At 55.1% G+C, this 70,596-nt stretch overlaps 1 protein-coding gene across 8 annotated transcripts; it reads right to left on the bottom strand.

Annotated features, from left to right (window-relative positions):
* Positions 1–12,312: 12,312 nt before the first annotated feature.
* On the bottom strand, positions 12,313–65,368 carry LOC111935659 (protocadherin gamma-C5-like). 8 transcript variants are annotated; one of them, XM_086852033.1, is made up of 4 exons: positions 62,835–65,368; positions 32,929–32,987; positions 18,912–19,000; positions 12,313–14,754 (listed from the first exon to the last, which is right to left on the bottom strand). In XM_086852033.1, exons 1-4 carry the CDS (start codon positions 65,322–65,324, stop codon positions 14,528–14,530), a joined length of 2,865 nt encoding a protein of 954 aa, XP_086708159.1. In that variant the 5' UTR covers positions 65,325–65,368; the 3' UTR covers positions 12,313–14,527. The 8 variants fall into 8 exon arrangements, with proteins under 8 accessions (XP_086708159.1, XP_086708156.1, XP_086708160.1 ...); XM_086852030.1 differs by having other exon boundaries at positions 58,981–63,078; XM_086852034.1 differs by lacking the exon at positions 62,835–65,368 and adding an exon at positions 59,746–61,571.
* Between the last annotated feature and the right edge of the window lie 5,228 nt (positions 65,369–70,596).

Below are 70,596 nucleotides of genomic sequence, written 5' to 3'. Positions count from 1 at the left end.
TAACAATATTTTCAGTGGGGAAAAAACAAAAGGCTGACTGTGAAGGGATGCAGGGAGATCTCACCTTGGTGGCTTAAAGGGCTGGGAGTGCTGGGGAAGAGAAGGGTCCAGGGAGGCTTTAGAGACCTCTCCAATGCCTTAAAGGGTTCCAGGAGAACTGGAGAGAGTCTTGGGACTCTCAGGGAATAGCTCCCCGTGCCAGAGGACAGGGCTGGATGGGATATTGGGCAGGAATTGTTCCCTGGCAGGGTGGGCAGGCCCTGGCACAGGGTGCCCAGAGCAGCTGGGGCTGCCCCTGGATCCCTGGCAGTGCCCAAGGCCAGGCTGGACAGGGCTTGGAGCAGCCTGGGATGGTGGGAGGTGTCCCTGCCATCGCAGGGGGTGTGATGAGATGATTGTTAAGGTCCCTTTCATCATTCTCTGATTTTGTGATCTCAAAAGGATTTTCCAGTCCTGGATGCTTTTCCCATTTAACTCCACAAACAGAGGGATGCTCCAAGCCGGCGATTTCCAGCTGGAGCAAAACACGGATGTGTGGGGTGTCATGTCTGCAGTAGTTCAAACCTCAAAGCCCCCCCCGAGATCTCGAAATCCCTGGGCAAGTAAAGAGAGGAAGGAAAAACAACCACAGCAGTGGCTTTTTTTTCTTCCCTTTTGTTTTAATTTAGCTGTGCTGCCTGCAGCTCAGGCTCTGCATGTGCCAGACCAGGCGCAGAGAGAGGCAGCAAAGGGAATGGGATAGCCCTGGAGCTGCTTAACTCAGGAGAGGGGCGCGGAGGAGGCATAGGAAATGATAAACTGGAGGTGTTTGTGTCCCCGTTGTAAGGAAGAGTTGAATGAAGCTGGGAGGGGCAGGTTTAAATGCCAAGCTGTCACCTCCCAGCCCTCCCCTGCGCAGGATGTGGCGGATCCTTACGGTTTGTCCGGGATAAAAAAAGCAATGGGATTCATTTATGGAATAAAAAGGTGGGAGGATGTGAGAAAATTCACCGGCTGAGAAAGATGAGAGCGTCGGTGGGGGCGTGAGGGAGCTGCAGGGAGCGGAGGGGAAGGGAGGAGGCGGGAGGGAAGGAGCAGGCAGCCGGGTTCAGGGGGTTAGCTGGGGGCACAGACGGGCTGAGGGAGGAGGGTGGCTCTGCCCGGAGGAGCGAGAAGCTGCCGCTGAAATTTTGGGTTCGGGAGAGGGACTGGGAGCGTGGGAGAGCAAGGCCCGAGCGGGGAGAAGGGGCTGCTGGCTCAGAGCAGGGTTTGCAGAGGCAGGAGGACAAGAGGTGCATTGAGTGCCGGCTCCTGCTTTCTTTCAGCCCTGTCCAGCTCTGCCCCAGCCCAGCTGGCAGCTGGGGGGACACCCCTCGCCCCCCTCCTTCCTGCAGCCCCGGGGGCTCAGCGCACAAAGCCTGGCAGCTCTGAATGCTCCCTGTGTTGTCTGCGCTCACCAAATGCTTCATCTCCGCTGCTGCCAGAGCCGCAGGGGCTGTGACCCAGCAGCAGCACCCGCACAGAGCCCAGCGCCAAAAAAATACCCACGGCGAGCAGGGAGCGTCTTGGAAGGGGGAGGGAGTGGGAGATGTCCAGGTTCGGGGGCTGTGTCTCCGTTTGCAGAGGAGCAAAACGCACCAAGGAGGGACGAGGAGGGATTTTCAGGGATGCTCCAGGGCGTGGAGATGGCGAGAGAGGGCTGCTGCGTTTGTGGTTGTTATTTAGCGGTTTCCAAAGAGATTTTAAAGTCCTACAGCTTCTTTGCGCAGAGTTTCACGTGGGAGGGGACGCCTCAGGAGCTGGGGAGGGCAGCACGGGAAGATTTTCAGCCCTGGAAGAGTTAATTCCCCACACCCGCAGCTCCTGGGCAGTCACTCAGTAATCTCCCCGATCAGGTCCCCTCCCTTGGGGAGGTCAGTGGTTAAAATGCACCTCCCGAGGCGCCGCCGGTGCCCCAGCCCGGTGCCGCACTCACCCCGTGCCCTCGGCCAGGCGGTGCCCAGCTGGCACCCGGCAGCTGCTCTGAGCCGGGGCTCCTGCCTCGGGAGCGGCGTCATGAGCTGGATGAGCTCAGGCTTTAAGCCACAAAGGCTTCTTAAGGGGAGAAACCCCTGTCTGGGTCTGGTTACTGGGACAGCAGCGCCGGCAGGCCATGCTGGGCTTAACTGGATAAGGCCGAGCGGGGTGGGGCTGGGGGGGCTGGAATCCTCCGGCACAGCCCTGGGAGAGCCTGGGGCAGAATCCAGCATCGCATCCACTGGCCTCGACCGTGGGATACACCGGGAATGCACGGGGAATGCACAGGGATGCACAGGGGATGCACAGGATGCACAGGGAATGCACAGGGATGCACAGGGGATGCACAGGATGCACAGGGAATGCACAGGGATGCACAGGGGATGCACAGGGATGCACAGGATGCACAGGGGATGCACAGGGATGCACAGGGGATGCACAGGGGATGCACAGGGGATGCACAGGGGATGCACAGGGATGCACAGGGGATGCACAGGGGATGCACAGGGGATGCACAGGGGATGCACAGGGGATGCACAGGATGCCCAGGGGATGCCCAGGGGATGCCCAGGGGATGCCCAGGGGATGCCCAGGGGATGCACAGGATGCACAGGGAATGCACAGGGATGCACAGGGGATGCACAGGATGCACAGGGAATGCACAGGGATGCACAGGGGATGCACAGGATGCACAGGGAATGCACAGGGATGCACAGGGGATGCACAGGATGCACAGGGAATGCACAGGGATGCACAGGGGATGCACAGGGATGCACAGGGGATGCACAGGGGATGCACAGGGGATACACAGGGATGCACAGGATGCACAGGGGATGCCCAGGGGATGCACAGGGATGCACAGGGGATGCACAGGGGATGCACAGGGGATGCACAGGGGATGCACAGGGATGCACAGGGGATGCACAGGGGATGCACAGGGGATGCACAGGGGATGCACAGGGGATGCACAGGATGCCCAGGGGATGCCCAGGGGATGCCCAGGGGATGCCCAGGGGATGCCCAGGGGATGCACAGGATGCACAGGGAATGCACAGGGATGCACAGGGGATGCACAGGGATGCACAGGGAATGCACAGGGATGCACAGGGGATGCACAGGATGCACAGGGAATGCACAGGATGCACAGGGGATGCACAGGGGATGCACAGGGGATGCACAGGGATGCACAGGGAATGCACAGGGAATGCACAGGGATGCACAGGGGATGCACAGGGGATGCACAGGGGATGCACGGGATGCACAGGGAATGCACAGGGAATGCACAGGGATGCACAGGGGATGCACAGGGGATGCACAGGATGCACAGGGGATGCCCAGGGGATGCTCAGGGGAGGCACAGGGATGCACAGGTGATGCCCAGGGATGCCCAGGGATGCTCGGCAGCCCACTGAGGGGGCTGTGTCTGGAGCTCTGCAGTCTCATTTGGGAAACAGTGCTGCCTGTTGAGAGCTCTGGGGTTCTCTGGGGTTGGGGTGAAAACAGGGGGTACCTGAACCCTGAAGATGGTGCAGCCCTGACCCCATGGTGGGAGTGTCTGGTCTCCCCAGTGTCCCCAGGTTCTCCAGCCCCTGGGAAGGTCTGTGCCAGACAAGCTTCTCCCCCCGTTGTTACCATCACCTTGTTGTCAGAAGCAGCAAAACCAGCGAGGTGACAAGAAATGGGGCATCCCTGAGACCATCAGCTGCTCCAGCGGGACATTGATCCCAGAAAAAGGCAGAAAGCTGCTGGACCCGAATGAGCTTTAGGGAAGTAAAATAAAGTTTCACTCAGGAACCTTGTGAAGGGTAGTTTATTCTCCTTTTGGCTCTTGGGGCTGTTTGTGGCAGGGTTTATGCTGTTTTAGCTCTCCTGTCCCATCCTGGGTCTGTCCCTGCCGTGAGCTGAAGGGTCAAAGGCCTCAGCCCAGGGGAGGAACCTCATCCGTGGCTCTGGGAGCAGAAGGGCAGGGACAGAGTAAAGCCACAGCCATCGACATCACTCAGTGCTGCGCTGGCAGCCGGGGACCCCAGGCCTGGTCTCGCAGGGTTCTGGCTCCTGCTGGAGTTAACAATGGGAACAGCTCTGCCCCAGCTGGTGCCTTACACCTTTGGAGTCCTTTTCTTGCTCTGATTTAACATATTTATAACATTGAGGTAATGGAGGGATCTGTAAGAGCCCAGCATCACCCGGGGCTGGCACATCCCTGCAGGAGGAGGCAGAAAAGGAAATGGGGTGACTGGAATGCTCGTGGAGGGAAGGTGGTGGCACCCTCTGATGTGGGGCAGCCCCCCAGGGGCAGAGCTGTGGCAGCAGGGTCTGGGGACGTGCTGGGATCACCATTTCCTGCAGGAACCTCTGCACACCCGGTCCCTCCTGGGCTCACACAGAACATTCGGTGCTTTTTGTTTCAATGCACTTTGCACAGAGTCACAGAAAGGTTTGGGTTGGGGAAAACCTTAAAGCTCACCTTGTCCCAACCCCCCACCACGGGCAGATTTTATATTCAATAACATTTAATATTCAATAACCCCAAGCTTTTATAGTCAATAACAGTAAGAGCTCAATAGTAATAATAATAATTCCATTTTTCCCATAGCATTTGGGGCATTCCTGGGGCTCGGTGTCACACTGTGGTTTGGAAGCTCTTAACAAAAAGCTGAGCGGGCCCAGGGCTGGGTGTCCCCTGTGCCAGGTCAGCCCTGCCACCCCTCCCGGCACGGGGCAGGGCCAGCGCTCCCCTCCCGGCAGCGGCTGGGCTCGGAGAGGCTCTTTGTGCTCCCTCTGCCATCCCGGGGCTGCGCATCCAGCCGAGGCTGGGACCTTGGGAGGAGGCGGGGTGAGTGCTGGAAAGGGGAAAGGGAGAGAAATTATGGTTTTCGAGATTTATTAGGATTTTTATGGTTTATTTTTTAAATAAATATTATAAAATTCTTTATAAATTCTATATATATTATTTATTTCTATTATATATATAAAATATATATTTTATATTATTATAGATTATCATTATATTCTATTAATACTATAATATTGTCTTAGATAATTAATATATATTATTATAATATTATAATATATTTTCTATATTTATTATTTTAATTTTTATTTTATTATTTTTTATTTATATTATATTATATTATATTATATTATATTATATTATATTATATTATATTATATTATATTATATTATATTATATTATATTATATTATATTATATTATATTATATTATATTATATTATATTATAACATATTATATTATATTATATTATATTATATTATAACATATAATATTATTATACTATAGACTTAATTAATATAATATAATAATATAAATATTATATAATGTTATATATTATTATAATATATTAGATATTATATTCTATATATAATATAATATAATAAATATATGGTATATAATAATATATTATATTATTAAATTATATAATTATATGATATAATATAATATATAATAGAATTATAATTAAATAGTTAAATAAAATAATTAAATTACATTATAATATAAATAATACATATTCTATATTATGTTCTATATATATTCTATATATTAAATAACATATATATATATGATAAAATTATAAATAAATAAAAGAAAATATTTTAAAAATTCTTTTTCTCTACAAAAAGAAGAAGAAAACGATTAAAGAAAAAAAAGAATTTGCTGTGGTTCAGCCTCCAGGCACAGTCCAGGGGCTCGCTGTGCAAGCTGGGTGAAGGGCAGCTCCCCTGTTGGGGGTGTGGGATGGGGCACAAGACAGAGGGGCTGAGCCCTTCCCATCCCTGAGGGACTCAGGAGGGACAGGTAGGACAATGAAGGCTCTGGTCCCGCTGCCTTCCCAGCACCTGGGTGTGCGGGGACTCCTGGTGGGGCCAAGAGCTGCCTGATGGCAGGGTGCCAGCGCTGGTCTGGGCAGGCAGGAGCTGCCAAATGAGAGAGGAATTGGGATAAGTGAGCTGCATCCGAGCCAGGCTGGAGCCCTGCCTCGGAGTTTGTATTTCCTTCTACCACTTCCCCTTTTTTCATGGCTTTGCAGCTGTGGGAAAGGGATGAGAGCACGGTTTTATCAGGACAGCTTTTATGTATGAAAAATGGAGAAATAAACATGATTTTTGGGTATAAAAATATGATTTTTGTCTCTGTTATCATAACTGTGCTGGTGCAGAGCTGAATCCAGAGTCTTGTGGCACTGAGCTGCAGGGAGCTCATCCAAGCTGGAGGGGGCAGCTGAGGAGCTGGAGCAGCATCTCAGCTCTGGTGGGCCGGCCACATCCCTGCAGAAGGCTGGGAAACCTATTCCCTGCCCCCAAAACCCACCTTGGCACAGCAGGTGTGGTGTCTCAGAGCACAGACACCGGTTCTGGGGGATGGAGATGTCCCCCCAGCCCAAATGTCACCAGGGCTGAAGCCAGCTGGGTGGGACTGGGGGGGGACAGGACATTTCTCATGACGGATATTCCCCAGGGACGAACCGGCATGCAGAGCCCTGGTCACAGCACTGGAACCGTTTTGTCCCCAGGGTGTGCACACCTGTGTGACAGCTCTGTGACACCAGTGTCCCTCCTGATCACCCCCCAGAGGGTCCCCCTGCCCTTGGAGCCACATGGCTGAGTCTGGAGGTCAAAGCAGCCAGAACTGGGCCAGGCTGCAGCTCCCTGCTGCCCTGCTGGGATGAAGGACACCTTCTCCCAGATGGTCACTTTGGCAGGACAAATGTTCCTCCACGTGGCCCTGGCTTGGTGGCACGGGAGGGGTTTGTCCATCTGTGTCCCAGGGCAGCACAGGGACATCCCAGCCCCAGCTTTGCTCCTGCTCTGGGGCCCAGTGCTCCTCACAGCCGCTCCTTTGCTGTCCAAGTCCTGCCGGAGCTCCAAGGGCTGCCAAATCCCTCCTTGTGGCCAAGCCCAACCTCTCCTACCCAGGCAGGGCTCCTTTACGCCCTGCCCGAGGTGGGGAGCAGCTCTGTCCCCCGTCCCCGCCAGGTCTGCATCCCAAAATGTGTCCCCAGCCCCCCAAGGATGCCGCAGAGGTTTGGGATGGTCTGAACAGCGCTGGCTCCACCAGGCTTTCGGGAACAGGTCCCCACAGGCACGGACACACAGGGAACGCTGGGATAATTTAAAAACCAGGCCAGAGACCTGATTATTGCCCTAGTTTGCATCAAATCTCAGTTTGGGTTTTTTTAGCAGCCTTTTGATGAGCTTGTCAATGACAAGTTGCTAATTGAGGAGCAGGAGGCCCACGGTGTCCTGTGAAAACGGGGGAGGGAAAAAAAGCCAGGACTAAAAAAATAAAACTGTTTAAACCTGGCACTGGGCCTGACTGTGGGGAGCAGGGGGATGGAGGGAAGCCAGGCTGGGGTGGCCTCAGAGGGACCACGGGGGTGGTGTTCAGTCAGGGGGTGGGGACACCCCAAATCTCTGCAGGACCGTCATCAGGGAGATGCCCCATCACCCCGGGGTGCTGCAGGGTGGGGGAGGACTCTTGCTGTCTAACAACATCAGGCACCCCCCCGCACCCTGTAGAGCTCCAGGCTCCACATTATTTTTATTCCACGCCCCCTCCAATATATTAATTGATTTATTAATTCCCTACACGTACTGCTGGGCTAACTGGTACGCTTTAAAGCGTGAGCTAAAACACGAGGTAAAATAAGGATTGGGGGAGAGATGACAAAGAAAAACACCGTTTAAAAAGATTTTTGAAGCTATTAATGATACAAAACACATTTTCTTCTTGAACCCCTGTGGATTATCTCTTGCACCCCACTGTGGGGTTGAAGGGAGCCAGCCACGAGCCCTTTCCCCATTCCCCTCCTGCCTGCACAAAGCAGCTTTGTCTCCTTCTTCCTGTCCCTCTGTCCCATCTGGCCGCTGTCCCTCGCTGGCGCCCGTCCCATCTCGCTCTGCAGCACAAGGACCCTCCTCTTCCTCCTCCTCCATTTATCTGGGGGGAGCCCCAGCCGCCCCCGGCCCTGGGGCAGCTCACAGGGCCCCTCCCAGTCTGCAGGTGATGGGGAGGGTGGCAGGGTCCCCACCCCATCCTGGGGACCGGCGGTGCAGGTGGCACTGAGCTGGGCACTGCTCCCCAAAGCCCTCGGGGGGCTCTGCCCCTTCCCTGTGCCAGCCAGGCTGTGTCATCACCTGGAGCTCACCCAGGAGGGCTCCTCTCAAATCCCAAATCAAATCCCACCTCTCTGAGCCCTGTGGGAGAGGAGGGCAGGTTCCCAGGACGTGTCTCTGCTTCCAGCCCAAAACCGGCAGTGGTCGCCAAACTTTGGCCAGCAGGATGTGCTGGGCTCCGTGTCACCCACACCCCATGAGGGGAAAACACCCCAACACAGCCGGATTCATTCCCTTTCCTGCTCCCTGGGAAAGCTTGGGGTGGTTTTGCTGCCCGTTCACGAGGAGAGGGGGCCAAAATCCCCCTCCCCAAACTGGGCACGGCCACTTCTGTCATGTGCCAAAGGGAGAAGGCTCGGGCAGGCAGCACCAGGCATGGGCACCCGCTGCACCTCGCCAGAGGAGCATTTTGGCTTTTCTTGGCCTTTTTTTGGTTTCACAAAGCTCTGTCTTTGCCCCAGCCCTCTGTGGTTAATGGGGGCTGCAGGTATCCAAGAGGGAACTGCCTGGCTCCGTGCTTCCAGGGACTCCCCAGGGCTGCTTTGGTGGGGACCAGCCCTGGGTTCTGGGGGAGCAGTGATGCCTTGAGAGGCCACCTAGAACAGAGGCCAGACAGAGTTAAAGGAATAAAGCAGGGATTTATTAAAAAGGCCTTCCAAAGATACACCATGGGCAGTACAAGAGAGTGGCTGTGGTTCTGCCCAAAATGGACCCAAGGTGGATGCAAGGTGGAAGACCAGTCACAAATTTTCACACTTTTATAAGTTTTGGTCCATTCATATATTTGGGTTAATTGTCCAGTTACAGCCTCAGGTGATGAAGTTCCATCCTCCCAGTCTGCTCTCCTCAGTTTGGTGCTGTTTGTGCTTTTTGGGCCTGAAGCTGCAACGCTGCCCTTGGCTCTGGGGCTGGAAAAGGATTGTTGTGTCTGACTGAGCTGTGAGGAGAACTTGCCAAAACTTTATATGAAATTTGGAGTTATAAACTAATGCAGTACAGAATCTGGAAAACAGGAAAGCTGAAACTTAAGGCATCAGCAGAGGGATGTTCCTGCCTGCAGAGGCAGCAGCAGGCCCTGGGAGCAGGCACTTGGGCTGGCCCTGCCACCAGCAGCTCGGTGACAGTGACCCTGGCACTGACAGCACTGCAGGGCAAGTTCCAGAGCGTGGGGGACACACACAGGGGTGTCCCCTTGGAGCTGAGCCCTTCCAGCCACTCTGTGTCCTAACAGCAGTGCCCAGAATCTTTGTCTGGCTTGCCCTCATTCCTCCTGGCATCGGCTCTGCTTCCCTGCCCTCCCCTCTCCCAGCCCCATGACCTCAGGTTCTGGCTGCTTCCCTGGGCACCCCGCCACCAGCAGGGCTGGGACAAGGGCTCTGTCCCCGGGGGAGGACAGACAGACAGAGCAGCTCATGGCAGAGGCCACCACAAAGTCTCACAGGCTGCAAAAAGGCCAAAATCCCACCGATATCCGATGTTGGCCAGAGGGTGGCTGAGGGCTGGTGCTGCTCCTTCACGTGATGGATGAGCCTTGGCAGCCCCGGAGTCTCAGCAGGGCCAGCAGGGCCCTCCCCCCGCCCTCTCCTTCCCCGTGGTCACAAGGTTTCAGTCAGCAAAAGGCAAATTTTATTCCATCTACGCACGCTTTATTGTTGTTATAAATAATAATAAATCACAGTGGTGGGAAGTGGATTTATGGAGCAGGAAGGGATGTGGAGGATGGTGAAACACCTCTCACTTCCCAGCCCCCCCGGGGAATGTGAGGTGTGAGAGGAGCCAGCTGTGTCAGGGGGAAATAAAATCAGAAATAAAATCCCAGGGGATGTCATGGAGGGGCTGGAGGGCAGCAGGGCAGGGGGGGCTTTCCCACCACGTCCCCTGCCATGGATATCCCCTCTCCTCTCCTCACCTTTTGCACCCACTGCCCCCGTGGATTCCTTTTGGACTTTTTTTATCCCAAATACTGCGATTTCCAAGTGCTCTTTGATGTCACTGGCTGCCCTCCCCTCTGAGGCATTTCTGGGAGGAGAAGCCCCTGCTGCCACAGCTCCCAGGGCTGTCTTCTGCTCCGAGCAGGCTCAGTGTCTGTGTCAGACCCTGGTGCCTTTGGGGACCCCAAAGGAAAGGGTGATGAGAGCTGCATGAAAACTCAGCTTTTTTGGTGATTTGCACCCCCCCTTGCTTTGCTGGGTGAAGTAATGACTGCAGGAGCTGCTGATGGGACTCAGCCCATGACCACAGCCTGATGCAGATTCCAGCTCCCCACCCAGCCCTCCCTGGGGCCGAGTGACAGCTCAGCTCAGCTCACAGATCCAAGGGGAAACAGGCTCAGCTCATTTCTTTTTGGGGTTTTTGGGAGTTTTTTTGGTGGTTTTATTTGTTTGTGTGTTTGTTTGGGTTTGTTGGGGGTTTTTTTGGTTTTTTTTTTATTTTCTGCTGTGTTTTGGTTTGATTTTCAAGGTCAATTAGAATAAAAAAACAACAAAACAAAACAGAACTGCTACAAACAAGGACTGCACGAGTTGGTGACGTGGGCCCAGCACTACCTGTGGCATCTGGATGGGAAGTGAGCTGGGGACAGTCCCCAGAGGGGGAACCAAGGGGTCTCCACCCCCGTGTGACCCATTCCTGTATCACCAAGAGCTTCCCAGCCCTGCTGCCTGTGGAGTCCAATGCTCCCCTGGTCCCACAGCACGGGTGTACCTGGGACAATGACAGGGAGGGGGGGAAGAGGTGCTGAGCTAATCCCATGATGGGGAAAGGAGATGGAGAAAGGGGAGAAGCAGCAGCAGGAGGACACCAGGGTGGAGGAAGATCCGAGCCCCTTTTGTCTGCCGAGGGCTGTTCATGGCAGCCCAGCACGGACACCCTGGCCCAGGCACATCCCTCTGGAGCTGGCTGGGCACCTCAGCCTTTGCTGCTGAATCCCCACCGTGGCTGCAGTGGAAGACCTCCCGTGCCGCTCCCATCCCAGCTCCAGGACCTCCTCAAGCCAGGCCACCCTTCCGGGGAGCCCCGCGATGTCCCGAGCGCCTGCCGGGGGCTCTGGCTCGCCACGCTCCTTGTGTCCCCTTTGTCAGGACTGTTTCTGTTGGCCTCAGCTCGGGAATTCCCGAAGCTCTCCACGCTGCACTGAGCACGTTCCGCTCCCGCCTGGCCCCGCTAATTAGCGCGCCTGACCGGGTTTCTTTCATCAGTGCTAATTGGCCAGGTCTGTGTTTGCGGCTTCCCCTTCTCGCCGTGCCCTGGGGCGATTTCAGCGCGGGAGAGAAATGAAATGAAACTCCGTGTGCCCCCTCTCACTGGGCACATCCTGACCCCAACACCGGCAGCCGCGACACGGGGACACCGCGGGGCTCGGGGCACCGGGGGGGCTGCGGCTCCTCAAGCCAAACCCACCCCTGGAGCTCGGCAAAGCCTCTTTGTTCCCCGCCGGCGGTGACCGTCACCCACCTGGGGACCCTCAGCTCCAGGCACCGAGTGGCATCACCAGTCAAACCTCCTGGGCTCTGCCATCAGGGGGGGACCGGCCCCAACGCCCAGCCCCGGGCTCTGTCTGTCTGTCTGTCTGTCTGTCTCCCGAGACTGCTCCCCCACCCTCCCCCTCACATCTGGCCAGCAGCAGTTTATTTTTTTCCTCCAGGGTTGCGACACCCTGAGCCACGGGATGTTTTCCTCAGCCCGTGTCGGACCCCCGCAGGGAGAGGGTGGGAGGATTGTCTTGGCCAGGGAGCTCCGGTCACGATGTGTCAGGGCTCTCCCACCCGCTGTCCCCGAGTGCAGAGAGGGGAGACCACGGAAAGCAAACCAGAGCAGGGCTGGAGAAGGGAGAGTGGATTCCTGATGGTGGTGATGGGGGAGGGTGATGGATTCCCAGCTGGGATCTCCCGATCCTCCAGGACCGGGCAATAGTGACCAGAGCCCTGCAGTGATGGAGAGGGGCAGCTGGATCTTCTTGGAACCCCATCACGTCCTCAGTCATGACCCACAGCCATGTCACCCTCCACTCAAAGGCCTGGGAGACCAAAGGATGGGGGTGCCACCAGAGCAGGCCTGGGGGAAACGAGACTGGGGGTGCCCCAAGAGCATCCCCACTGCTGGAGCCAAGGCAGGGGCTGAAGCACCCCCTGTCAGCAGCACCATCTGTGCCTCCCTTTTCCCACCAGAATAAATACCACTCATTCAGAAGAAACCATTTTATTATTTTTTTTTCCCAAAGAAAAAAGCAATATAAATATTAGAGTATAAAACTTGCGTGTAACACATCGACATTGGTCTATATGGGTATAAGAAGGATATAAGCATATATATAATATATAAGTATAATTCAATATTAGACACATTGAAAGGGCAAACGTGTTTCATTTCACGTACACTCGGAGCACAGACCACATGGAAAGAAGATACGGAGAAAATTGAAAATACTGATGTCCACAAGTTAGTCACCGCGATTAAAAATAACACGCCACTAAATACACGACACTCACTAGGCTACCTCAGATTGCAGATTAAAAAGAAAATATAAAGACTACGATTCAGCTACAGCGTTTCTAGAGGGGGGGGCAGGTGGCAGCTGCAGGGGACAGGGTGGGAACCGCTCCCAGTGCAGCCAGCGCCGGAGGTGGCTGGATCCGGATGAAACACGGAGGATGCTCCTGCTGCCCTGGGTTTGGGGAGGGGGCAGGGCTGGGGAGAGCCTGGCTGAAAGAGCTGGATCTGGTCGGGTGAGTTAAGTGTTAGTGATTAAAAAAGGAAAAAAACAAGATACACACTCCCCTGGGAAACTCGCTGTGGCCCCTTCCTGGCCACCCCACAGCTCCTCTCCTGGCTCTGGCTACACAAAGCCCCCACCTGCCTTCCCCGGGGGCTCAGAGCTGCTCTGCTATGGGAAGCTGGCCTGGTGCTTTAGTGATGGGCACATGGAGAAACTCTACTCCTCATCCCTCAGTTCTCCTCTCAGGGTACAAAGCCCAGAGCCAGCGGGAGCGTCGCCTCCTCCGGGCTGGCCCCGCGTGGTCCCACGTAACACTCCCCCGATTATCGCCCCCCATTTTGCAGCGTCACCCCCTGCTCCTGGGTCCCTCGTCTGGACCTGGTCCCCAAACGCCACCAAAACAACCATCACTTACTCAGTCACCAACTCTGCGCCAAAGCCATGCACCGGCAGCCCCGCGGATCCCCAAGAACCGCCTCCTAGAACCCCCCGACCACCCCAAACCACCTTTGGGGCCCCAACTAGAAGCAATAATGAGTTTCCCCCACCCCACCTGAGCCATCCCACCCCCTCCCACCCCTTCCCCAGGGCAGGCCCAGCGCGAGGCCTGGGCTGCCGGCGCGTTCACGCCACGTGGGCATGCGAGGACTTCTGCGGGTCCGTGGAGCTACTGCGCTAGTGCAGGTGTGAGGTGAGGGACGTGCATGCAGACACCGTGTGCAGACAGTGAAACGTCGTCCCCGTGTCCCCCTGGGCTGGGGGGGACCTGGCCAGGCCTGGCCGCAGGGGAGCGAGGCTCTCTTAGCCTTAATTCCATAAGAACATCGACTGTACATATAAATATTTACTGCAAAGAAGGTTTGAGATGTGTCTGCTCTTCGGAGACCCCTAGAACCGCCGGGGCAGCTGCCGCACGCCTCGGCGTGCTCCTCGTGGAATTCCCTGCCTCTCACACAGCAGGAGGGCTTTTTCCTTATCAAATTTCAGGCCATTAGTGGTTACACTTTAAAAAAAAACAAAAAGAAAAACAAAACAAACAAAAAAATGTTTAGGATGCAGCTTTGCCGTATTCCCCTTGAATCATGCAATATAAACACTTTTTTTTTTTCCCCAGATGACAGGTAAGCAGGAACTGAAGCACTCCCTACCAACTTCCAAATTCCAAAATCCATCGCTATCTTTGACTGGGGGTGAATTTTACGAATGGAAAATTTAAGAGCAAGGAACTGGAGCGTGGGCTCTGAGCTAAGAACTTCCTTTTCCTTTCCAAAAAATAGCTGAAGGGCTATAAATTAAAAGATCCACATTAAAATTATTTACACTGGGCAAAGCCGAGCACAAGCCTTGTGCCTTTCTCGGACTACCTGGGAGAAAATCGGATCCAAAGACATGGCAAAAGACCTTCCTCCCTTGCATATCCTAATACCCGAGGGATTGTATAAAATGTTATTCACAGGGCACTTGTTTGCGTTCGGTTTAGATTCTGGATCGGTTTTCATCATGAGACCCGAGAGCAGCGAGCCCCTGCTCTCGGCTCTGATGATGACGAGATACATTCGCAGCATTTCCTATTTTTGCACCACAAAAAAAATTCACATTCGTCCTCCGGCCTGGGCTGTGGTTTTGGGGGAGTGCTGGAGCCGGCTGCCCTGTAGCTCTAAGGTCTCCTTTTTTCTTCTTCACTACTTCTTCTCCTTCTTCCCGGATTTTTTCTTGTTGCCTCCGGCGGGAGCGGCGTTCTTGGCGTCGCGCTTGCCGGCGGCGTTGGTGAGGGTGGCGTTGCTGCCCGGGATGTAGACGTTCTGCCGGTAATCGGGGACGTGCTGCAGGGTGAACTGGGGGCCGTAGCGAGCGCTCAGCCCCATCGTGCCATTGCCGCCTCCCAGGGTGGAGTTACCGTCAGCAGCTTCTGCGGGGAGCGCCGGGGAAGGGGGAAAAGAGAAGGGCAGGATGTTAAAGCCAGCTGGAGACCCCCACCCCAAGCCCCAGCAGCCCCACAGGGTGTCAAACCCAAACCAACATCACCCTTCAGCTCCCCACAGGGCTGTGAGGGCACAGAACCCCCCCCCCCCAAAACAGCCCATTACAAACATATTGTGCAGCCACACCATTAGCGATGCATTAAAGGAAATCCAATATTTATTTATTTTTCCGCCGCATTTAAAACCCTGCCCGCGGTATTTTTCTGCAGCCAGGTTTATTCAGGGAGCAGCACACAGGAGATGAGAAAGAAAACCCCTCCCCTGCAATACCGCAAAATGGCTCTAGGAAGCCGAGCGCCAAGGAAATCAATGCCAGAGAGTGTCTGATGGTCCAGATCAGGGGGAGGGGAAGGCGAATTCATTCCTGTCGCTGTGCACAGCTCCAGCGCGGAGCGAGGAGTGGGGAGGGGCACAGGGCACCCCCGGGATGCTGGAGAGCAGATGGAGATGGGGGAGCAGTGAGCACGGGGGGATGGCAGGGCTTAAGCGATGCTGTTGCCATGAGCTGCTGCAAGCTCTGCTCCAGAGCAGCTGCCTGTGCACGGCTCAGGGTGCGATCCTTGCACAGCCCTGCTCAGAAATGGTTTGCTGAAACTCAGCCTTTGTATGAGAGACCGTGGCTCCCATCTCAGCCCTTTAACTGCCTCATGCTCATGGCCGGGGCCAGGCTGTCCTGGAGGATGGGGCAGCCCAGCAAGGGCACCCAAAGGTCCCAAAGCAGAGCCCAGGGTGCTGCTCCCTCCTTTCCCAGGCACAGAGATTGTGGGAACAAAGAAAAACAATGAGCAGAGGTGGTGGGCTGGGTCTCCTCGCGTTTCTCCTCACTCCAGACCAGCTCTGTGCACGCCTCTGCGCTGCCTTTGCTTTTTCCTAAGCAGATGGAGGTGCCTAAGGCAGCCAGACAAAAAGCTGGACCACATCCCACCATCCCCCTGAAATATGGCTGTGTGCACATTCCCTTTGCAGGGGTCAGAAGGATGGAGCAACTGCAGCTTGAAAAGTTGCAGCTGCTCTGTTGGAGAGGGCAGGGAGGGAAAAACATCGAGGCTGAAAACAGGCAGGATATTGTGCACCGGGGCAGGGGCCATGGTGCACAAACACAGCGACCCAGCGTGGGGAAATGCCTTTCACTTCCCACTCTGGAAGCATTCACTGCAGGAGAACTCATCCAGAGTCCCCATGAAATGGGTTCCAAACCCAGCAGGGCTTGGAGGACCTTGTGCTGGGGAGATGTGTCTGTAATTAGTGATATTTATTGCTAATCTTCCCTTGCCTCAGCAGCAGCTCACTTCATTAGCAACCAGCTCACATACCCATCGAGGTGTTAGAAATGGGATGGGATGATGGAGATCCCACCCCTGGAGATGTGCAGGGACCATCTCACAGCTGGACTACAGCCTCCAGCCATGAGACAATTGTTTTTTCTGGGCTGTCCCAGCTGGAATCAGCCCAGTGAGAGGCTGGTTGGACTTGGGCACCTTCTCTTCCCTGGATATTGCTGCCCAGTGTCCCCCTGGGGCCATCCCAGGGCTCTGAGCAGTGAAGGGCTGGGGGTGCCAGCACCACCCAAGTCCCCATGAATTAATCTGCAGTCTCAGCACAGCTTCCACCAGGGAGAAAAAGGCACTGGTGAAGTTCCCAGCCTGCCAGTCGGCCCTGGGCAAGGGTGACCGGCTGTTTCTAGGTAACACTGACATTAAGGCTGAAAGGAAGAGAGAGAACAGGAACAATAGAGGGTTATAAATGGGCACCGAGGTGCTCTTGCCAAGCAAAGCACTTGAGCTGGAAAGGTCACGCTCAGCCTCTACCAGCAGCCTGTCATTATCCCAAATAGTCCTGAGGAGGAAAACAAGGATTTGGGCTTTGGCAAAAATAACCAGAGAGTGGCTCCATCGCCTCCGTGGGCAGAGGGGAGGCCGAGGGCAGCTCCAGAGCAGGTGTTGCTGCAGCTGCTGGTGGGGCTTTCAGGGCACCCAATATAGCATGTCTGCCCTGCCTGGGGGGACAGGGACCCCCCTCTCTGTCTGCTCCCCCACCATCCCATGGCACCTCTCTAAATTCTCGCTGGGAGCCAGAGTATTTTAAGGACAGGATGTCTGTCCTTGAGTGTCTGGTGTCCTGGAGCATCTGTGCTCCTCAGGCTGTCCCAGCAGCTGCCTCTGCCCATTCAGATCGCTCAAAACACTGGTTTTGCATATTGTTCCTGGTTGCAAGGCTGGGAGATCCAGAGGAAGGATGGAAGGGAAGGGAGACAGAACCCTACAGCAAGGTCACAGCCCTGGGGGAAAAACCAGGTCCCCAGATACTCTGACTTGTGATGGTGATTTAACCATTGGGAAAGGGATTTAATCCTGGAAGGACTGGATGGTGCAGGCTTGGCTTGGCACAGCCAGCTCTGCCTCCTGCTGAAGCCAAGGAAAACCCCAGGGTAAGGGATCCAAAGCTTCACCTGTGTCACTGTGTCCCACCTGTCACCCCAGGGCTCCAACAGAGCTCTGGGGCGGCAGTGAAAGATAAGGATTATTTAAAAGGCCAGGAAATCACACTCAGGGATGGGTAGCACAAAGCTTCATGGTCAATTAGTGCTGCCCCTAATCAAAGCCTGCTCCAATCAACACTATTGGCTTAAAGAGAGAGCAGAAATGAGGGACAGAGAGCGAGGGTGACAGGAAAACGCTGTGCTGGAGGAAAAGACTTGTGCTGTGTCCCCATCCACACATCCAGCACAGAAAGAGCCTGCAAAGGATGGATAAGGGAAAGCCATTGTCTGTAGGAGGAATTTGATTTACATCAACCCCCTGGGCGGACCAGAGCCGTGGGAGAGGTTAGGACTGTGTGAGACTTGGGGATTGGGGGAGATTTGCTGCAGTAGGGCCCGGGGCTCCGTGAAAGTCGGTGCTTAACCTGGAAGGGACCCGCTTAGCTCTGATCCTGGGGATTGCTGGAGCAGCAGCCAGAAAAACAGCTTTATTTACCAGCAAGGAAACCGGATCTGGAGACACTGGGTGATGATAACCACATGCAACCCCAAGGGCTATTTTTCCACCGTCGTTTTTCAGAGCAAAGACACATTTTCACATTGTTTCTTTCTCTTGAGTGTAAACAACTCCCTTGCCCCAGACCTTCGTCCCCCTCCCCAGCCACGGCAGCTGTCTCCTGGTGTCTGTGAAGCAGCAAACTTCAGCTGCAGCAGCTTTCCAAGAAAGCAACACCAAAGCCATTCCTCCTCCCTCAGATTCCTTCCCTCCCAACAGCTCAAAGGAAACATGCTAAGCATTTCGCACAGGGTTTTATGGCTGTGCTTCTATTTCTATATCAAGGGGGGGGCAAGACTTGGAGGTATTTATAAATAAAGGCTCTATGAAAACCAGGCTCTTTATCCATAGCACTGCACAGAATTATAATCGTCCTTGTTTTATGCAGAGCCACGGAGACTGTGGGTGTGTGGGAACATCCCTCCCTGCCCAAGGCTTCTGCACAGCCATAAACCAGAACAAACCAACCCAAAATGACCCCAAACCACCCTCCTGTGAATACAACTGCAAGGAGACAGCAGCAGCCAGTGGGGGAAACCTTGGTGAGTTCCAGCAGAGGGACTCAGGAGCTCCTCTGCACACAAGGTTTGTTGGGAATACTGAGTCAGGCATTCGCTGTTTCCCTGGTCCTGCCTCTAGCCAGACACAAACTTCCAGCCTTCCTTCCTCCTCACCTTCCAGCAAGTTTAATTTCCTGTGGCTTTCTGGAACCAAGGAGTTTATAAAGCATCACCTCCAGACTGGCTCTGTCACGTAGCACAAGCACAGCACAGGCAGACCGTGTTGTTTCAGTACAAAGCAGAGTTTGGGTGGAAGAGGTGTCCCTGTCTGCAGGAACCACATCTCCTCTGCCTGGACCCCTCCTGACCCCTCTCTCTGCAGGGACATCAGTGATTTTCCACCAGCTTTGGGATCTGTTGAAGCAGAACTTCTGCAGCCAGCCCAGCTAACCCAGATAAATCAGTCCCACAGCATCTTATCTACCAGCATGAACCCGAGACGGCCCCAGAGCAGGAGTCAGGGTTTTCCCAGGAGTGATGGACACCAACCATTGGCTGAAGCCAGGATCATGGCTTGGAGCATCTCCGTGTCAAACTGGTTGTTGGGCCAGGCTCCAGCTTCCTCTCCATTCTGGGAGCTGTGGGAAAAGAAAACAAACAGAAAGTTACTCCAGTTCAGCCAGGAGGAGTGGGCTGGACCAGTGCATGCTCTAAGTCCTTCTACTACACAGCACTCAGGAGACAAGACCCTTTCAGAGGTGTCCATCCCTCACCAGGCTCCTGAAGAATAACCACCAAAAGCACTTGTGGGCTCAATGGTGCTTCCAGCAACACCTTCCCAACTCCCGCTGCCCTCAGAGGCTGCAGCCAAGCATCTCCTCTCCTCCAAATCCCCCCCACATGGAATCACAGAATGGTTTGGGTCAGAAGAGAACTTGAAGATCATCTATTCCCTGCCACGGGATATAACGTAATCCACTGCCAAAATTACAGTTTAATATCACAAAAACTGCAGTGCTAAAGCCCCAGAGGTGCAGAGATATGCACCAGCTCCTCTGTCATTCTGCAGTGGATGCACCTTTCAAGCTCTTTCAGGTTACAACTCCATTCTGCAGCTTCATTCATGTGATGAAGGGTGAGAAAACCCCGTGGTGTGGTGAGATTTGGGATCATCATGGAGCAGCTGCCTGGCACCACAGAATTTGCTCTGAAAAGAGTCTGAGATCAGTCCTGGGGAGGCTGGAGCAGCAGGGAGAGGAGAGCAGGGAGCATCTGGGCATCTGCCTCAGTTCCCCTTGGCTGCTGGGGGTGCTGAACACCACAGATCCGCCTGGGAAAGCTCAGGGGATGCTGTCAGGCTTTGGCTGAGGAGGTTTTGTGGCCGAGGCTACAATCAGCACTCTGTGTGCAGCCTAACAAGCCCGGCTTTCATGTCTGCCAGGTGTCAGCTGTGCTCAGCCACCGCTCACTGCTCAGGGCTGTGCTCCCAGAGCCCCTCCAGAGCCTCCACAACTTCCTAAACATCTCACCAGCTTCCTGGGGTCCCCTCTGCTCTGTCCCTAAATGACCCCACCGCTCAGCTCACCGCTGTCTCCTCTCCCAGTCACTGACCACCCCCAGCCCTTTCCATCCATTGGAGTGCCAGGATTTAGCCCTTGGCCGTGTGCTGGCTCCCTTGGGATGAAGGCTGCCCTGCTCTTGCAGCTGGGAGCCCTCCTGAAGTGAGATAGGAGAGGGTGGGGGGTTGGGAAGCCCTTCCCATGAAGAGACCTTACCCCATTTCCCAGGAAAGTGTTCGATCCACCAGGCTACAAGGCATGGAGCTGGCATCCTCCACCATCCTTAAAACCAAGAGCTGCCAGACCCCAACACTCTGCTCAGACCCCAATGTCCTGCTCAGACCCCAACACGCTGCTCAGACCCCAATGTCCTGCTCAGACCCCAATGTCCTGCTCAGATCCCAACACGCTGCTCAGACCCCAATGTCCTGCTCAGACCCCAAAACCCTGCTCAGACCCTGAAGCCCAGATGAGATCTCAACATCCTGCTGAGACACCAGGTTCCTGCTCAGCCCCTGAGCTCCTGAAGCAGGTGACATGCCCAGCCCCGGGCTGTCCCGCTGGTGGCCCCGTGCCGAGCACTCAGCACCCTGCACCCTGCAAATCCCCCTGCCCCAGTGCCCCCTGCCCCTGCACCCTCACACACAGAACAGGCTCGATATGGACATTTTGGAATTGGGATGGACCCACAGGCGCCTTCCTGAAGGTTGTACCTGCCACAGTGACCTCGGGGCTGCATCAAAGCTCTGCAAGGAGAGAAGCCTTGAGTGCACTCGAGCTTTCACCATCCCTGTGAAATCCTTTCTTATGCACAGGGTGCTCAGAGAAGCTGTGGCTGCCCCTGGATCCCTGGAAGTGCCCAAGGCCAGGCTTGGAGCAGCCTGGGATAGTCCAAGGTGTCCATGCCCATTGCAGGGGGTAGGATGGGATACTCTGGGAGGTCCATTCCAACCCAAACCATGCTGGAATTGTGAATATATGTTCAAACCCCCTCTGAAACACAATATCTGACTGTAAGGATGCCGTGTGGGCACCCCCAGGTGCTCTACAGAAAATCTGGTCTTATTAACTCAGTCAAAGATGTTCAGGACCTGAGCCAGGACCACAGGACCATCCCTCCCCTTCTGCATCCCCGATCCATGCCCAGCCGGGCACAGGGTGCTGCTCTCACTCCAGTTAATCTTTAGAGGATGCAAATAACCACTAATGGAGCAGAAGCTGCCCCGGCACGACCCTGCCGGCAGCATCCTGAAATACCTGCTGCCTGCCGCCTCCCGGGGCATCCTGGCACGGTTTCTGTGCCCTCCTGCTCCCCGTGGCTGGTGGCACGGTTTCAAAAAAGGTCAGAAAAAGGTCAGAAAAGGCGTGCTCGCCTCCCAAATTGATTTCTCCATGATGGTTGTGCCGAGACTCCTCAGGCACGGGTCCCCTGCTCGGTGCCGCGCCAGGACAAGGTGGGGACAGCCCTGGGGCTGCAGTGACCTGTTAATGTCACAAACAGGGCTGGGAATAGAGCCCCGGGCTAGATCCAATAAAGGACTTAGGAACCTCAACTCCGTTGCAAACCACAACCCATTCAGCCACCCGTTAACCCCAGCAGCTCCTGCCCCACCCCCGGCTGCAAGATGAGGTTCACAGGTTTTTCAGGGCTTGGGAAAAGCTGCTCAGAAACATCCCTGAGCCTCCCAGCCGCTGATTCCTGGCTCTGGCAGCTGCCCAAACATGCTGGTGGTACCCAGAGATGAGGGGAGAGAAAGCACAAAAAAGTGACAAATATATTTTGGGTGGGTTTTTTTCCGATTGTAATATTCTGGTGGTTTGAATTCTGTTTTGAAATCAGAGGCTCAGGTTCAACTCCCTCTTTGATGTGGCAGAGCCAGCATCACATTTTCCACCTCCCAAATGACTCTTGCCTCCTCTCCCACCCCTCCTTCAGGCTTCCCTGTACAGAAATTCCTCCTGCCTCCCGTCAAAGCCTTTTTGTGTCCTAGGGCAGTGGGAAAAGCTCACCCTGTGCTCAGGAAATTCACCTGCACCAGGATTCCTGACCCCATCCCAACAGCCCTCGGCCCCAGGGCTGCTTGAGGGCACAGACAGGAGAGCTGGCAGCGCTGGGCAGCAGATTCGGCCAGGAATGGGTTGGGAAGGGAGGGATGAAGGGTCTGGGCAGTGCCTGCTGCCTGGGAGGGGTCTGAGTGGCACAGTCCAACCCTCCCAGGGGAGCGGCTGTACCGAGAAACGCGGGTCTTGCTCAGGTTGAGCTCTTGGTTTAGAGTGGTGTGGCCCAGGGAAGGAGGATCGTGCATCAGCAGCCAGCTCAGGATGGGCAGCATTCCACATTCCTTTTTTCCAAATTCCCTCTGCCTTCCTTGTGGTCTTAGTGAGGGATGAACACATGAGCCCCACCAGCCCCTCCATTACCCCACAGCCTGGGGGAGACCCAAAGCCCTACATCCCCTTAATTCCCTGTGAGATCACAAAATCAGACTGGAAGAGGGGCACAGATCATAGAACCCTACAATGGGTTGGGTTGGAAGGGTCCTTCAGGATCCTGCAGTGCTCCCAGCTCCCACACTTCCGAGTGGAAGGAGCTCTCAGCCTCTCCCACCCTGCCTGGGGCTCATTTTGGCGGCTCTCACATGGCCCTGCCTTTGTTGCAGTGAGGAGACCAAAATTTGGTACAGTGCTCTAAGTGTGGCTCTGTGAGTGCCACAGGGGAATTGAGGGCAACTTTTGTCCTGCTGGCTCCAACCTGACCAGTGAAACCAGTCAGTCTCCATCACAGCAAAGGTGTGCTGGTGATTCATGTTCAACCTGACACCCCCATGTCCTTTTTTTACACCCTTGCTGCACCCAGTGCTCCTGAATTTTGCACAAAGAGCCCCAAAGCTGTGAGCCTGCTCATGACGCCACGTAGAAAAGCTATTTTAGAAATGCCTTAGCATTGCAAAAAAAAAAGAAAAAAAAAAAAAAAAAAAAAAAAGGTATTGAACTCACTTCTCTAAGCAGGAAATTCAAGTGTCTCAATTACTGGCAGCGCAATCATCCAGAATTCAGAGGCACAGAAAAAAAAACCCAAGGGCTGTAATCTAAAAACATCCAAAAATAACTTCTGACAGTGGAGAATGCACACAGATGATGGCCAGAGCTGGCTGCCTTCCATGGCTATAGGATGGGGCTGTGAGTCACAGCTGTGAATCACTGACTCAACAATGAGCAACCTTCCCTGCCCTGCTGCCCCTGCCCGGGGTGGGCACAGCCCAGAGCCCCCCTTGCCACTGCTCCCCACTCATCCACAGCTCTGGATGCTGCTGCAGGGAGCCTGGCCAGAATGGGAGGGCTGGTTCCTATGGAAATATTCCAAGGACTTGCTGGTTTTAATACAAATGCTGTTGATTCAATAGGGTGTTTTTCTAAAAACCCATCCCCCACTGGATAGATTTTTTTTTTTTTTTTTCCTCCTCTCTGTTCAGTTCTACTCCACACTTCAAAGCCCAGAAAAAGGCTGGCTTTCATTTTCAGGAATGCTTCCAGCGTAGCTAGAACTGTAGAGAAGGAATCAAAGGCACATTTGAGACAAACCCAGGGGTGCAGCATCTTCAGGGGCTCAGGGTGTGCTGGACACGGAGCAGAGGCTGTGTCAGGAGGGGCAGCTACAGCCTGTGCACGACCTGGAGCTGCCTTCAATAAACCTGGCTGCGTGGAAACCATGGAATAACCAGACAAAAGGCTTTTCTGGCAGCCCTGCCACAGCCCCACAGCATCCACCTGCATCCCAGCACTGCCCCATTACCGAGAGCTTCCACAAGCACCCACACCAGGGGGGCACTTGGGTGCTTTGCTCATCAGCTAATTTGCAGCACCCTCAGCCATCAGGTCCCTTTTTATCTTCCACTTCCAGCACAAAATTATTCCACTTCGAGCACAGAATTATTCATTTCCTTGCGGGGTTGCCATGGAGCTCATCGCTATGGCAGCCAAAGGCCTCGCAAACATTTATTTGCACAATCGCCTGATGGATTCCTGAAAAATTGTTTTCCTTTCTCTGCAGCTGGAAACACGAGTCACAGCAGCGCCACAACAGACTGGGAAAGTTTATTCGTGCCAGAGCAGTGCTGTCAGAGCCCCAGGGGATGGAGAGGGCAGCTCAGTGCCCCGAGGACGAGACCTCGGCGCTCTGAGGCGCCTGGCAGGGCTGTGGGCACTGCTTGGACCGGGGATTTTCCTGGGACACCCTCAGCATCCTCGCTCCTCTCTTAATTGGGGCTTTCTGGCACCATCCTCTCCCAGCCGGGACCTCTCCCAACCCCTGGTCCCGGCTGCCCCCACTCTGGGCAGGGGGATGTGACTGGGATTTACTTCTCTAGGACTGGGATTTATTTCTCTTCCCGGCCTCTTCTTTACACGCCAGCCCGGGATGCTGCTCCCGCTTTCCCTGGGGCAGCAGCCAGCCCTCCCGTCCCCAGCCGGCCCCCGGAGCCAGGGCTAGCTTCAAGCCCGTTCCTCCCTCCCCATTGCCGAGCAGCCCCTGCCGAAGCCCCCCTGCTCTTCCCTTCCCTTCCTCCCCATCCCCCGCCGCCTCCCACACACGGCTCCAGCGCTAAAATCCCATCCCGAGCGTTCCCAGGCTGGCAAAGTGACAAGAGAGAGGGAGCAGATCCGTCCCTGCCGCTGCTCAGCTCTGCTCCAGGCGTGCGGGGACACAGCCCCGAGCCTGGGGACACAGCCCGGGGACAGCATCCCGCAGCCCACCGCCCTCCGAAAAAATGGGATCAGCTCCAGGACTGCCACGATTTCCTGCCCTCCCTTCCCGGACAGAGGATCTGCCCCCCTTCCCCGGCTCCGCGCATTCCCGGCCGCTCCTGGAACGCAATTCCAAGGCCTGCAGGGAGCCTGGATGGAGCCCAGCTTCAGGATCGTGACTTTGCAAAGATGCAATTGAAAATGTTAGCGAGGAAGCGTGAGCAGGGGCGGGGGAGATTGCCAGCTGCTATAAATCCATATTGTGATGTTGGTTTCGCAAGTATTAAGACGAATGTTATATGTTGTACGCTTTTGCTATGTCTTTTTCTCCTGCTAGCAAGTTTTAGGCAGAGGTCAAGAAGAATTTTTGGATGTTAGGGCAATGTCCTGTCTGTGCAAAGCAAAATAACCTCCAGGAAACAGGTGATGAGGCCCAGGCTGCTGTCAACACTGACCACCTGCAGAAGGAGGAACCCCAGCCCAAATAAAAATGTGATAAAGAGAAATAAAATCTTTAAGATGCGTGCTCTAAAAAGGCGTATTCAGGGCTTAGCCATGCAAAATACTTCTTAGAAAAGTATGAATATGCATTAAAACCCCACAGCAGAATGGGATAAAAGGAGTGTTCCAAAGATATCAGGTGTGTTCCTGGCAGCACACCAGGGCACCTGGCTGTTTTAACCTTTTGTTTTATTATCTTTGTCTCCTAATTGTCTTTTTGTTCATATTAAACCCTTTATAATCTATTATAAATAAATAAATTAAGTGAAGTGAACCTCGTTTTTCACACAGCCTCCCTGGAGAGCCTTTACTTCCAGCCTGTGGAGCTGCTGGGATGATGCTCTGCTGGATGAAGGCAGAACAAAAACCCACAATGTTCCTAAAAGTGGGGCCAGAGCAGTGTCCCCTTTCCCTGGAACTCTTCTAACCCTCCTGAAGGAGACAGAGCCCAGAGCAGGAATTATTTCTCCTGGGTCCCACACATGCCAGGAAGGATATTTTGAGAAATTCTTTGGAAAGGTTGTTGTGTCTATTTTTCAGATCCATCTCTGCAGCCGGCCATGGCACGTGCTCAGCTGCGCAGGAAGCAGATGGAGAGAGAAAAATTAAACTAATACACGTAGCACCTGTCAAATTACCCAAAATAGCTTTTCTATACATAAAACTGATGATCAAACTCTTGATGTTCTGGGGGCTGTCCACAATGAGAAACACATCCCATCACCTGCATATTTCCCCTCCTCTGCAGAAGCCTTTACAGCTTTTGTCCCACTTGGCAGGATCTGGAGGGTGCAGACTTCAAGGGCTGTGACAAATGCAGATGAAGAGATTATCGGCCCAGAATGGTCCACAAGGGAAGGAAATAGTTTAAAAGGGCTATGTGCTGTAGAAAGAAGCCCAAATACTGAATCTGCTGAGATTTGGGCTGTTAATAGACAAAAGCAGGAGCGCTCACAGGTGGCAGAGAGGACCAGCCCTGTGGTCTCCTGACTGTGGAAGGGGAGGTGGGGTAGGACAGGACACATCTCTACAGAAACCTTCAGCTTCCAATCCCAGGATCAGATCAGCCCTGCAGGAAGAGGGGGAGGGAGAGGAGTTATCCAGGGACAAGTCCTGCTCCCAGCATCAAAACAGCTCCTGCCTGCCCTAGCAACCCAAATCCACTCCAGAACTGCACCACGAGGCTGCAGCCCATGCTCAGAGCAAAGCCAGGCTCAGAGCAGCCCCATGGTCTTTTGAAAGCAGAGTTTTGTCTCCAGGGTTGATAGGAAACCCCAGGAATTAAATCACAGAGCTGCAAAGGTGGAAAAGTCCTCTGAGATCATCGAGTCCAGCCCAGCACCGACAATTCCAGCATGAGCCCAAGCCCCAGGTGCCACATCTGCACAACTTCTAAATCCCTTCTGGGACAGAGACTCCACTACTGCCCTGGGCAGTCTGTTCCAACACCAGACCACACTTTCAGTGAAGAAATTTTCCTGAATATCCAGTCTTAACCTCCCCTGCTGCAACTTGAGGCCTTTTCCTCCTCCTGTCCCTGTTCTCTGGCAGCAGAGCCCGACCCCCCAGCTGTCCCCTCCTGGCAGGGACTTGTGCAGAGCCAGAAGGGCCCCCTGAGCCTCCTTTTCTCCAGGCTGAGCCCCTTTCCAGCTCCCTCAGCCTCTCCTGGGGCTCCAGCCCCTTCCCAGCTCCGTTCCCTGCCCTGGACACGCTCCAGCCCCTCCAAGCCATGAGGCTCTAAGTTATCCTCAGTCTTTTCTGTTTCACAACCCACTGGGTCAAATCTGACAGATAAAACAGTCTGGCCCTCCCTGGGCTCCTGTGGTTCCCTTCAAGGTGTTTGCTGACCAAAAGCCACACAAACAGACTGGGGATTGGTGTGGGCTTCATCACTGGACACAAACAACCCCCCAAATACTCCCCAAAAAGGCAACTTATCTCCCAGACTCCCCAGGACGTGGCAGAAGTTGGTGATTTGAGCTGTTCAGCCCCAAGAATTTGGCAGGGGAACTCCCCTCCAGAGCAGAGCTCCTTCACTGGCACAACTCCTCCTGCACTCAGAGATTCACAGCCCACATCAGAGCTCTCACTCTGAGGAGAGCACTGTCACTTGGATTACGGCTGTTCCTTCAGAGCTATGCCTTCAAATAGATTTCCAGAGGCTGCTGTGATTTTTCAGGCTGCAGGGCTCCACTCACACCTTCCCCAGGCCTTGGGGAGGCCGCTGGGAGCAGCTCCACTCTCCACATGCTGCAGGAGTTGTGGAGGAATCACTGCCTGCTCAATACTGAACAGGCAAACAAATACAACCCAGTCAGAAGGAGCAGGAATTTTAACTCAGAGACTGCTACAGCTTCATAATTCACCTGCAAAACGTGTGGAACCACACCTGGCAAAGCAAATACTACTGCTGGCTTAACCCTGGCCTGCATTTGGGACAGCAATGTGAGGATTGTAATTATTTCCTAAACTTCCCACAGTGGCACTTCCCTCTGCTGCTCCTCTTGCTGCTGTCACTGAGAAGCTGCAGCCTGTCCTGCCTGGCAGGTGCCCATTTCCACCTTTTCCATGGAAGAGCAGAAGGCAAATCCATCAGTGTTTATCTGCACAGCCCCACAGGTGCCCTGTGCACGTCCTTTTGGATCCACTACAGCCCGACACAAACTCACAGCATAAATTCCTGTGCATTTACAGCGCCCACAGACAGCCCTGTGGCTCCTGGGTCTGCCATTATTTATTTTTAGGAAGGATGTGGGCAAAGCCTGCAGCTGTGGCCAGCTGTCCTTCTGCTGGCTGCCCACCCCCGTGCTGTGTAAGCCCAGCAATGTCTGTGTTTCCCTCTCTGCTCCTCTGGCCCCAGCTGCTCTGGGATGTTCCCCCACATGTGGGGTCGGTGTCCTGGTGCAGTCATGCACCTGTTATAGATACATATTATATTATTGGCTTTTTGCAAATGTTAAAATGAATGTTTTATGTGTAAAGTTAGAAAACTTTGTTGTATTAATATAGTTCCTTCTATTTCTGTTACTCATGAAACTTAGAAATAGTGGTATAATACATATATGTTGAGCCATGGCATAGTATTAAAGCAAAAAATATTTTTGTTTGTATAACCCAAAGACTGAAAAAGATAGTTACAGACCTCCCCTCCATTCTTAGATTATCTTATACAGATGAGGACAGCAGTGACCAGAGCTCTGGGGGAGAAATTTATTGCATTTCTGTTATCAGGGAATGTGAAACTCAGTGGAGCCAAAAGCTTGATTTATTGGGAAGGGGGCAAAAGAAACATTCAAAACATAAGAAAAATGTTTGAATCATGCATGAGAATTTATGAATATGTAGTAGGGTTTTGTTTTTAAAGGACAATCCTTTGTTAGTAAGGTGTGCCCTTGGCTGAATGCTGAGACACCTGGCTGTATTTGTATATTTTACTTTATTTTTACCCCCTAATTGTCTTCCTATTAAACTTTTAAATTCTGTATAAAAAACCGTGAACCTCGTTTTTCACACACCCCAAAAACACACCTTGGCAACACCTCAACACCTGCATGCTTTGAGCCACAAGAACACCCCTGAGAGCTTAAAGGACTATCCTTTATTCCTCTCCCCAGCCCCCAGCACACACAGACAGCCTGTTGATAGTCCTGAAGGCCAAACACTTGGAAGTTCTTGCATGAAAACAAGACAAAGAATGAAAAAAAAAATATTAAAAAATTAAAAAAAAAATAAAAATCCCTCTTTTCCTTCCTGGCTCTCTCTTGCTGCAGCATCTCCAGTGTCAGCCCCAAGCCCCGGTGCTGTGGGTGGGGGGATGATGCTGGGGCCAGGGGGCAGCTGTGATGCTGTTTGATAAACAAGGGAAGCGAAGTGAACATCACCATTGGCTCTGCTCAGCCGGGGAGGGGAAGCCTGGCTAGCAACAGCTTTGGGGAGCATTAACAAAGGGGGATTTGGGATTGGAGAAAACAAATGGAAGGGGGATGTGTGAAATGGCAACTTCTGCATCTTCGCTCCTCCCTTCCCTGGAGTTGCCATGGATTCTCACATTGCTTCCCACCTCCTCTTGAGCGCCCTGCCGCTGTCTCTGGGGTGTCTCCTGCCTGGCATCTCCTCCCAGCCTGTCCACACAGCCCAAAATTGTCCTGTCCACACAGCCCAAAATTGTCCTCAGTCCTGCCACGAGAAGCCTCCCAGGCCTGTCTCACCCTCTCATGTCCACCTGTGAGCAACACAGAGCCCTCCCCATCCTCCAGGAAGGAAATCCTGCCTCCAGCCCGGGGTTTTCCTGAACAAATCATCCCGCAGGTACCAAAACAAAGAGCATCCAGGCTCAGGCAGCACCATGAACTCTCAGGGCACAACAATGAAAACAAAGCAAAACAACACGATGGCTCTTTTGTGCTCTTTTGTACCGGCCCCGGTCCCTGCACTCTCCTCCCATACACCTCCAGCCTCCTGCCACAGGGAGCCCCACGCTGATCCCCCCACAGGGATACCCTGCCATGCTGCTGGACCATTCATTGACTCCACTCTGGCCAATTCATCGCTGTAATCTCCGCTACAGCCACTGATCTGATTTGTCTGGGAATGGCATCTGCTGCTTGGAATCACTCTGGATTCATTTACATTTGCCCAGCAACAGCAAAGCGTGGGTTTTTTTTTTTAAGAAAAACAAAACACAAACATAATTAAATTAATCATCCTATCCTCCTATTTCTCCCAAACAAGATTAATTCTGTTTTGCTCAGGTCTGCCTCGCTACCACATTTTCAGAGCATATTGTCTGAGCTCCTCTCTCCTGAGCATGTGCACCAGAGCTCTCCCGTGTTTCAGAACAAAGAGCAGATTCCCTTTGTTGTCCTGGAGCAGCAGCGATGTGCCGGATCAAGAGCTGGTCCCTGCCTCACTGAGCTCCCCCTGTTCTGCCCGGTTCCAGGTGCCCAGAGACATGTGGGATTTGTTGTGATGGGCAGGGCTGTGCAGAGAAGGGACAGCATTGTTTCTTCCCCAGCTCCCATGGAGACAGCAAGGGAGAAATCCCAACATGGGTTTGAGCTTCTTTCTGGCTTAGGGTCAGTGCCAGGCTCCCCCCACGATCCATCCAAACCCCTGGCCTAAGCTGCTGTGTCTTTATTGTTATTTAATGTGGGTCAAATAGAGTTAAGAGCACATCTCTTTGTTTGATTTTCAGCTAGAAGGCTGAAGCAGAGCTCTGCAGTTCAGAGAGCTCGTGGTGCCACAGAGCTTCACCTGCCAGCAGGAGACACATTTCCAGGGGCTTTAAGAGCAGAGAGAGAGCAGAGAGCCGGGCTCAGGCTGCTGCACTTGCCCCCTCTTTAATGCCTGTACTACCAAGCAGTGCCTGGGGAATTCACACAGCAGGCATCAAAACGCCGGGAAGAGCACGGGAACAGCACAATGGGGAGAGGGCTGCGCTCCAGGATGTGCCTGTTTGATCGCCAGGGAGATGTCAGGGCTGGGCACTGAACATACGACAGCACTTTCTATTTCCATCCTTTAATAGGTTTGGGATAAAAACATCCCCCTTCATTTAACGTAAAACAAGATGAAAGAAACGGGGAAAAAAGTCTGCAAGAGTTGTTGCAAATGTGGACACAGGCAAGTGGGGAAAACCAGCAGGAATTGAAATCCACTGAGTTTTTCCAGTTATTTTAGCAGCAGCCTGTGCTTGGGCAAAGTCTCTTTCCAAAGTCAGGGCTCAGCCCACGCTGTGGGACCCCCTGTCACAACACAGGGCTCAGAGCAACCTGGTCCTGAGGAAGGTGTCCCTACCCATGGCAGGGGGTTGGAACAAAATGAGCTTGAAGGTCCCTTCAAACCCAAACCACCGTGTGATTCAAGAGCTGTTCCAGGGACTGTCCTGGGCACCCAGGTCACAGATCCTCAGCAGTGACATCGTGGCTCCTGCACCAGAGCTCTCATGTCACACTCGGTCAGCTCCCCACCAACAGTCTGAGGCTGAATTTCCGCTTGCCCTCCCTGTTCCCACAAGTTGCTGCTGTCTCAGGCACTGGGAAGGGGATGGAGCTTGTGAAGAGATCCAGGCAGGGGCTGGTCACTGTCCCATGACCTGAGAAAAGTCCCTGTCACTGAGCTAAGGGGTCTGGACTGCAGCAGCTCTGTGCCCTGAAGAGCCCCAGCACGATGCTAGAGAAGAGGGAGCAGAAGAGGCTGCTCTGATGGGGCTCATTTACTGCCATCCCGCAGCAAAACAATTACAGCAGCTGTGGTGCACTTCTGAATTAACAGGGCTTTGTTAATTGTCATTTGAACTAGAGCGGAAATGCTTAGAAAGATTTTCCTTGATTAAAATGTTGTCAGTGATGGGGAACTCAACAGATCCCCGAGAAAACTGTTCCAGCTGTAGCTTTGTTTTAAGGCCAAGTTTCTCCAAGGCCAGTTTCTACTACGAACACTTTATCTAATTACATTAAACCTTCGCTCCATTTCAGCTTTATCAGCTGGAATTGTAAGGTTTAATCACTCCAACAAGTTGGCTATAGCAATCTCTTAATTTTCTGATAAGATGAATTACTGAGCCAGACCCAGGCAAAGAGTCAGGCACAGGCAGCTGATGCAGATGTTCAATTGCAAGCTCTGACACCAAAATCCAGCACCCACTTCTCCCATGCCACCATCTTAAGCTCCCCAGGAGCTGCCCAAGTGGCCCCCAGGAATGACAAAGCACAGAGATACAGTGCCTGAGCCAGCCAGATGAGGAAGCACATCACCCAAACCAACTCCTGATAGTTCAGAGAGTCTCAGGTCTGCCCCAAAAGATATAATCTTTTCACACAGAAGTGATCCTGGAGCCAGTCTCCTCATTCACAGCGACCTCTGGTTGGGGTATTCACAGAGAGAGGCAGAATTCAGTTAAAATTCTTTCTTCCAAGGGAATTCACCCTCTGAAGGGGATCCCTGTCCCTGCTCATGAGCCAGGAGAACAGATGGGAGAGGCAAAGAACAACATTTTGTTGTCAGTGGTCTCTCACTGTGGACCAAGACAAGCAAACCTTGGTGGGACGGAGGCAAGAGAGCCCCAGTCACGAGCAGGGTGCCCACTTGGCAAGGGCCAAAGCCCCCTTGGGAGGTCCCTGCTCTGCTGCTGGGGCTCCTCTTCTGACCTCACACACACCTCACAGAGAGGTGGTGGAATCTGCCTCTCTGGGGATGTTCCAGATCTGTCTGGACACAATCCTGTGCTGTGTGCTCTGGGATGGCCCTGCTGAGCAGGGAGGTGGGACCAGGTGAAGCTCTGGGGTTCTGTGAGGTGTGCTGTGAGCACACCTCAGGAAACCCTCACAAACCCTGACCCTACCCACAGAGCTCAAGGTCCCACGACTGGTAAAAGGAGAGATTTCCAGTGGCCTCCATGAAGGGAGAGGAGTTGAGATTTTTTGACTCAGGAAGGAATTTACATGCTCAGAATCTGTTGTAGCAAAGAAGCCTTTCTCTGTGAAGCCCACTGCCCAGTCCTTTAACCACATCCTGACTTCACCTGGAGTTCCTTCCAGCTCCTGAGGAGCAGACACCAAACCCAGACAGACACACCACTGCCAAAGGCAGCTGTCACATCCCCACCAAACACAGCTGCCCCAGGAGCAGCCCTATTTCTGACTCCATCAGTGACAGGGACACCCGCTCCCAGAGCTGCCACTCATGGACTGCCCCGCACTGAAAGTGGCACACCAAGAAAAGAAACATTCATCCCACAGATAAATGAAGAAAGAGTCACTTACCCACTTGTTCCAGGTCTCTGGGTCTGGGAGAAGCGCCAATCTGTGTTAGGCTGAGCTTGCTGCAAAGAAAAAGAAGAGTTTTAATACCTCCATTCTTGCCTTTGAAAATGAAAGCGAGCTGATCCTGGATTATTTCAGTCTGGAATATCAGCATGTTCTGTCCAAGTGAAGCAAATCAATTAGAACAAAGAGAAAGCTCCCCCTCCCCCTTCCTTGAGTATTTCTGAAGCAGCATGAATACCAAAAAGCACGACAAAAACTGTTCAGAGAATAATCTTCCAAAGCAGCTCAGGAAACCAGGCTGTGAGAGAAATGAAGCATGAAATAAACTGATAAGGGCATGAATTCAGCAGGAGCAGGGGTACCACAGTAATGAGCTTGGAGGAGGAAGGGGGGTGTGAGGGGGTGGCAGAGTTAATTGATACTGAGAAAGATGCTTTTAATGCTCTAAGGTAAAATGGTAACAGACCTTCCTAATCTTCTGTCCTTAAAAAGGCCTGCCTGAGATCTTGTTTTCAGGCATTGTATTTGAATGACTTTTCCTAGCTGCTGTGGCCTTGGAGCACCACAATATTTTTTCTGTCCACAGAGGAAAGAATAAACTTCCGACAGCAAGAGGAAAAAGCATTATTTGTTTAGGAGACACAATAACCTTCAGACACAGCAGCACACTTTGCAACCTCATTAATAAGCCCCCGTATCGCTCTCTGCCCGTGTTATTTTACAACCAGACAATGAACATTCTGTAAATAAGGAAGGACATGGAGTAAGCTTGTATATTCCTGTTTGAATCGTGCCTTTGTGGAAAGCACTAAATAGCACAACTGTTTCTGTCAGGAAAACACACACGCTTCCCAAAATCATCATCATCATCTTAATGAACTTCAGAGTTATGACATACTACCTGGAAAGGACAGCACTTCCCTCAGCTATTTTAGGAAGGAGCAGCTCGTAGTCCATACATAGTGGAACATCAGTTTTATAGGATTATTCTGCTTGTACATGCAATTACTAAGGAAAAGTGAAGACGAGTAGAGCTGACCTAGATTTTTATTTAGTAGATGTGCTCTCACTAATTTCTCTGCAGCTTTGATGATACTCATGAAAGAAGATATTGGAATAAATTACTCCCCTAAAATAGATGCCCCACTGGTCCCCATGCTGCATGCAAATGAAGCTGTTTAAAGAAACGAAGCTGTTTGCCCTCCAGATTTCAGATGCACGCTGACACACAATACTGCACTAGATAAGCCCTTCCCAATATTTTGAATAGCCCTTCCATATTTTGAATTCCTGTTGTAATTACCATTTTCAAATTTAGGGCAGACATTTGTGACACAAAACTGCTTTACTTTTTATATCCCAAAGTTATAAAAGCTCCAGCTAAACACAGTCACCTACATCTATATTTAGGCATCTGAGTACAAACAGCTCAAGTTTTCAAAGCTTGCCGCTCCTCAGCCTCTGCACGCCCAAGGGCACATAAGGTCACCAGGATCTTTGTGAATAATGTCACTCCTGACATTTCAGTATTTTAGTGCTGAATACTGAATTCAGCTCCTCACTCAACATGACCAAGCTGGAAAATGATCCCTTGCCGAGGCACAGTCGGTAATTAATAACACCTGGGGTTTGGGAAATGAGAAATTTCTACAATGCACCTCTAAAACTGAGCAAAAGAAGCACAGGCAGGCTTTCCTTTCAGACAACCTCCTCCGCACCACAGTTCATGTGCCATGTAGGAAAAGGGGGTTGAACAGAACCAAGAAGTTAAACCCCCAAAAAACCTGTTCCTGCCCAGGCTAAGAATCACTTTAAATAGAAACGAGTACGAGCGGGGCCGAGGGGGAATTCTCCACTGCTACAAACACAGAGTCTTTGATTCTGTAACGCTGCTCAGCCCCTTCCCCCACCTCCACCAAGCCGAGCCAAAACTTTCACCTGCCACCTCCCAGGAGGTGACAGTGACACGTGTGCCCTGAGGCTGCTGTCTTGGGAGGAAAGACAGACAGAGAGTAGCCAGCTGGCCTGGATATGGCAAACTGTTGCACTTAGCAGGGAGGACAGTAAGAAACAGCCATCTCTTACCCCATCGCAGGGACTCGCTAAGGTGCTGGTCACCTGCTCATAGGCAGCCACGGTCTCCGCAGTGCTAGAATGGCTGAAGGGCTTTACAAAGAGGAAATCGCTCTGGTCAGACATGGGCGAGAAACAAGAGGTGTAATTCTGTGCCTGGGAGGTCAAGCCCGCTCCTCCCACGTCCAGGTATTTGATGAAGCCATCTGGCTTCATCTGCCCTCGGAAATGGGAGGCGGGCTTGCGGCCAGTCCCTCGGCAGCAACCCGCCAAGGTCCAGCTGGCATTGCCAGCTTTGAGACACCGGGCAGCCGCCAGCCCGAACATCACACAGGACACGAGGGAGATGGACACCAAGGAGATGATGAGGTAAAGCGTTAGGTTGGTATCCTCGGGAGAAGACTCGGGGAGGTCCAAGGACTTGGAGAAGTCCTGCACGCTGTTTTCCTCCGGAGAAATGACTATTACCACGGAGGCCGAGAGGGACGGCGTGCCGTTGTCCCTCACTTCGACCACCAGCCTGTGGGAATCTTCTGACTCCCTGAGAGCCTGCGCAACCCTTATCTCTCCAGTGCGGCGTTCCACTTGGAAAGGCAAAGCCTCAGCAGACTCCTGCAGCTGGTAGGACAGCCAGGCATTATGGCCACTGTCAGCATCAACTGCTACAATTTTAGTTACCAGGTAGCCAGGCTCTGCCAAGGCCGGGATGGCTTGGTGGAAGGCAGAGCCCTTGGGGACAGACGGGTAGACAATGCTGGGAGCATTGTCATTCTCGTCCAGGACAAACACATGGACCACAGCAGTGCTACTCAGAGCAGGAGACCCAGCATCCTTCACCTCCACAGGCACCTGGAACACCTTGTCCTGCTCGTAATCCAGAGCTCGCACGGTGTAGATGGTGCCATTGTCCTGATCTATTCGGAAGTAGGTTGAGATAGGCACATCCTGCATCCCGTTGTCCAGGATGGAGTAAGACAGCTTGGCATTGCTACCCTCGTCAGGATCTGATGCCGACACTGAAAAGACAGAAGTTCCAGGGAGGGAGTTTTCCTGAATGTGAGCTGTATCAAAAGGGCTGGAGAAATTCGGTGCGTTATCATTCACGTCAGCAATGCGGAGATAAAAGGTTTTTTGTGTGGCCCTTTGGGGGGACCCTGAATCCACAGCCCTCACTGTGATGTTGTATCCACTGGCCTTTTCCCGATCAAGGGGCCCGCTGGTGACCAGAGAGAAATGCTCTTTAAAAGAAGACACGAGTTTAAACGGGAGCTCTTTTGCTATCTGCAGACGGACCTGCCCGTTGTCACCGGAATCGCTGTCCTTCACACCAATGAGGGCGATCACCGTGCCCGGGGCTGCGTCCTCCTGCACTGGGCTGGAGACAGAGGTCAGCACAATCTCTGGGCTGTTATCGTTGATATCAATTAATTCCACTCGCAGGTGACAGTGGCCTTCCATGGCTGGTGATCCCTTGTCCCTGGCTCGAACTGCAATCTCGTAAGCACCGGATTCCTCATAATCCAGCGGGGCTTTGGTTCTGATCTCCCCTGTACGGGCATCTAAGGAGAACAGTTTGGTGAATTTACCGGGTGCATTATTGCTGGTTTTGAAAGAATATTCCACGTCCCCGTTGGGACCTTCATCCAGGTCGGTGACATTCAGCTTGGTGACCAGAGTGCCCACTGGCACATTCTCCTCCAGAAGTACCTTGGATATGGGTGGGTCACAGACAGGAGGGTTGTCATTTGCATCCAAGACATGGATAGTAACCCTGGCAGTGCCAGATTTCACGGGATTCCCTCCATCCAGAGCTGTCAGTGTTAGATGATGAACAGGCACTTTCTCTCTATCCAGTGCTTTTTCAAGTACGATCTCGGGCATTTTAACACCATCTCCTCTCACGTTGATGCTCAGGGCAAAATGCTTGCTGGGGCTGAGCTCATAGGTGGAGATGGAGTTGGAGCCCATATCCGGGTCTTCTGCTACCTCTAAGGGCAGCCGAGTCCCAGGGTTGGCTACCTCAGTGATCTCCAACACCACCTCAGGCTTGGGGAACTGGGGCGCGTTGTCGTTCACATCGAGGACGTCCACCTCAACACGGTGGAGCTGGAGGGGATTCTCCATGACGAGTTGGAGGTGCAGAGAGCACGTGGGGCTCTGCCCACACAGCGCCTCCCGGTCCAGCCTGCCGTCCAGGAGCAGCACACCTGCCGCCAGGTCCACCTTGAAGTGCCGCTGCCCACCCTCGCTCACCAGGCGCAGGTTGCGGGCGGCCAGGCTCCGCACCTCCACCCCCAAGTCCTTGGCCAGGTCGCCCACAGAGAAGCCCGGCTCGCGATCCTCGGGCACGGAGTAGTGGAGTTGGGCGTAGCTGGGAGCCGGCAGGCAGGAGAGGGCTGCGAGCAGCAGCGGGAGCTGCCATGGCAAACTCTGTCCCGAGAGCATCCCGTGCCGGGTGTGCGAACGGAGCGGCGCGGAGAGGAGCGGCGGCGGCTCCGCGCAGCCTCCCCCTCCTCCCCGCCCCCGCAGCCGGCCCCGGCAGCCGGAACCCCTGCGCCCCGGGGGGGTCCGAGCGGGTTGTGCAGGGAGGAAGCCGCCGCCGGAGCCGCCGGAGCCGGACAGGGAGGGATGGAGGAGGCGGGGGAGGGGGCGAGAGCAGCCCGGCCGGCTGAACCGCTCCTCGATACGCAAAGACACACAAAGTCGGCGAGCGGAGGGGATGGACCGAGTGACAGTTTTACGTCTCTCCACAGCCCCCTCCTCCTCCTCCTCCTCCTTTTTCTCTCCCTCCTCCTCCCCTTCTCCATCTCACCGCCTTCCCCAAAATACGCACGGCGTAGCCCCCCCGCCTTCCCCCGCTGCCGCCACTCCGCCCCCGCAGCGCCGGGAGGGCGCCGGGGACTCCCGGCAGCGGGAACCCCGCTCCGCCCCGCCCCGGCTGCTGGCACCGGACACCGGCGGACACCCCCTCCCCAAAACCGGCCGGTTCGGCGCCGAGCCCCGCCAGCAGCGGGGTTGTGCTCAGGCTGGAGACCGCACTCCCGAGCTCACCTCGCTGCACAGGGTGGGATCCGCGGAGGGTTTCACAAACATGAACTCGCTGATATCCGACACTGGCGAAAAGCAGGAGCGGTAACGAGGGGCGGGGGGTGCCGTTGCTGTCACCTGCACGCCCATCACAGTGTCCCCTTTCTTAGGCTCATAGTGCAAGTGCCCAAAGATGTGGCTGGGAGGAGGCTGAAGCGTGTTCACGCTCTCCACGCAGCAGCCCTGGTTGGCAGGTGCAGAGCCCCGCCGGAGGCACCGAATGCCCAGCGCTGCCAGTCCCACCAGCGAGACGGTGGAGATGAGCACTAGGGATACAATCAGATAAAGCGTAATAGTGGGCAAGCCCCCACCATCAGCGGCCCGAGCCTCGGAGCCCTGCAGGGCCTCTGGACCCTTCTCCTCCACCAGCACCACCAGTGTGACAGCTGTGGAGAGCGGGGGCTCCCCGGCATCCCGGACCACCACCAGCAGCTCGTGCGCAGAGGCGTCCGTCTCCTCCAGAGCCCGCATGATCCGGACCTCCCCGGAACGCAGGGCCACGCTGAAAAGCCCCAGATCTGTGGCTTCCACGAGGTGGTAGGATAGCCAGGCATTGCGCCCCGAGTCCGCATCTATTGCCACCACCTTGGTGATGAGGGCAGGAGGGACGACGGAGGGGGAAATTCGGAGCTGAGTAGCAGAGTCCTCCCCAGCCCTGGGGAAATGCACCTGTGGGGCATTGTCGTTCTGGTCCACTACAAAAACATGAACCAGTGTTCTGTTCCTCAGGGCCGGGGAGCCACCATCAGAGACCTCCACATGGAACTGGAGATAGGTGGTTTGCTCATAGTCAAAAGGGAATTTGGCAGTGACCTGCCCATTCGTGGGATGTATCGAGAGGTAGCGAGCAGGATCCAGGCCTGGATCTGTCCCACCGGCTCGCAGGATGGAGTAGGACAGGCGGGAATTCTGCTCCGAGTCAGGGTCGGCAGCAGAGACTGTAACCAGCACGCTGCCCACTGGATTGTTTTCTGCCACCAGCACTTCATAGGACGCTTGCTCAAACTGGGGAGCGTTGTCATTGACATCTATCAGGGTGATTGGCAGGATGGTGTGGCGGGAGAGTGGGGGATTGCCCAGGTCTGAGGCAGAGACGGTGACATTGTAGTAGGCAACATGCTCCCGGTCCAAGCGGGTGCTGGTGAGCAGCGAGTACTGGTGCTCGTAGTCCTTACGCAGCTGGAAGGGAAGATCTGGAGACACGTGACACAGGACCTTGCCCAGTTCGCCAGAGTCCCTGTCTCTGACGTGTATCACGGCCACCACCGTGCCTGGCAGTGCATCCTCGCTCAGGGTGCTTGAGAAGGAGGTAAGAATGACCTCAGGGGCATTGTCATTGACATCAGTGATTTCCACCACCACGCTGCAGTGCTCCTCCATCGTGGGCGACCCCATGTCCTTGGCCTCCACTTCGATCTCATACACTGTCGCCTCCTCAAAGTCCAGGTTGCCCTGGACACGAATCTCCCCAGTTTGCTCATCGATGGCAAAGATCTGGCGTAAGGCAGCTGAGTTGTGGCTACTGAGGGAGTAGCGGATGTCTCCATTGGGTCCCTCGTCCACATCAGTGGCATTTAACTTCACCACGAGGGTGCCCAGCGGCGAGTTCTCCACCAAGCGTGCTCCGTATGATGGTCTGTCAAAGACCGGGTGGTTGTCGTTGGCATCCAGGACCTGAATAGTGATGCGTATCTTGCTGGACTGTGGGGGAGAGCCCCCATCTTCAGCAGTCAGCACCAGGTAGTGGAAAGCTCTGAATTCCCGGTCCAGGGCCCGCTCCAGCACCAGCTCAGGGAACTTCCCACCATCAGTGCGGGCCTTCACGTTGAGGTTGAAGTTGTCATTGGCACTCAGGTGATAGGTCTGCAAGGTGTTGGTGCCCACGTCGGGATCCTGGGCTGGCTGGATGGGGAAGCGGGCACCCAGAGATGCCAGCTCGTAGATGCGCAAGGAGACCTCATCACTGGGGAACTGCGGGGGGTTGTCATTGATATCCAGGATCTCCACCTCAATACGGTAAAACTCCACCGGGTTCTCGATGGCAAGTTTCAAGTGGAGGAAGCAGCGTGGGTTCTGCCCGCAGAGCTGCTCCCGGTCTATCCTCTCGCTGACCATAATAACACCGGTGTTCACATTGACGGAGAAGTACTGGGAATCCGAATCCGACAGTACCTGCAGATTAGCTGCCGCCAGCTTAGCCACATCCGTGCCCAGGTCCTTGGCGATATTGCCCACAAAGGCACCCCGTGTGAGCTCCTCCGGGATGCTGTATCGGATCTGAGCAGACGAGCTGTGCAAGAACAAACAGAAGGAGAAGACACGCGGCAGCCCCAGGGACCGGCGAGCCTGCCCTGCCCTCGGCATCCTTGCCGGGTGGCCGGCCGGGGAGCGATGCCCTCGGCGCCGGGGGCCGCGCTCAGCGCTCGCCGCTCCCATTCATTGTTTGGGGCGGACGCGGCTCGACGGGGCGGGGGGAGCGCGGCCGCGCAGCCGCCCCGCCATTGGCTGCGGCCGCGGCGGCGCCGCTCCAATCGCCGCGCTCCTTCCCCAGGACAGCAACACCGGCGCCAATCACGGCCCGCGAACCGGCGCGGCCGCTCCGCGCCCCCCGCGGGGACCGCGCCGTCGGAACGCCCGGCACCGCCGGACCCCGCCCCGGCACCGCCGCTCACCTGGCCGCGGTCCCGCAGCGTGCCGGCGGCGGGCAGGAAAACCCCGCTTTCCCTCGGCAGCGTGGCGGGGGTTGGGCAGGGCCGCAGGAAGGTGAAGTCGCTCCGCTCGGAGCCGGGGGAGAAGCAGGTGCTGTAGCACTGGGACGGGGAGTCGGTGGGTCGCAGCGTGACCTCCATGTACTTAAGGGTGCCGTCGGAGCTGAGCTGGAGCTTGGGGCTGGAGTGCTTGCAGAAGTCCCGGGAGGGCGACTCGCTGAGCCAGCAGCAGCAGTAGGGTGAGACGGCGGCACGGCCCCTGCGCCGGAGGCACCGGGCGGCCAGGAGGGTGACAGTGGCCAGTGCCACCGTGCTAATGGCTGCCAGCGCGATGATCAGGTAGAAGGTCAGGTCCGGCTTCTCCTTGGCACCAGCCAGGAAATCCTGAGGCTTGAAGCTCTCCTCCAGGGCTGCCTCCTCCAGGGCCACAGTGATGGTGGCAGTGGTGGAGAGCGGAGGGTCACCGTTGTCCATCACCTGGACAACGAGCTGCTGCACTGCCATGTCGCTGTCCTGGAAGGCACGCGCCGTCCGCACCTCCCCGGTGTACAGCGACACGTGGAACAAGGAGGGGTCGGTGGACTGCGGCAACAGTCGGTACGAGAGCCAGGCATTGTGGCCAGCATCTGCATCCACTGCTGTCACCTTGGCCACCAGGTAGCCCGGTGGGGCAGACAGCGGGACCCTCTGGGGTGCCGGCACATCGCTGTCACTGGCAGGGTACAGGATGGTGGGGGGATGATCGTTCTGGTCCAGCACAAAGATGTAGACGGTAATATTGGCATACAGAGGAGGGGACCCCGAGTCCCTCACCACCACAGACACCGGCAGAACCTGCAGCACCTCGAAGTCGAAGGTGCGCTGGGCATAGAGATTACCATTGTCAGGGTTGATGTGGACAAAGGAAGAGATGGGGGCATCCTGCACTTGACCACTCTCTATGGAGTAAACAAGCCGGGAATTATCCCCGGCGTCAGGATCTGAGGCAGAGACGGTGCACAGCAGGGAGCCAGGCGGGTTGTTCTCCTGGAGAAAGGCTTCGTAGGAGGGCTGCGAGAAGCGTGGGGGGTTGTCATTCACATCAGATATATTGAGGAGCAGCGTGAGTGTGGTGGTGAGGGCAGGAGAACCACCATCCTGGGCGATCAGCTCCACTGCATACTGTGAGGTAGACTCTCGGTCCAGGCTCTTCTGGGTGACCAGGGAGAAGTGGTTCTGAAGGGACCTGATGGCAAAAGGCACATCGGGGGAGATCTCCAGGCTCACATCCCCATTGGCCCCCGAGTCTCGGTCCCGTACGTTGAAGAGCCCCACGACAGTCTCTGGTGGGGTGTCTTCTGGCACCGGATTCAACAGGGATGTGAGCAGCACCTCTGGGGGGTTGTCATTGGCATCCTCCACTTGCACCTGCAGCACACAATTGCCCTCCATCTCTGGGACCCCTCCGTCGTGGGCTCGCACGTAGATCTCATAGAAACGCGATTCCTCAAAGTCCAGGGCCCCACTCACCCGGACCTCGCCGGAGCGGGGATCCAGGGCAAAGAGCCTCCGCACTGAGTCGGAGGTGTGAACCCCGAAGGAATACTGTGTCTCCCCGTTGGGACCCTCGTCGGGGTCGGACGCATTGACCCGGAGGAGCACAGCCCCCACAGGTGTGTTTTCCGGGACTTTCACCTTGTACGTGGTGTGGTCAAAGACGGGTGCATTGTCATTGACATCCAGGACCTGGACCGTGATCTGTGCCGTGCCCGAGCGTGCTGGGCTTCCCCCGTCCACAGCCGTCAGCACCAGCTGCACTTCTGGCTGCTCTTCCCGGTCCAGGGCACGCTCCAGCACCAGCTCCGGGAAGAGTTTGCCGTCCGGCTGCTGCTTGACGTCCAGGGAGAAGTGGGAGTTCGGGCTCAGCCAGTAGGAGCTCACAGCATTAGTGCCCACATCGGGGTCCTGTGCGCTCTCCAGGGGGAAGCGCGCGGCCACCGTGGCAGACTCGGCGATGCGCAGGGTGCGGTGAGCGGTGGGGAAGCTCGGGGAGTTGTCATTCAGATCCAGGATCTCCACTTCCAGGCGGAAGAGCTGCAGGGGGTTCTCTGTCACCACCTGCACCGACAGCACGCAGCTGGCAGCTGCTCCGCACAGACGCTCGCGGTCCAGCCGCTGGCTCACCACCAGCGTGCCGCTGTCCAGGCGCACGGCGAAGTAGCGCAAGCTCTCCTCTGAGCCCAGGCGCAGCCTGCGACCCGGCAGCTCCTCCACCTTCAAGCCCAGGTCCCGGGCCACGTTCCCCACCACGGTTCCCAACTCTGACTCCTCAACCACCGAGTAGTGGATCTGCCCGGAGACCCAGCCCCAGCCGCAGAGCAAAAACAAACTCAGTACTTGCCATTTCCAGGCGGGTCGCTGGAGGCTGACACTCTCCATGTCCGCGCGCATCCGGCCCGGGACACAGCAGGCACTGAGGAACTGCGACTAAATCCCTGGGTCTCTCTTCCACGGCTTAGAAAACAGCTCCGGGGCTCCGGCAGGCTGCGGCTCCAACTGTCAGCCTCCAAGCAGAGGGGGTGGGCTGGGGGAGGGGAACTGAATCACAGCCCCAGCGCGGAGGTGGGAGGGGGGGGGAGAAGCAGCTTTCCCCCCCTCGCTTCAGATCAGCGCCCAATTGGCCAAGAGCTCCATCCCCTCTCGGCCAGCAGTGGCTCCGGAGATGCGGGAAGCAGGGGCCTGAGCCGGCAACAGCGGGGCTGCCACCCCCGGCCTCCCCTCTGCCAGCCTGACTCACTTGCTCCGACAGCTCGCTTTGCGTTCACAGGGAAACTGCACGTCCTGGCAGCCTGGAAGCAAGGTACAAGCCCTCCCTGTGTGCTCCCCCTCCACAATGGTGGCTTCACATCATGCCCACAGACAAAGGGCAGCTGTCATGAATGCAGGCCAAAGGACTTTTCATGCCCGATGAAAAGGTGCTTGTTAGAGCCCCGAGGTGCCAGGGGCTCTTCTCTCACCCCTCTTCTCCCCCTCAGCTACTGCTTTGGCTGCTGCCTGCACCCCATGTTTGCCTCTCTGAGTGAGGCATCACTGCCACCAGTGCCACCACCGGCCAGGAGAGCTTGCACTGAGACGGGGATGCCCACCCCTGCCAGCCCTCTGTGGGAGTGGGAGGCTGAAGGTGGAAAAGCAAAAGCAGGTGAGCCATTCAAAGCCAAAATACAATTGCTCCCAATGCACACCTGACTGGAAGCCACTTCCTCACCCCGGGGCAAGGAAATGGGTCAGTCTTCACAGTACCCAAATCACTGCAAACACACAGAGCCAGACAATAAAGCCACCAGATCACCACAGGATCACAACACCAGGTCAGGATGTCAGACTGGGAAAGAAGCCCGAGCCTCCCACCTGGCAGACACACACACTGATACTCTGTGGTAAGTACAGCTTTGCAGTCAGTCTCCTGAGGGCAAAAGCAGAGGTCTGAACTTCCCGGGGGGGCAGTATTTTCCTGCTCTCCCTGTCCCACATGATGTTGGCAAGCTGTAGGTTTTTATTTCAGTTCACATCCCTGCAGAAGCCATGCACAGTCACAGAGTCACAGAACAGCCTGGGTTGGAAAGGACCTTATAGATCATCTCATTTTGACCTCCTGCCGTGGGCAGAGACACCTTCCACTACACCAGGCTGCTCAGAGATCAATCCAGCCCAGCCTCGAACACTTCCAGGGATGCGGCAGTCACAGCTTTTCTGGGCAACCTCTACCAGTGCCTCACCACCCTCACAGAGAAGAATTTTTATACCTGTTATCTAATCCAAACCTTCTGTCAGTTCAAAACCATTCCCTCATGTCCTGTCACTACATGCTTCTGTAAAAATACCTTTCTGTCTTTTGTCCTTGGTGCACTGAAGGCCACCCTGACCCTCCCTCGGGTGCACGCAGACCCTGGGGGCTGGGGTCTGCAGTGGTGTGGCAAACAGGGGACCCAGCGCCTGCCTGGGATCCTGCCTGTCCCCACCACCTGGGCACCAGAGGGAACCTGCGGAATAGGTGAGAGAGGCTGAGGGCACCCGTGCCCGGCACGGCGGACGGTGACAAGGGACAGCATCATTCTGGCAAGAACAGGGACAGTGAAGGTGCTGCAGTCGAGGGTCCTCCCTCCCGTCTGCAGCACCTCCCTGCCTATTCCGAGAGCCGTGAGGCGGGACCAGTCTGCTGCCAGTCAGGGAGAGACACCGGGAAGAACCTTATGAATGGTGAGAACACTGCCCGGGTCCCACCTACTGCCGGCTCCGGAGGAGGGGAGAAGGTGTCCTTAAAGAGACAGTGCAGAAAAACACTGGACAAGGGATTCCCCAGCGCACAGAGACCAATTTCTGCTTGGACATTCTCATTCCCCCAGGGCTCCTGGCGGTGCCACCAGCAGGAAGCTGTCACAGTAACCTTGGCACTGGAATGTGCCCTGTCCCCATCCAAGGCAGGGTCCAGGACAGTGCAGCAGGGTGACAGAGCTTTCCGCTGGCAATACAGGGTGCTGCACCCCTGGGGATGGGTTTGGTGCTGCTGCAGTGCCTCAGCAGAAGCCCTCTGCAAAGCCCACGTAGCCTGGGAGAACCCACTCGGTGTCCTGAGGTGGCTCGGTCACCAAGGACCGAGCAAGGGCTTTACAGGGCGGATCCTGCTGCTGCTTGGGTCTGCCAAAGCCTGGGATGGGGACGGTGTGACAAGGTGGGAAGGGTATGGGGTGTCTAGGATGGAGAAGGAGATGTTCTTTATTCCACAGGGTCAGAGCTCACCCTGTGGAAAGACACCAAGCCAGACAACCCAGGGATCACTGGAGATCCTGCAGGGTAGGATCCTTCATGGCAGGAGTCATATGCAGGGCAAACACCCTTCCCACTGCATCACTTTTGGGGGCTGGATGCGCCCTGCAGAGCAAGGAGGTGTAAAGCCTTTGCAGGCTTGACACGGTCTGTTGTCACAACAAAGACCAAAAATCCAGAGCCCAGAGCCAGCCCAGGTGATTTCTCACTGTCAGTGCCTTTCCAGCGCAGTACTGGGGAGCAGGAGGCAATCATGGCTAAGGCTCAGGCTTTCTGCCCTCCTTCCACCCCCACTCTCAAATAATTTATTTCCCTCACTAGCAGAGGCATCTTTTCAGAACGTTTTGATGGAGGGGACATCCTTGTCCCCAGCCACAGCACAGCCCACACAATGCAGAGGAGCACTTGCTCCCGCAGCTGCTGCAGCCCTTCTCACCTGCCACAAATCAGAAGTGCTGAGTCTGAGCAGTGACGCAATCAGGGGGAAAAAAAAAAGGCATAAAATAATTCTGAGAGGTTTCTGCCTCCATCTGTGATTTGGCCACACTGAGCATGCAGCACTCGCAGCCTCACACCCATGAACAGCTTCCGCTGCACCTCACTTCCTTCTGCTCTGAGGAACCAGTCACACCTACCCACTGCCTCCCAGGAAGGACAAATTACCAGCACCAACGACCTTGGAAATGCACCAGATCCAAATTCCCCTTCCACTGGATCCACTACCTGGCCTCACCTCTGAAGATTGAAGCATTCCTTTAATTGAAAGCTTTCAAATTAAGCAGCACAATTCGCATCGGGAGAGAAGCACAGAAGCTGCTGCCATGCGCAGACGCCTTCCAGCCTGCAGTTTGTTCTGTCAGGACATCAGACATCACCCAGAGACAGCATATTGCAAATCATGCAGAGCTTGTAACAGGGTTTTTGAACAACATCAGAGTGGAGGACTCACCACCCTGCTCAGAGCCAAAGTCCAGCCCAGCGGAGCCCTGCAAGCAACTGGGGCAGTCTGCAATCCCGCCCACCCCCGCAAAGCGAACATCAGCACTGAAATTGCATGGAAATAAAACCAGAACCATTCAGGTGTCAAACATGGAAGGACTGCTCTGCGACCACTGTCTGTCAGAGGAACCAGCACCATCCTTCACCTTTGGGTGCTGCACTGTGAGAGGCGACACGCTGATCCCCAGCTCCCTGCCCCATCTGCAGCGCCACCTCTCCAGCCCCCACCGAGTCACGGCACACAGAGATTACATTCCCCCCACAGAGCAAGTGCTCCCTTTGGCTCTCCCTTTGCAAAGGGAAGGAAATACCATCAACAACAAACTTTGTGCCAAGGATTAACAAGTGGTTTCAAGCTGACCTCAGCCTCCACCGGTTACTCATGCAAGGCGTACCCAAAACTACGTCCAAAAGATGCATCATCGCCAACATGTACAAACTGACTCACTTGATCCTGCTCATCACAGTGCAAAAGTCATCAGCCCTCAGGATGTCTCATTTGGCTCCAGAGAACACCTGTTCAGCTGTAGCAGAACTCTTTAGAGACCTGGCACGACTGGATATCGCTCCCAACCCCAACACGTAACCACACACGTACAGCACAAATGAACCGCGGTTCTGCCCAGCGCTGGGACACGCCAAGGAAGGAGCTACATTACCTCGGCAGGTGTGGGCAGCCGGCTGGTGGTGCCCACAATCTGGTGGTACAGCCCTGGCTCACCATTCCTTATGGTGCCCTGGCGGCTCCCCAAGGGGCTGGAAGTGAAGGGTTTTTTACACAGGAGATCACTCTGGCGAGAGTCTGTGGTAAGATAGACCTGGTGGTAGAAGCTGGGTGGCGTGAAGCCACCCCGCACGGCATCAATGTGGTGGAAGGGCCCTGGTGTCCTGTACATGGTATTCCTGGAGCTGTTGTACAGTTCCTTTGACTGTCTCCACTTGTAGCACTTGAAGATGCCCACGGACAACATGGTGATGAAGAAGGCTGCTGACACCAAAATCACAGCCAGGATGAGATAGAAAGTCACATGTCTCCTGGGATCACTGGCAGGGGCCACATCAGTGAGGTCAGTGAGAACCTCCTTGACCATTTCAGCCACAGAGATGGAGATGGTGGCACTGGTGGACAGCACAGGCTCCCCATGGTCTTTCAGCAGGATGACTAAGGTGTGCTCAGGAGCATCATCCTCGCGGAGCTGGCGGGCCGTGAAGATCTCCCCGTTGTGCAGCCCCACCGAGAAGAGGCTGGGGTCAGTGGCCTGTAACAGGGTATAGGAGATCCAGGCGTTGTACCCTGCATCCGCATCCACCGCCACCACCTTGGTGACCATGTGCCCGGCAGGAGTGCCTGGTGCCACCACATCGGTGTAGGTGGTGGTGCTGTTGGGGTGAGGGTACAGCACCGTTGGGGCATTGTCATTGAGGTCAGTGACAAACACACTGACCGACACATTAGTGGCCAGAGGCGGAAAGCCACCGTCCTGGACCTGCACCATCATGCTGAACTCCACCTGGTCCTCATGGTCCAGGGAGGTGAGCAGGTAGATGGTGCCATTCTCCCGGTTGATGGAGAAGAGATGGCCAAAAGCGACGTCACCCTGTAAAAGGGTATAGGAGAGGTGGGCGTTGCGCCCGAGGTCCGGATCTGTGGCGCTCACGTTAAGGATGGGGATGCCAGGCACGTTGTTCTCCAGAACATAGACGTCATAGGAGTCTTGGGATGGCTTGGGCGCATTGTCATTGACATCTGACACCTGCACCAGGATGTGTTTTACTGCAGACAAGGGTGGTGAGCCCGAGTCCTTGGCTGTGATAGTGATGTTATACTCTGCTGCCTTTTCCCGGTCCAGAGCTCCTTCTGTTTTCAGAGTGTAGTAATTTTTGAGGGAGGAGCTGAGCATGAACGGGATTCCAGGGGAAATAAAGCAGTTCACCAGGCCGTTGTCATGGGAGTCCAAGTCTGTTACACTCAGCAGAGCTACGACCGTCCCTGGGGCTGCATCTTCAGGCACAGGGCTGTACACAGAAGTCACTGTCACCTCTGGAGCATTGTCATTCACATCCACGACTTCCACCAGCACTTTGCAATGAGCCACACCAGGAACGGCCCCCTTGTCTTTAGCCTGTAAGTAAATCTCGTACAACTTTGTTTCCTCATAGTCCAGCTGTCCCTTGACCCTCAACTCCCCTGTGGCTGAGTCCAGAGCAAAGAGTTCTCGTACCTTGGCAGGGGTGTGGCTGCTGAAGGAGTAGACGATGTCTCCATTGGGCCCATCATCCAGATCGTACGCACTGATCCTGGCGACCAGGGTACCGCTGGGCGTGTTCTCCCTCACACTCGCCTTATAGGTGGACTGGTTGAAGACCGGGGCATTATCGTTGGCATCTACAACGTCAATGTGGATCTGCACGTGGGCCGACCGTGGCGGGCTGCCTCCGTCCAGCGCAGTCAAGACCAAATTCAGCTCCCTTTGCTCCTCCCTGTCCAGCTCCTTCTCTAACACCAGTTCCGCATACTTGCTGCCATCAACCCTGGTCTGCACGTCGAGCGCAAAGTTCGGGTTGGCGCTGAGCTGGTAGGTCTGCAAAGAGTTAATTCCCACATCGGGATCTTGCGCGCTCTCTAGCGGGAAGCGCGCTCCGGCAGCCACCGACTCACTGATTTCCAGCCTCGCCTGGCTGCTGGGAAAAACCGGGTCGTTGTCATTGATGTCCTGGATCTCTACGGTGCCGCTGTACAGCTCGAGCGGGTTTTCCACCACGATCTCAAAGCCGAGGGAGCAGGGAGAGAGCGCGCCGCAAAGCTCCTCCCGGTCTATCCTCTCGTTCACCAGCAGCGCCCCGCTCGTCAGATCCACCCCGAAGTACTTCTTATTGCCGCCGGACACCACCCGCAACCGGCGTCCCGGCAGCCGCCCGAGGTCCAGCGCCAGGTCGGCTACCACATTCCCCACCGCGGAGCCTCTCCGCGCCTCCTCGGGGATCGCATAGCGAATCGCGGCGGAAACCCAGTCGGAAACGCCGAACAAAAGCAAGAGGCTCAGTACCTGCCCCGTCGTCACGCCGCGGCTCCTTACAGCAGCGCCGTTCATCGCACAGGACGGCCGCGCTCTCCGCTTCGCCCCCCCGCCCCGGCTAGAAACTCTCAGCTCGCCCCCTCATGCCGCTGCCCAGCGGCCCCGGGAAGCGGCGGCGGCGGCGGGGAGCCGGGCATTGCTCGGCGGGCTCGGCGGTGACTCACTCCCAGTCTCTCTGAGACCGTCTGCGCCTCATCCCGGCTCCGAGCGGGGCCGGGCCGCCAGTTCCCCCCCGCTCCATCATTGGCCAACAGCGGCACACAGAGTCCCGTCCAATAACTGCACAGAGCGCAGGGCGCCGAGCCCCGCCGCCGCCGAGCCCCGCCGGAGGGAGCGCGGCCACCTCGGCCCGAGGACAGCGGGGATCGAGCGGGCAGAGCCTGAAGGGAGAGCACAGCCCTGCGAGAAACCCCAGCCGGGCGGGGGAGAGCGCTGGCGGGGCAGGGTAGATCGGGCACAGGGATCGCGTGTGCGGGCAGGAAGGTGTAAAGGTTGGCAGCGTGACGCCAAAAGGGGCGATACGGAGACGTGGAGTGTTTGGGGTGCGTGAACACCTCCCTGGAATGAGGCAGCGGGAGTAAGAAGGGGAAATTAAGAGGGAGGAAGGATGAGTAGGGAGGGTCCTCCGGGGTACGCAGGGTGCCAGGGAGAGCCAGCACGACGCGTCAGCTCCCAGTGTGTCTCAGGACCTTCAAGATGCCGGTCCTCCCACCCAAATGCTTGGCCAGCCCCTTCCTGGGAGGAAGCCCCTTTCAAGAAGTCGCGATGTCGCTGCTCAGTGTGCCACTAAAGCCGGGTGGCTGGGAAAGCGACACTGATTTCGTGCTGCCGAGTTCTGAGCAGCTTCTCCGGCCGCAACACGGAGTCCCGCCGCGAGGCGGCTCCCGCCGCAGGATTTCCAGAGCATCTCCCCTCCTGCGGGATCACCACTGCCACCACTATCCCAGCAGGTGTCTTCCCCGACAAACCGCAGAAATCTCGGTTTAATAAGCCCTCCTACTCTCTCCATCTCCCGGGTTGCTCCCTGGTACTTTTTTCATCAGGTAAACTCGGGGAAATCACGCTCTGCGACCTGCGGTGCAGGCTCACCGGGGTGGGAACGGATCCCATTCCCGAGCAGCAACAGCCTGGCAGTGCCTGGTCGAAAACCTGCCTTGGGTTGTTGTTGATGTCATCAACAACTCGTGCTACGTCTGGTTTTCCGACTTTCCACGCGCGCATAAGGATAAAATGACCGAAATTCCGGCATTCGTTGTCTGTCACCCACAGAACTGCTCGGCTGTCACGGGTAATGAAAAGGGGACGAGGAAGCTCGATAAGGGAGCGCCAGGAACCCTGTGAAAACCCAGCTGTGACACAGCGCCCAGGTGTCATCCCACAGCCCACACTGGTAAGGAAGGGACGGCGACATCCAGCAAAAACTGGACTGGAAATCAGCGCTCACGCGTTCATTCACTTACGGAGGCTCTCAAAGCCTCGCAGAACTGGCTCGAAAACTTGCGGGTTATTTGTTAACCCTCTAATTGAGCTCGTAGGGGTTGCAAACCCCCCACACCAGCGCTGGACAGCGACATTCGCCAGAGCCGAGAGGATCTCGACCTCTGCGTGTCCTTGCCCCGCACAATCCTAAAAGCTGCCGTGAGCACATGGGAACCTGAGATGCATTTCTGCGCTTAGAGTCAGCGATATCGAACGAGTCGGCGCAATCTGTCCTACCTGCATGCTCAGCTATTTCATTTTCTCCTGATTCATTGTTGCCATAAGATAAACTTTATCAGCGCTATTTATCACTCATCATCTGTCCACAGAATGTGATAAAAGTTCACATAGCGTTCACATGTGATAGGGTTACACACAGATAAAATCCAATATTCATCATCTAACGTTCCCAAAGCACTTCTTTTCTCATAGAAAACCAAGCCCAAATTTTCTTTCTTTCTTACGTATTATCGAAAACCAAGACAATCCACAGTTCTCTTCAACCCAAATCTTGAAATAGTCTTATTGAAAGCTACTTATTTCTCTGAAATAAACTCCTTTTTCCAACCACTGTAAGCTCTGAATTCTTTTTCCCGTCACTGCCCATTTCAGGTTTTTCCTAGACGCCATTTACCAGACAATTTCTGGAACGTGAGGACCGCAGCTCTCGAGTAACTTCCCTACCTGTGAGTGCACACACCACCCGTACCAGAGCACCTTGGCCGTTTAATGGCAGCAGTAGCGGGATGGCCAAGCAGCAGAGAGATGAGTAGAAGAGAGATCTCGGGAAAGGCACGGAAGACAGAACAGTTCCATCTATCGTGTTTCGATTAATGTGGAGACATTACGTCTCCTCTACCTCGATGGGAAGCCTGAATATTACAGACGAGTGGAAAAGCACAACAGCTAAGGGGGAAGACGCCTTCCCCTGCACCAGGAATTCCTTCGGGGACGGTTTCAAGCCAAATCCCAGCCTGAACCGCGCTCTTGGGCATTTTTCTCGACTCCACTGAGGTTCCACAGAAGCCGGTGGCAGCAGGGAACAAAAAGCTCCTTCTGCTCGATGCCAGACTTGGAGTTACACTGAACCATCAGCTCCAGCCCTACAGACTGAGGGGAGAAGTTGAGTTACGTGTGTACACAAAACCTTCTGTTGAAGGGGATCAGAGTGCTAAAGAATCGAGGTTGCCAGAAAAGGAGAGAGGAAAAGCGTGCCTGCCCCCACTGAGTAAACACGCCGGGGTAGTTCACACATCATTATCACATGAAAGCCCCCAAATATGGCTGAGACAATAAGACCTAGAGACCTTGGTCTCTAGACCAAGCCGAAAGGGTTGTCTCAGCTTCAGACTCCAGGACACTTTTGTTCCCACTCTACCCGAGTCCACCTCACCACTCCAGTTCGGTGAAACTAGCGTCTGTCTCTCCTTCTTCAGGACAGACAGAAATACTGACCACATTGGCGTCGCTCCTCGGGGAAAATTAGCAATTTGCGGATAAGAACTGGCAGGTCAAAAGGATGAGTCAAGATCTGACACATACACCCAATCGCTCACATTCCCACGGCCCTGAGCTACTGAGCAGTGGGAACCGGCATGTTCAGATCTGCCGGTTCCCACTGATCACCGACGGCAGAACAGAGGAGAAAAACATTAACAGAAACTCACAGAGAGAAACCGTAGGACAGAAGCTCACCTGTGCCGAGCTCCCGGGGCTAGGAGGGTCCTTCCCAGAAGGAGTGCCTGAGCCGGGATCAGCGGACAGGAGACGGGCAGACAAGGCTGCCGCTCCTGGCCTCAGGAACGTGAAGTCCTTCTGCCCCGACTCGGAGGCTAAACATACCTCGTAGGAATAGGGCAAGGGCAGCGTGCTGCTGCAGTAGTTGTATGGTGCCTTTGAGCCCAAGGCGGAATACAGTTCCTTATCAGAAGTTATAAAAATGGGAGGGCTCCTCGACTGTCGACATTTAAAGAAGAAAAAAAAACCGACCGTGGAAACAAATAATAAGGACACGACGGAGAGCGACACAACAAGAATGAGGTTCAGATCAGAAGTCAGCTCGGACACAGCATCTCTGTCTGTGAGCTCCGGCAGCGCCTCCTGCAAGCTCTCGGCCAGCACCACGTGCAGCGTGGCCGTGGCCGACAGCGCCGGCTGCCCGTGGTCCTTCACCACGGCCACCACACGCTGCTTGGCCGCGTCCCGCTCGGACACGGCGCGCGCCGTGCGCACCTCGCCGCTGTGCAGCCCCACGCGGAACAGCGCCGGCTCCGACGCCTGCACCAGCTCGTACGACAGCCACGCGTTGCGCCCCGCGTCCGCGTCCACCGCCACCACCTTGGCCACCAGGTAGCCGGCCTCGGCCGAGCGCGGCACCACCTCGAACGGAGACGACGCCCCTCCCGCCGCCGCCTCTCCCGTTGCCGCCGTGGCCCCTGCCGCCGGCGCCGGCCAGAGCACCCGCGGCGCGTTGTCGTTGCGGTCCAGCACGAAGACGCGCACCGTGGCCGTGGAGCTGCGCGCCGGCGCGCCGCCGTCCTGCGCCCGCACGGCCACCGCGAACTCGCGGCACTGCTCGTAGTCGAAGGAGCGCTGCGCGTACAGCGCGCCGCTCCGCGCCTCCACCGACACGAGCGGCGCCGCGCCCGCCGCGCCCGCGCTGCCGCCCGCCAGCCAGTAGCTCACGCGCCCGTTGGCGCCCGCGTCCGCGTCCCGCGCCTGCACGCGCAGCACCAGCGCGCCCGCCGCGTTGTTCTCCGCCACGTACGCGCTGTACGCCGCCTCCTCGAACACCGGCGCGTTGTCGTTCACGTCCGACACCTCCAGCACCAGCTCCCTGCTGCTCCACAGCGACGGCCTGCCCCGGTCCCGGGCCACCACCGTCACGCGCTGCTCCGACGCCTGCTCGCGGTCCAGCGCGCTCGCCGTCACCACCTTGTACGAGCCGCCCGACGACGCCACCATCGACAGCCCCGCCTCCCCCGACAGCTCCAACGACACCTGGCCGTTCTCGCCGGAGTCTCTGTCCCGCACTTTCAGCAGTGCAACCACGGTGCCGACCGGTGCGTCCTCGGGCACGGGACTGGACAGGGATAGAATGGTGATCTCGGGCGCGTTATCATTCACGTCCAGCACCTCCACCTCCACCTTGCAGTGCGCCACCAAACCGCCACCGTCCCTCGCCTCCACCAGCAAAATGTAACCTCGCGTGTCCTCAAAATCCATCTCATCCTGCAGCATGATAGACCCGCTCTCTGCATCCACTGCGAATTTCTGAAGCACCTTGGCTGGCATTTCCCCGAAGCCGTAGGTGATGTGGGCATTTGTGCCGGCGTCAGCATCGGAGGCAGAGACGTTCAGCACCGTGAATCCCGGCGGAGTGTCCTCTCGCAGGCTGACCCGGTACCGATCCTGCGCGAACACGGGAGGGTTGTCATTTGCATCGGTGACGTTGATCCAGAGCTGGGCGGTGCCAGTCCGGGGCGGGTCTCCGCCATCCAGCGCCGTCAGCAGCAGACGCAGGCTGGGCTCGCTCTCTCGATCCAGCGCACGTCGCAGCACCAGCTCCGCGAACTTGCTGCCATCCTGGCTCTCCTTCACCTCCACCGCGAAGTACCCGTTGGCCTCCAGCTCGTAGCCCTGCAGTGAGTTACTGCCCACGTCTGCGTCCTCGGCCACGCCCACGGCGAATCGGGCACCGGGAGATGTCAACTCGTTGATTTCCAAGTGGATATTTTCCTTAAGAAATCGCGGCGCGTTGTCATTCACATCCTGGATGTCCACTTGCACGCGGAAAACGTTCAGGGGATTGTGAACCAGAGCCTCGAAGCTGACAGAGCAGGACGCCGACTCGCCGCACATCTCCTCCCGGTCCAGCCTCTCGTTCACGTACAGGTTGCCGTTCTCCTCATTCACCGTGAAGTATTGCTTCTCGTCGCTCAGCCGCAGCTTGCGCGCCGGCAGCTCGTCCGCGCTGAGCCCCAGGTCCCGCGCCAGCGGCCCCACGAGCGAGCCTCTGCCCAGCTCCTCGGGGATGGCGTAGCGGAGCCGCTCGCCCGCCGCCCGCCACCCCACGCACAGCAGCACCGCGGCCAGCAGCGCTCGCCCGCCGCCCGGCCCGCGCCTCTGCCGCCGCCTCACCGCCATTCTCGCCCGCCGCCGCCGCCGCTCGCCAAGCTCCTGCCTCCTGCCGCTGCCCTGCCTCCCTTCCAGCCGCTCTCGCCACACAGCGCACGGGCCGCCGCACCAAAGACAGCCCGCTCGGCCCCACAACCACGCCGCTGCTCCCCGACCAGCGACACACCAAAGCCGCACCAAAGGCGCACCAAAGCCGCACCAAAGCCGCCTCTCGCCGCTGCCGCTGCCGCTCTGGCCGGCGCCGGCCGAGCGAGCAGCCTGCGGGGGCAGGACGCTGCGGCGGCGGCGGCGGCGGCTCCAGCGCCGGGAGGCGGCGGCCAACAGCGACACCCGGAGGCGCCGCCGCGCCACTGCAGCCGCCCGATGGCCGCGCCCCAGGGGGTCTCGCCCCTGCCTCACCGTTGGCACCTCACCTCCATCAGCTACCGAGAAGCGAGAGTCGGAGTTTAGTTTGGCGAGTTTTTTCATACCCGCGGAAAGGGGAATCGAGGAGCTCTGTTCCGAAGCAAAAATGCGGAGTCTGGCTCGAAAACGTGGAGTAGTGAAGGATCACACACACTTCGTACAAAGGAGCACAGGTGGGTAGAGGTGAGTATAAGCACGTACACTGTGCATCAATTTCAGATTCCTATCCCTTCTATTACTGCTGTGGGCTCTCTTTACCCAGCTCTTTTATTTCTTTTCTACCATCTCTGTGAAGCAACATCCACAAAATACTTAGGAAGAGAAGTATTACAAATACTTTTACAAAAAGAGAAGCACCAGAAGCAACACTTCCTTTCTGGAGATTCTTGTTTATGTTAATTTTATTTTATATCCCACTATCAGTTACTGTGACTGGGAGGAAATGACAAGTCTTATTCTCTAGAACAGCATTATCCTTACATGTTCCCAGTTTTACAAATCATGGAGATTACCACAACTTCTTGTCCTATAACTGGGAAATATTACTTGTTAAAGCAGTTATTCAAAAAGATTTTTCAGTGAATGGCATAAGTAAGTAGATCTAAGAACGTGGATAGACTAAAAAAGGTACCCGTGCTCCCAGGATAAAGTTACAAGTGTGCTGATTTTTTTACTCTGAGAATTGTAAAAATGAGGTTATTACTCATTTATGGTGACACCCGAGGCATTAATGACATGTCAGCCAGCTTTTGCAGAATGGAGAATTTGAGATAAATTTTAAAAAGTCACAAAAAGGAATCTTTGAAGGGCAAAACTAGAGAAGGCAGTTTACCCACGGCTCAAGTGCACTGACATGTCTTTTGCCATGATAAAACACTGTATGCTGCCGGCATGGGATGGTCTGAAAACAGAAATGATAAAACACTCGTGAGAGCAACGGCTATGAAAAAACACTTAATCTACCTGGTGCCTGTTTGTATTGACACCGCCTCTCTGCAAGAACCAAAGGAAATCACGGAATACAAGACTCTCCACAAACCAGCAGCTCTTACTTCATGACCTTGTAGAGAGCAGGGCACGTTATGATTACCTGAAGCATTCCAAGCGCTACACAAACCAGGTTTGGGAAACTACAGATACAGCAGGCTTTTCCAACACTCCTATTGCTCAAGAAATAACTCCACGAGTTATTTCTGTGCTCATTCACAGGGTCCTGGTGATGCCACTCTTGCCACTGTTTCAAAAGAAAGATAGAAGCTACAAGACTCAGTTCTTATCTCACAAGCTTCGTTTGCTGTAGCGATTATTAGGAAATGATCGCTCAGCCCCATCATTGCTGTGAGAACAGGCTCTTCCTCCGCAACAGGAAGCAGCCACACTCTGGCTTCAGAAAGAAAATGCTGAGAAATTATTTAAGGAGAATCTCGCCCTTCCTCACCCTTTGTTTTATCACATAAATTAGACACTGCTTTTCAAGCTTTCAAATAATCAACGTTAATTGAAAGCTCTGTGTTGTATGACAGCTCTGATAAATACAAAACCAGACGACCTCTGGAAAAACCTTCAACAAATAATCTGTTCACAATGAAAATACCTGTGTGTGTCTAAGAGTCCAAACTGAGAGCAGTGCAAGAAATTAGCATTGGCAAATGAACTTCAGGCACATTAGGACCTATTGTCGCTACACCCCCATTAGTATTTACATTTCTCTGAAAAAGGCACAACGACAAAGAGTGAAATAGACAGAAATTGCCCATAGAACAGAAACAATCTTTCGGAAATCAACTTTTGTTTGGCAGAAGAAGCTTCTCGTGGAAAATCAGGTAATTCTTACAAAATCACTCCAGGTGCAATAACTCTGGATTGTGCTCACCGGCTGATAAGGAGCTCAGAAAGAAAAAACAGCATTTCAGCCTAGTAATGCATTAAGAATGTGCTTCTCCTCTTCGTACACTGCACCGATTTTAAACACTCGGCATGGAGAGATGGAGCACTGCTACTCGCGAGAGAATGATTCAAAACAAGATTTAAGGCGACATAAAAAGCACAAACGAACAATCCTTTTCACAAATGTAACTCGACATTTCCTTGCGGTGCCGTGCTGTCTGTAACGCACCCGAGAAGAAACGTCGGCAATACGCTCGAATTTCTGGATTTGAAGATAGTTTGAAGGCATAAAAAGAGGCATATGATCTCTAATCTGAATAATGTGTCTGGGAACCTCCAGTTCTTCAACTCCATCTTTGCAGGAGCACAGCAATGAAGCACCACCGAGGTGACAAACCAGTGCTAACATATATATTTTAGATTTAATATTAGCAACAAGTGATTCCGCTACTCTCCCACCATCTCGACTAAACCCTGGGTGTGAAGCTCACTTTTTACTCAAACAAAGAAATTCCCAAAATAAAATTCGAAGAGTGTCTGGGAATGGCCTCGTGGAAAAAGCAGAATGCTACACAGAGTTGACATTGATGCAACTACAGGATGAGGACCACACGATGAGACCCTTTCAAAAGTCAGAAATCTAACAAACCCAAAACAAATCAGGAAAACACGGGTCCACGTTCAATATAAAACAATGGCTCATATTAATCCTAAAGACTGTTCAAAGAAAAGGAATACGGCGATAGTGATAATTAAGTATAAGAAACACTGACTTGAGAAAAGTGCCGCTGATAAAATCCATACTACAGTGAAGTCCATACAATGTCTTAAAGTAAAGTAACTAATAGAAAAGTATAGGACCGGGTGGTACCAAACAACCGAGCAAATAATGATGCCAGGAGAAAAAAAAAAATAAAAAAATACAGAAGATTGAGTCCGAACATAAAATACTCTTCTGAACTTGAAATTGCTACCCGGGAACACAAATCTTCTCTATAACAACCAAATGAAGGATGCGTGCTATGGAGAACACAGCTGACATTGCTAACAACGTAAACTTCCACTTCGTTCAATGAAATAGAGCAGATCAGAAAAGCTAATACTGGCAAGAAAAACGGAATTAAACAATCTGAATTAATAAAAACAAAAGAATCAAAAACAGAATCTCAAGCACAGAAAAGCCTCTATTCTCCTGAAATGCCCACAAACCATAAGATTGAAATCCTACCGCTACGCACAGTCCCCGGCAGCAGAAGGCACCAGCGCATCACGCACAGAGGCTGTGCCTTACTTTTCAGAGTATTACCCTACTCATAACAGAGACCACCACATAAAAGGAAAGGGAAGCAGAAAAACGAACACTTGAAGACGGAATCCAGCCCAGAGCAACTCACCGAGGGAGCGGCGGGATCCGCGGTCAGGGCGGCGGCAGGGTCCTCGTCCCCGAGCAGCGGCGCGGGCTCGTCGGGCAGAGGCCGCGCCGGGAGGGTGTCGCAGCAGCTGGCGGCCGAGAAGCGCAGCTGGCTCTTGCGCGAGTCGGCCGTGAGCGACACGTCGTGCGAGTAGGACTGCAGGAAGGCGCGCACGCCGTCGATGCCCACGAAGTGCGACACGGGCACGCCGCGCAAGGCGCCGCTCTGGGCCGGCAGCAGGTGCTGGCGGCGCCAGCGGCGCAGGCGCAGCGCCAGCAGCAGCAGCAGGAAGGCGAGGAAGAGGCACGACACGGCGGCCACGGCCAGCACGAGCCAGCGCGTCAGGCTGCCGGCCGGCTCGCCCGGCGCCGCCGCCTCGGCCGCGCTGCCCAGCTCGGCCAGCAGCTCGGCCACGCTCTCGGCCAGCAGCACGCTCAGCGTGGCCGTGGCCGACAGCGCCGGCCGCCCGTGGTCCTTCACCAGCACCACCAGGCTCTGGCGCGCCGCGTCGCGGGCCAGCGGCGAGCGCGCCGTGCGCACCTCGCCGCTGTGCAGCCCCACGCGGAACAGCCCCGGCTCCGTCGCCTTGGCCAGCTCGTACGACAGCCACGCGTTCTGCCCCGCGTCCGCGTCCACCGCCACCACCTTGGCCACCAGCGCGCCGGGCTCCGACCAGCGCGGCGCCAGCTCCACGCCCGACCACGCGCCCACCGAGCCCGCCGCCCGAGACGGCGGCGGGTACAGCACCTGCGGCGCGTTGTCGTTCTCGTCCACGATCACCAGCACCACCGACACGTTGCTGCTCAGCGCCGGCGCGCCGCCGTCCTCCGCACGCACCCACAGCCGCAGCTCGCGCACCTCCTCGTAGTCCAACGAGCGCAGCGCGTACAGCGCGCCCGTCTCCGCCTGCACCGACACGTACGACGACAGCGCCGCGCCCCGCACCCGCCCCTCCGCCAGCCGGTACCGCACGCGCGCGTTCTGCCCCCAGTCCGCGTCAGTGGCGCGCACCGTCAGCACCAGCGCGCCCGCCGCGTTGTTCTCCACCACGCGCGCGCTGTACCGCTCCTCCGCGAACACCGGCGCGTTGTCGTTCACGTCCAGCACCCGCAGCGCCAGCACCGCGCTGCTCTGCAGCGCCGGCGACCCGCCGTCGGCCGCCCGCACCGTCACGTTGTACTCCGACACCTGCTCTCGGTCCAGCTCTCTCGCTGTCACCACACGGTAGTAATTATCGAATGACTTCTCCAGCCGGAAAGGCATGCCCCCGTCAAGTGAGCAGCGAACCTCACCGTTGGCTCCCGAGTCTTGATCATACACATGGAGCAGGGCGACCACCGTCCCCGATGGCGTGTCCTCAGAAATCTCACTGAGCGATGACCGCACGGAAATCACAGGTGCGTTATCGTTTATGTCTGTGACGGTGATCACGATTTTGGCAGTGTCGAAAAGGCCTCCGCCATCCCGTGCCTGCACCTCCAGTTCGTAAGAGTCGCCTTTCTCAAAGTCCAGGCTCTGCAACAGAGTGATCGCTCCACTCTCAGAGTCCAGATGGAAAATAGCCCTGTTTGTCTCTATCTTCAACGAGAATTTAACTTCCCCGTACAGCCCCTCGTCGGCGTCCGTGGCCGTGACGTTGACGAGGACAGAGCCCACGGGCACGTCCTCGGGCACACGCACCGTGTACTCCGCCTGGCTGAACACGGGCGCGTTGTCGTTCGCATCCACCACGGTCACACGGATCCGAGCCGTGCCCGTCCGTGCCGGATCGCCGCCGTCCATCGCCCTCAGCACCAGCTCGTGAAACGCCGCCTCCTCCCGGTCCAGCGCCTTGGCCAGCACCAGCTCGGGACGCTGATCGCCGCCGGGGCCCGCCTGCACGGCCAGCGAGAAGTGCTCGTCACCGCTCAGCTCGTAGCTCTGCAGGGAGTTTCGCCCAGAGTCCCGGTCATGAGCCGTGGCCAGAGGAAAGCGCGACCCCGGGGCTGCCGTCTCGCTAATCCTCTCCTCAAACTCACTTTCTTTAAAGCTGGGCGCGTTGTCATTAATGTCCATTATTTCCACCTGGATTCCATAAACCTGCATCTGCCCCTCCACGATCAGCTCACAGCGCAGCACGCATTGCTGCACACGCTCGCACAGCTGCTCTCTGTCGATCCTCTCCGCCGTCACTAAATGTCCCGTCTTCCCGTGCACAGCGAAATACTGAGTCCGACCTTCCGAGACAATGCGGGCACCACGATCTCTGAGCTCGGGCAAGTTCAGTCCAAGGTCCTTGGCCACGTCGCCCACGAACGAGCCCTTGCGCAGCTCCTCGGGCACCGAGTAGCGCAGCTGCCCCCACGCCGCCTCCCACGCCGCCAGCAGGACGGCCCAGAGCACAGCTCGCTGCCGCCGGCCCCAGCGCCTCCCCGCCCAGCTCATCTCCGCCAACTTAGCTCCCCGCTGCCGCTGCTGCTCAGCTCCCAGCGCTTGCTGACCTTTCCCACCGGCCTCTCCGCTCCCGGGCCCTGCCCCAGCCTCCGCCGCCTCTCCGCCGCACGGATCCGCACCGGCAGGACGATCGCACACCGCCGCCCGGGCTGCCCACCCACCGATCCAGCGATCCAGCCATCCAGCCTGGCCGCAGCGGGCGGGGCTGCCGGCAGCGCTCCTATCCTCCTCTCGCTCCTCTCGGTCAACAGCGGCGCCCGCAGCCTCCTCCCGGCACTGCAGACACCGAGCGCTGCCGAGCGCCGCGCTCCCGCCTTGACCACGGAAAGCTTCGGGGATCGGGAAACAACCGCAAAGACTTCGCTTTTCGTCCAGCGCCGACCTCCTACTTCGGCTTTTGTCCTGCTGATCTCTGGTTTCATCCTCCACCGATGACAACCGCACAGAAGTAACACGCCTCCTGTGATTCTGCTATTTCTACTGCCCGCGAGAATGTCTAATCGTGATGGTATCGCATGGATGTAACCATCTCGGTATATAACCTCTGCGGTATCAAGAGTTCCACTGCATACCACCGAAAGCACAAACTCCTCCAGCAATTGCAGGGGCTTTTTACGAGTTGTGCCTGAAGAACAGCTTTTTAGCTGATCAAAATAGTCTTAAGAGAAGAGGAAAGCTACTCAAGAGCAGTCACAACGTTCACAATGGTCACCGAACCCAGCACTGCAGGGGAAATTGTTGCTATTTTGCACCTGCACATCAGACACTACTCTGAGTAAGTGCTCCCTGTTCTCCAATCACGCAATTTATCAGTATAATTTTACACAACACAGACATGACAATGCTCATTCTGATGACGTAGAACTCCCACAGAGAGTTTTTCTGAAACTCTAAAATAAGGCGACTCACTAGTGTAAGTATTCCTGCAGCAGCCTTCCCCCAAAAGAAGGAGTTTAATCCATCGAATGAAGCACCCAAATACATAGCTTCGGCAAAAAGGGATCGGGAAGGAAAACTCTCCACACCAAGCCAGTCACGTACATCTCACTTTACACAACAAAAATCCGCCTCCTTTATTAATTACAATTAACAATTACGAAAACATAATTTTCAGAAAGAGAATCTTTCAGCTAATACAGTAAGCGTCATTTAGAAAATTCACTTCAAAACTTGTGAAAGATAAGAAACTTCCACTGACACTACCAATCTTACACCTGATAAGGCAGTAATTGCCGACTCGCAACTTTTGATGCAAAAAAACCCACAAGAAAGGATTCTTTCAAGGCGTCGTGGAAGCGAAATATAACGACTAACAGACTCGGGGAAGAAAAAACCACAAGAGCTCCCTGCCACCAGCACACCGCGATCTAAAGTGACTGAAGGAATGAATTCGTTTTACAGACCTGAGCTGCGTTCGGGTCGGCGGGCGGCTCTCCCACGACGACGTGTCTGCTCGGGCTCGGCTTCTCGCAGGAATCGCCGCCCAGAAGCTCCTCCGCCGACAGGACGGGCACCGGCGGCACCGGCGGCGGCGGCGGCCAAGCGGCCTCGGGCACGGCGCGGGCCGGCGGCGGCACGCACAGGTTGTAGGAGTAGGGCAAGGTGCCCTCGCAGAAGTCGGCCGGGAAGGCGGCGCCGGCCAGCGAGAAGCGCTGCGCGCCCAGGCAGCGCAGCACGGCGGGCGGCCCGGCCCGGCGCAGCCGCGCCACCACGGCCAGCGCCACGCTCAGCACCAAGAGCGCCGACAGCAGCGCCAGCGCCAGCACCAGGTAGAACTGCAGCTCGGCCGCCGCCGCCGCCGCAGCCTCGGCGCCCGCCGGCCGCTCGCTCAGCTCCGGCAGCGCCTCCTGCAAGCTCTCGGCCAGCACCACGTGCAGCGTGGCCGTGGCCGACAGCGCCGGCTGCCCGTGGTCCTTCACCACGGCCACCACACGCTGCTTGGCCGCGTCCCGCTCGGACACGGCGCGCGCCGTGCGCACCTCGCCGCTGTGCAGCCCCACGCGGAACAGCGCCGGCTCCGACGCCTGCACCAGCTCGTACGACAGCCACGCGTTGCGCCCCGCGTCCGCGTCCACCGCCACCACCTTGGCCACCAGGTAGCCGGCCTCGGCCGAGCGCGGCACCACCTCGAACGGAGACGACGCCCCTCCCGCCGCCGCCTCTCCCGCCGCCGCCTCTCCCGTTGCCGCCGGCGCCGGCCAGAGCACCCGCGGCGCGTTGTCGTTGCGGTCCAGCACGAAGACGCGCACCGTGGCCGTGGAGCTGCGCGCCGGCGCGCCGCCGTCCTGCGCCCGCACGGCCACCGCGAACTCGCGGCACTGCTCGTAGTCGAAGGAGCGCTGCGCGTACAGCGCGCCGCTCCGCGCCTCCACCGACACGAGCGGCGCCGCGCCCGCCGCGCCCGCGCTGCCGCCCGCCAGCCAGTAGCTCACGCGCCCGTTGGCGCCCGCGTCCGCGTCCCGCGCCTGCACGCGCAGCACCAGCGCGCCCGCCGCGTTGTTCTCCGCCACGTACGCGCTGTACGCCGCCTCCTCGAACACCGGCGCGTTGTCGTTCACGTCCGACACCTCCAGCACCAGCTCCCTGCTGCTCCACAGCGACGGCCTGCCCCGGTCCCGGGCCACCACCGTCACGCGCTGCTCCGACGCCTGCTCGCGGTCCAGCGCGCTCGCCGTCACCACCTTGTACGAGCCGCCCGACGACGCCACCATCGACAGCCCCGCCTCCCCCGACAGCTCCAACGACACCTGGCCGTTCTCACCGGAGTCCGGGTCGTTCACCTTGAGAAAGGCAACCACGGTGCCGACCGGTGCGTCCTCGGGCACGGGACTGGACAGGGATAGAATGGTGATCTCGGGCGCGTTGTCATTCACGTCCAGCACCTCCACCTCCACCTTGCAGTGTGCCACCAAACCCCCTCCGTCCGTCGCCTCCACAGCCAGGCTGAACGCGCGCGTGTCCTCGAAGTCCAGCGCCTCCTGCAGCGTGATCGTCCCTCTCTGGGCATCCACCGCGAATTTCTGAAGCACCTTGGCTGGCATTTCCGCGAAGCCGTAGGTGATGTGGGCATTTGTGCCGGCGTCAGCATCGGAGGCAGAGACGTTCAGCACCGCGAATCCCGGAGGAGTGTCCTCTCGCAGGCTGACCCGGTACCGATCCTGCGCGAACACGGGAGGGTTGTCATTTGCATCGGTGACGTTGATCCAGAGCTGGGCGGTGCCAGTCCGGGGCGGGTCTCCGCCATCCAGCGCCGTCAGCAGCAGATGCAGGCTGGGCTCGCTCTCCCGGTCAAGTGAGTGGCGCAGAACCAGCTCCGCAGATTTGCTGCCGTCTTGGCTGTCTTTTACTTCCACTGTGAAGTACCTGTTGGCCTCCAGGTCGTAGCCCTGCAGTGAGTTACTGCCCACGTCCGGATCCTCTGCCATGCCCAAGTAAAACCGGGCACCGGGAGAGGTCAACTCGTTGATCTCCAACAGAAATTTGTTTCGCAGAAATCGCGGTGCGTTGTCATTCATGTCCTCGATATCAACTTCGACACGGAAAACGTTCAGCGGGTTGTGCACCAGCACCTCGAAGCTGACAGAGCAGGACGCCGACTCGCCGCACATCTCCTCCCGGTCCAGCCTCTCGTTCACGTACAGGTTGCCGTTCTCCTCATTCACCGTGAAGTATTGCTTCTCGTCGCTCAGCCGCAGCTTGCGCGCCGGCAGCTCGTCCGCGCTGAGCCCCAGGTCCCGCGCCAGCGGCCCCACGAGCGAGCCTCTGCCCAGCTCCTCGGGGATGGCGTAGCGGAGCCGCTCGGCCGCCGCCCGCCACCACACGCACAGCAGCACCGCGGCCAGCAGCGCTCGCCCGCCGCCCGGCCCGCGCCTCTGCCGCCGCCTCACCGCCATTCTCGCCCGCCGCCGCCGCCGCCGCCGCCGCCGCCGCCGCCGCTCGCCAAGCTCCTGCCTCCTGCCGCTGCCCTCCCTCCCTTCCAGCCGCTCTCGCCACACAGCGCACGGGCCGCCGCACCAAAGCCGGCCCGCTCGGCCCCACAACCACGCCGCTGCTCCCCGACCAGCGACACACCAAAGGCGCACCAAAGGCGCACCAAAGCCGCCTCTCGCCGCTGCTGCTGCCGCTGCCGCTGCCGCTCTGGCCGGCGCCGGCCGAGCGAGCAGCCTGCGGGGGCAGGACGCTGCGGCGGCGGCGGCGGCGGCTCCAGCGCCGGGAGGCGGCGGCCAACAGCGACACCCGGAGGCGCCGCCGCGCCACTGCAGCCGCCCGATGGCCGCGCTCAACGGGGCCCGCCTTGGGCCGGGCCTCAGCGCCTGCACCGCCTCCGGCCTCGCTCCTCCGCTGCAAACACCAAGCTCACAAGCTCCTGCTCCAGTCCACTACAACCCCATTCCATCCACCATGTCATCTTAGCCCATTCTTTTCACTCGCAAAACAATTGCTTTCATTGAATACTCAGAAACAAATATTCATGGCAGAGATGTAAAAACGGGAATTCAGATGATCTCAGTAAAATCATGGCACATCCATAGCAGCAATAAACGATAATATAAGAAGTACTTCAAGAGATTATCTGCAGTATTCTCCCATATCTTGGTTTGTCCTTCATGACCTGGGATGAAGTAATATGGGATATAGATCAGCCTAAAACAATGCAAGCAACCCCTATGCTGTGATAGCAGAATAACATTGACCCTTTTGCTCCTTATTCATTCAAGTTGTGTCCACTCCAAGCCCATTCTGTCCCAGATGTGATCTTAGGCCATTCTTTTTAGTCGTAATACAGTTGTTTTGATTGAACGTGTACTACCAAATATTCATGGGAGAGCAGTAAAGAATGGAATTCAGCGGCTGTTAATAAAATCATAGCACTCGTACAGAACCAATAAATGATATAATAGGGAAGACTTCAAAAGATTTTTGCAAATTGTCAGGTATCCTCGTTTGTTCTTCATTACCCGGGATGTATTAATCTAAGATATAGATCAACATAAAGCACTGTAAGCCATTTCTATGCCAATATAGCACAATTATAGTTTTAGTTCTTTCTCACTCATTAAGATTGTTTTGTCTACATCTCCATACTCAAGCACGTGACTATGGAAAGTGCAAAGAAATGCTGAGTCCTTCATAGAGCTAACCATTGTTTTCAGTTTCCCACGTAAACTTTATTTCAAGGTCATTGAACTGATATCTCTGCCATGAGATATCTTTCTCCTTGTCTTGAAAGTTGGAGCTATATCCAAAACTTCTCTGGGTGGTATCTTCCAGTTTCTCACAAACCACAGTGCAAATCTTTCTCCTAATCTAAACCTTCTTTTTCTTAAAACTCTTGTTTGCAGCCCCATGACCACTGGCCCTGATAAAATGAGGTCTGTCAGTATTTCCTATGACCTCATTTGTAAATTGGGACAGCAAAAAACCCCAAAAGAACACTGACAAAAGTCTACACACAGGGATCTTTTCTCCATGCTACAACACCTAAACTCCTTCAGTCCTTCTGCACAGCTGACATGTTCCAACCCTCAGACCACTTCCATCATCCTTCTCGACACTCCACCATGGCCACTTGGGATATTGGACAAAGATCTGCATGCACTCTATGGTGTATGTAATCCAAAAAGATTTGCAAGTGGGGGAAGGACCTGCTCCGACCTGCTGCTGGGCAGAGTACTTGTCATGCAGTGCAGGACACCATTGCAGCAGCAGGTGCCCACTGGCAGCTCATCTCCCATCTTATCACCCACCAAGAACCCAAAGGACTTCTCTGCACACCTCTCCCCTGTCCCCTACTCCCTGTGTAAACTGGGGATTGCCCTAACCCACGTGCAGGACCCGCCACTTGGCCCTCTTCAACTTCAGGATGTTTGCATGGGGCCACTTCTCCAGCCTGTCCCTTGCTGGCATCTCTGCCCTCTCGTCCATCAACTCCAGTTGCTGTCAGCTGCAAAATTTCTGAACGTTCACTCAATCCCATTGTCCATGAAGCCACTCAGCAGGACTGGTCCCACTAAGGAAACTTGAGGGACAACACCAGTTACTGCTTTCCACCTGCACATTGAGCCATTGTCTATAACTCTTCAGCCACGACTCTCCAGCCTCTTCCTCAGCCCTTTAACAGCCTCCAGATCATTGCCCGGCAAGTTCCTCTGTGTGATGATGTGGGGGACACTGCACACGTTCTCCCACTGGCCCCTGCTCTGTCCCAGAAAGTCTTGGCTGGGCTGGGTGGCCGCTCTGCACTTGGACGACTGCAGCAGAGAGGATTCTGCATCATTACACTACAGACAAAGTGTTCCTGGCAGAGCACACATGTGCTTAGGAAACCCTTCCTCTTTACAACTCTAAACATCTCAGATGGGTGAGGGAACTGCCCCTGCACTCAGACAATTGGGACACAGGAGACCTTCCACAGAAGATCAGACACGCTGAGCTTCAGCTCATGACAACAAGCAATGCAAGAGTTACAAACACATGGAAATTAACAGAGGCAATAACACTTTGTAGGTCTCCCTTGCTCTACACAAGCAACTCAAAGCACACCCTACTCCATCAGGCACAGCCTTGGGGGATCTCTGACATGGGACAAGCAAGGCAATGACCCACTTCTTCTCTGGCCTCACACTCACAGCTCCCCTCAATTCTTTTGCTTCTCCACCACACAACTGGAAGCTTCTGCTTGTGGCCATCTTCTCCCTGGGCACATTTGTCAGGAGATGATAATGCGCTACAGCCACAGCCAGAAGGGAGGGACATTTCTCTGCTCACCACCGGTATGAGAAGGAACTGAAGGATTCCAAAGCACACAAATGATAAACAGCCACACTAAAAGATTAGCGGTCATCCAATGGAGAATGGCTCATCAAACCATTGGCTTCCAGGGAATCTCCTCCCTGTCCTTATCACATGTTCTGTTCCACACAGATGAAAGGTGTATTAAAATGACTAAAGCCATATTTTCATTTATTACTCCCAACAGTAACAGAACACAAAATCCCTCTCATATCTCCTGCCTTCCACACCCAATGAACAAGGGAAGGAGATGGTTGCAACCCAGAAGTCAGTACAAAGAGATGGGTTATTGATAATTTTAAGTAGGCCCACATACAAGATAAATCAAGGAAAAACAAAACATACAAAAAAACGCGAAACTTTAATTCTTTAAGCCTAGGAAGTATTAGAAGACAACAAGTTGTCAGAGATGATCACAGTGAAGTCATTAGAGCCTTTATTTCAGGCCCGAAAATTCACACCTGAGAGCACCTGGAATTCCCCAAGGTCTCAAGCTGCAAGTGTGGCCCTGAAGAAATTCACTGCACAGAGGATAGGGGGCTTCAGGTGAGGAATTAATCATCACTTCAGCGAACTTCTACTACTGCATGGCCTGCCCACCTTGCACAAATATAAAACCAGCATTTTAAACAGCTTCTCTTCAGCCTCTCTCTCAAGTTAAATCTTCTGACAAATTAAAACAGATTCTCTAATTGCTTCTACTTCCTATTCTTCCTATTCCCCACTCACAGTTCTTTCCTGGGTCGCTGAAGTAAGGATGTGCAGATAAATGACTATTTTAAATTTCAAAGTACTGAACAGAATTGTGAAAATGAATTGCAGCCTTTCTGCAAAGGGCCCAAATGAAAGTGCAGTTAGAACTCTGAAGAAACTGAAGATCACATTGTTGCTTAGAGAAACAGATGGATAATGGAGGTTTCACATACAATTAATTATTGTTCCAGACAGGAATTGTGGCTCTATATATAAAGTTCCATACAGAGAAAACACCACCTTGGGGAAATGAATAGTTATGAAGTTGAAATTCTTAAATGTAATATTCAGTGTCCAGCTGGGTGGGGCTCTGAAGAAGCTGCTCTGCTGGAAGATGTCCCTGCCCATGGCAGAGGAGTTGGAAGGAGATGATCTTGAGGATCCTTTTCAACACAAACCATTCTACAGCTCTGTGTTTCTGTGATTCTATGTTTACATTCATAGCTTCAAGGTATGGATGACAGACACTCTCCCTACAGGATAATTTTATGGTGTAGAGGCTGAAGGATTGCCAGGCACAATGAAGATCAAGTTTATTCCTTGACAAAATAAAAAGCAATAAGAAGAAAACAATCAACCCAAACAAAGCCAACCCAACCAAACTCAACCCAAACCAAACAAATCAGCCAAAAATGTTAATCAACTCAGCCAAGAAAGGAAAAACACCAGCAGAGTATCCATCATGGCCTCACATTTCAGATTGTCTCAACTGTACTACATACACAACAGAGGAAACTTGACTGTAACTAATACACAGGAGGCCTCACACAGGAGATAACTACACAGACACCAGACACTCATTTCCTTGCATAGGAAGACAAAGAAAAGCCTTGGAACCACAGCTCTGGGCCTCATCGAACTACTAGAACAAACAGACATTGACACCTTTCATTCATTCATTCATTTGGAACCATATCACAGTGAACTCCAGCACCGGCCCTGTCTCTGCATAGACAGACTTCTTCTCTCTGCTAAAAGAGAACATGAAAGCAAAGATAGAACAAAGATATCGTCAGAAGAAAATTTGTGTGTACAGCATCCCAAATCCCAAGCATCACAAATGAGATCATTCTGATGTTCACAATTATTGGAACAAGTGTAAAATGTTACAGAGGCCATCAATTTTCAGCAGCTCTGGCAAAGACCCAGCCATCCAAGCATCACCTCAAAGCCAACATCACCATTCTGCAGCACATGCACTCCTCACAACAAGAGTGACCACCACTCTTGATGCAACAGAATATGGAACACAAACTGCACCATTTGAGCCAAAACCACACAAGATCAAATCATGAGACTCCTCCTGACTCATTTCCTTCAGGCCAGCAATAGCCCTGGGCATCAACACAACACATGCCATGACTCCTCCACTACCTCCTCACACACCACATCCCCAGCAGTCCCCCCTAACCCTTCACAGCTCACACAGTTATCACAGATCTTCAGAATTTACACAGACCCCACCAAAAGGAAAGTTGCTTACACAGGAACTCCTGATCATGGATAATATTTGACTTCTCACCCTTGCCACGGGACAAGAAAAAGCATTTCCAACAGAGACATTTTCCAGAAACCTGCCTATGAAAGTCTCTCTCTTTTCACCTTTAAACATGAAAGATC

Source organism: Cyanistes caeruleus, chromosome 15 (genome assembly GCF_971803275.1).
Source record: "Cyanistes caeruleus chromosome 15, bCyaCae1.hap1.1, whole genome shotgun sequence".
NCBI classification, from domain to species: Eukaryota; Metazoa; Chordata; class Aves; order Passeriformes; family Paridae; genus Cyanistes; species Cyanistes caeruleus.
The sequence above is the reverse complement of the archived record's forward strand: the minus strand, read 5'-3'. Positions and strand labels throughout refer to the sequence as shown.

What these genes read in the sequence shown, in the direction of transcription:
- LOC111935659 (XM_086852033.1), bottom strand. Translation starts at nt 65,324, where the DNA reads ATGGCGGTGAGGCGGCGGCAGAGGCGCGGGCCGGGCGGCGGGCGAGCG. An exon ending in CAGAGACCTGGAACAAGTGG is followed by an intron (nt 19,001 to 32,928) that starts GTAAGTGACTCT and finishes CTTTTCCCACAG; the next exon opens with CTCCCAGAATGGAGAGGAAG. An exon ending in GATCCTGGCTTCAGCCAATG is followed by an intron (nt 14,755 to 18,911) that starts GTTGGTGTCCAT and finishes CGCTCCCCGCAG; the next exon opens with AAGCTGCTGACGGTAACTCC.